Source organism: Archocentrus centrarchus (genome assembly GCF_007364275.1).
Source record: "Archocentrus centrarchus isolate MPI-CPG fArcCen1 chromosome 18 unlocalized genomic scaffold, fArcCen1 scaffold_23_ctg1, whole genome shotgun sequence".
Lineage (NCBI taxonomy): Eukaryota > Metazoa > Chordata > Actinopteri > Cichliformes > Cichlidae > Archocentrus > Archocentrus centrarchus.
In genome coordinates this window covers 2,992,839-3,058,670 of record NW_022060145.1, presented here as the reverse complement: position 1 = coordinate 3,058,670, position 65,832 = coordinate 2,992,839, and the positions used below count along the sequence as shown (strand labels likewise).

General features: G+C 41.3%; 1 protein-coding gene across 1 annotated transcript; it reads left to right on the top strand.

Annotated features, from left to right (window-relative positions):
• The first annotated feature begins 43,893 nt into the window (after nt 1-43,893).
• Nucleotides 43,894-52,622, top strand: LOC115775033 (uncharacterized). Its single transcript, XM_030722479.1, has 8 exons — nt 43,894-43,961; nt 44,706-44,811; nt 45,001-45,071; nt 45,165-47,199; nt 47,346-47,435; nt 48,108-48,179; nt 50,783-50,884; nt 51,782-52,622. Exons 2-8 carry the CDS (start codon nt 44,736-44,738, stop codon nt 52,015-52,017), a joined length of 2,682 nt encoding a protein of 893 aa, XP_030578339.1. The 5' UTR covers nt 43,894-43,961; nt 44,706-44,735; the 3' UTR covers nt 52,018-52,622.
• Nucleotides 52,623-65,832: the final 13,210 nt, after the last annotated feature.

The following is a 65,832-nucleotide window of genomic DNA, read 5'->3' as shown; positions in this document are numbered from 1 at the left end:
CAATAACTATAACCTACAAACCAATTTGTAAACATTATACGTTTTTCATTTCATTTTTCTAAACACTTTTAATGGTAAATATCTGTCAACTAAAGTATTCAACAGCAAGTGTGTGTCTGTGGCATGCAGTGCTCTATTTGAGACCCACTGTTAAATATTCATGATTGCTAACAACTAAACAGATCTGCATAAATGTGTGTATGCACTTATATATGATATCCTTAGTGAAGGCTACCCATTGAAAGGAGCCGTATTTAAGTTACTGAGGAGTGCCTAAGGCGACGATTCGGTTGAAACATATGGTACAAACACACACACAGACACGCACGCACGCACAGATGCTGCATGTATATGCTCAAACTCACAGTGACAAACACACACGCTGTAATGGCAGCTGCAGACGCTGCAAATGACAACATCAAGAGCGCCCAATTACTACGGCGACTGATCTGACTACCATTTTGCCTGCCTCTGTCAAATGCGCTCTGTCACACAGCCAACTCTCCCAACTTGAAACACATATACGCACACACACACACACACACACACACACTTAAAGCTGCAGACTGCATAATGAAAATTCAACCATATGCAGCAGATCTCTCTCTCTTCTTCTTTCTTTTTTTTTTTTCTGGCAGACACACCCACACATGCATGCACACACTTGCGCACACAGAGGAAACCCTTTCCCCGCTTTCCGCCCATCACAGCAGTCTTGGCATGCCGTAGAGAGAGGCAGGAGGCCGCATTTACAAAAACAGAAGGGGGCTGTTGCTCTGCTTCGATGGAGAGCTCGCACCAGGAGTCGCCTGCAGCTTCGGTGCAAAAGCCAGGATGAAAGAGGAGCAGAAACTCTCCCACACTCTTCAGTACACATTAGCCAAAATTCCCCTTCTCTGCTTCTTCTCTTTCCCATATCATGGTGTGCTGCTTGGGGCATTTATGTTGTAAACAGTGCTGAGGAGTGTGGCATTACATAGGATGGCACACAACATTTTGGCTAACAGCTCCTGTCCCGATTAGACTGGTAATACATGATATTTCAGTTTTTGTTTTTTCAGCATTTTCTCCATATTTGAATCTCAAATAAATAATAGTGTGTTTTGGCGCATTGTCTTTCGTACTTGTCAAAAAGTGTAGGCAGAAGTTCACTGTTCTGTCTTTTCCTTGGAGTTGTTTTCCTAAAATTTGAATTACATAAGGGATGTCCTTTCCTTGCATTCTGTTTCCTCATCATATTCTAGGCTGTTGGTGCATTTTTTAATAGAATTATCTGACAAATAATATGACTTGTCATGTGGCACAGACTGTCCAAGAGCTCTGTGCTCCAGTTTTGATAACTGACATTCCAGTATTACTTCAGGGATTAATTAGCAGGTATCTGTGTGTGTGCTTGCTATCAAAGCTTGCTAGTATTACTTGATAACCACACTGTGGTCTAAATGTGATCACAAAATTAAGATTGCATGAAGTTAAAGTGCAGCGCTTCAGAATGCAGAGTCCAAAACCAATGGGTGATGTTAAGGAACTGAATAACATTTATTACTGTGAATGGCAGCATAGTGGCTTAGTGGTTAGCACTATTGCCTTTCAGCAAGGCGGTCCTATGGGTCAAGCCAAGGCTTGTCACATCTATACTAACCCTAAATATTTATTTTGTACATAAGCTATCACTGTTAGGCCCTTGTCACACATGCCTAGAGATCAGTTGGCAACCATTTGGCAACCACCACTAGCTAGTTGTTTGTAAACACTTGCAAACTACTCACCAAGTGGTAGTGAAACTGTGAAACACATTATGCAAAACTGAAAGGAAACTGTTCATCTTCAAAGTAAAAGTTGTGACTTTTGAAATATGGTTGTTGCAGCGGTAAGGCACAACTTTTACTCTGAAGGAGAACATTATCTGTTTCCTGTCTGCAAATATGCTTTTTTTTTTTCTTACTAACCCCAGGTTGCCAGGGGGATGCCAGCCAGTTTCTAGGCCTGTGTGACTGGGCTATATGCGATTACACAATATAGCAACAAACAAACATCAACAACTGGAACTTATGTGCTAAGTGCCTACAAGATGTTACTGTGAAGTTGCGAATTGAAGTATAGATGAAAAATCACACTATTTGGTCAGCGCCCACTAACAGTTTGGAGTATGTAACCACATCCTAAAATAAAGAAATGTGCATGATAATTAAGAAACAATGAAGAGCGAGTGGCATGCAACTGTAGCATCAATAAGTGACTTACAAATCAATTAATTTTGTTGGGTATGATTTCTCAAAAATACTATCTGCAGATTTAACATTTGTTGTGAATTGTTGCTGTGAGAATAAATATAAGTGGAATGAACTTTTAGCTCATGAGCTTGAGTCAACAAGTGATACTCCCAATACTAATCCTTAAAAGCCAGGCAGGAGTTGATGCAGCAACACAGTGAAAGTGAATGGACTTTATTTTTCTCACCAACAGTTTTCTTTGACGGTTTATAAAGAAAGGTGTTCACAGTGAGGTCCCTGCGTTATTCTGGAACAGATACTTTAGCTCTATGTGTTGAATTAGCGCAGTTGTGTTCTGAAAGTCATTTTTTTCAAGCCTGTGAGCGTCATCTGCATTATGGTGAGACACAGCGGACGCTGCACGGACGACTAAACTCAAACTCTCTGTATAGGTGTGTGCCACTAGATGCGAGAGAAAATCTTTTTTTTTATTGTGAGAGGCTTTTTGCAGTTAAATTGACGCTTTTATTACAATTCTCATGCTTATTCTCATGCCTTAGGTGACATATTACAGATGATTCTAACTTAGTATAATCATTTACAAAAAAAAAGAAAAAAACGCAGAATCAGGTAAATTTTCGATCAGTTCCCAGCAAATATTAACATCTTAATATGCTGTAGTTTTTTCAGGATCAAGACAGAGGTCTTTTCCGGGGTTTTTTTTGAGTGGGATCTGATGTTTACATGAGCCAACTCTCAAAGTTAGCCACTACTTCAATTTCCTGAATGTTAATAAGATGCTGGTATATTCAGACTCAGTGAGCATTGTTATGGACCTCGGTTCAGGAGAAAAATATGAACATATGGGGAGTTGAAAATGTGCCAGAGACTGGAGAATAAAGTAGACTTAATAATGGCCAGAGGTGTCATTTGAGACAACCCCACTTCCACCCCTGCATGCACACATACAAGCACACCCGCACAAACAAATGCGTAAGCACATTCACGCACAAACATTTAGGCTGGCCTCATTTCAGCTGCTAGCCTCTTTCTCGTTTTACTCTGCCTCTCCTCCCTTCCACACACAAACACACACGCGCCACACACATCTCTCTTCTCTGGCCAGGCAGTCGAAACGGGGTCAAGGTTCAACTCGGTAATGGAGTCTCTCCCACCTGGCAGTGTCAGGTAATACACAGAGGGGGGAGGTGTGTGATTGCGTTTGTGTGTGTGTGTGTGTGTGTGTGTGTGTATGTCTGTGTGTATGTCTGTGCAGGGTGGCTAAAATGGGGCTGAGCTGAATGACCCAAATTGTGGCGGCAACCTTGAAGAGCTCAGGTGGTACACGATGAAAAATAAAAAGCTGGAGTTAGAGGAAGGAGAAAGAGAGCACAAGAGAGAGAAAGTGGGGAAAGGGGGGAGGAGGAGGAGGGCGGCAGACAAGGAGCACTGTGGTAATACGTGTCCTTAAACTGATTTCAGTTGTTTTCTGAACAAGGTGTGGTCCTCTCCTCTCTGCATGGCACTGCTGCAGACCGAAGGCTGTTAGAGGTCTGTGCTATTGTGTGTGTGTGTATGTATGTGTGTGTGAGAGAGAGAGGAAGAGTGTGTAAATGTCTTTTGTGAGTGAACAAACGCATACATTATGTGCATTTTACTTTCTTCCTTACCAAGATGCAATCACAATTTTCACTTCGCTGTGTGTATTCTGTTCCAATCCTGCATGTGTGTATGTGTCTGCAGAAAGTCAGAATAGGCTGAGCAGCTGGCTGTTTCTTAGCGTCTCTGATTAGTAATCAGTCAGCATTGTGCCTGGATGCAGATTGTTAACAGGGCTGATGGACCTCATCAGCACCCCAGCCTCACCCTTATTTTGCCTTATAAATTTCAGCTTTAATATATTCAAAAACACTCTGAAAGGAGGGTTTATGATTGGTCAGTGGACTCCGTATATACGTCCCTGGTTGCAGCTCAAGTTCACACTTGATGAAGGCTTGTAAAATTGTTAATCAGAATATATGAAAATTGAGTATTTTAAAGGATGTGGATATCTTATCAAGTCTGGTTGTTACATAATGTACATAAATCATGACTAAAGTACATGGTCAGATGGATATTCCTTCATTCGGTGCTTTGATGATGGTGGTGATGGTGAGTGCTCGTCTAACACGTCAGTCCAAAATCTCCCATAGGTGTTCAACTGGGTTGAGCACCAATGGGAGGTGACTGCGAAGGGCCACAGCGTGCGATTTACATAATATTCAGACTCATCAAACCATTAAGTGAATCAACCCCCCCACCCCCCACCTCAATGCACTACAGATGGGGGCACTGTCGCTTTGAAGAGAGTGCTCCCATCAGGACTGTTGTGTTTCATCACAGGATAAAAGAGATCATCCGGAACAACTATGTTTGGATTTAAAGTGTGTTTAAAGTAAACTTTATTGTCCCCGAGGAGAAATTTATCCCGGGCATAGCGCCACAGTTGGTTGCTTTACAAAAGAAAGACAAAAAATAAATAAATAAAATAAAAATTCATGAGGACATGTATGACTGCAAAACACAAAAGCACACCTAAAAATGTCAAAAAAGATCATCATAAGATGTGAAGAGGCCTCCAATTATACATACACAGAGGGGGGGGGGGTTGTGTTTGCATGTGTGTACAAATATTAAAATGCACGTACCATAAAAGTACAACAACCGCTGCTAATAAAATACACTGGATGCCCTTACTGTAGGAGACAGGTTTTACCTTTATTTGTCTTTTTCCTTATTGTACTTTTGGCCATGCTGGAAGAGGTATCTTTCCTCTGTTACTGATATAGCCGACTGACTGAGAATAAAACTGAACTGACATGGCTGGAACAGCACGGCGGCGCTAACAGCGTACTGCAGGTTTATTTCCCAGGCATTACACAGACTTCACCGAGCCTGTCAGTATAAATGAGTGGAGTATAACGCTGGCATTTTCTTTTAGAAATATCTGTGTTTCTTTACTCGTTATTAATTGCTTCGCATCCCGAAAGCATGCTGTTTCCACGTGGCTATTTTTGTATGTCAGCTCCAAATCTTTCCTACATCAAATCATTTATTACCGTTGACCTTTTTCTTGTAATCCAAACAGGTTTGCGTAACCTGGGAGTTTATAACCGTCAAACCTCGTTTGAGTGATGCTGCTGCTTTCTAGGATTTGAGCAATAAACTGGCGACTACAGTGCAGCTGTTCCTGATAGGAAATGAACCTAACTATAAAATCTTAATTATGTAAAGCAGCTGCTTGCATCTTAAGTATTGTTCCAGCAGAGATTTGTTTCACATATGGGTATATAACATGAGACGCAGATAAATGGAATTCAAAAGTTTATAGCTCGCTGCTGCCTGAAATAGCCTGTTTCAATTTAGGCTATGATGAAGTTCTTCAAACATTTCTCATGCATATTTGTTTTGAATATGTTTTGGTCCATTATTCCAACATTCTTCACTGTGGAAAAACATATGGCCTTATTGATGAATAGGACCTATTGTTAGAGGTATTATTTGTCATTCTGACTGGCCCAGAGTGATGGATGTGTGTGTGAGCGTGAATGTGATTTATGGCACCGGGGGTAGTATATGGTTGTGTGAAAAAAAAGAAAAAAAGTCTATTAAGACGACCTTGAGAGGAACTCCCTGCTCGCTTGTACATAAACTAACAACAAAAGCTGAAAGTGATGAGCCGACAAAGTGTGTTTATGAGTGTATTTGCCTCTGTGTGTAATCTCTGGCAAGATATAATGCTAGAATATACACTGTGTTATGAGAATTGAGTTTCTATACTTACATCCACCGACTCCCTTAATGTTTGCTCACTGGCTACAAATGAAAATGAAGAATCATTTTATTCCTGCCTTATTTTCCTTCTTTTCATTGAATTTCTTTTACGCTTGTTTTTCACCTTCTCTGCCAGCACATCTTTCCTCCCAATTTGTTACTCCCCCCCTCACCCTCTCTCCTCGCCTGTCTTTGGTAATGTGCGCTTAGTATATTGCCAGGGGAGGTCTGTCCGTTAACCACTGATCAACCGGTAATAAACACACTTCATTAAACCCCAGACTCTCATTCATCAGTAGCCTGCTTACCTCCTATAGGACCCCGGCTTAGAAACACACCAGTCATTTACCAATAGACATGTGTGGCTTCCTCCTGGTGGGATGTCTGGACCAAACTTGATGATTTATTTGCAATTCTGACCATGCGCTGCTCTCGTACAGGCTTGACTTTGAAAGGAAGGATTACTTTCTGAAGCAAGGGCACCAGGCGACAACTGCTGTAGGTTATTGTGGACAGCCTAACAGATGATGGAGAAATTTATATATTATTTTTAATCTCTTAAATCTCTTTTTTTATTAGTTATGTCAACAATTAGACAGTTTTCACTGGCTCAAAATAAACTTTGCCATTAGTTTCTTTTTTCATTATATACACTTACCAGCCACTTTGTTAGCTGTTCATCTGCTTGTTAATGCAAATATTTAATGAGCCAATAACATGGCAGCAACTCAGTACATTTAGGCGTGTAGACATGGTCAAGATGATCAAACAAGTTCAGACTGAGCATCAGAATGAGGAATAAAGGTGATTTAAGTGACTCTGAATGTGGCATTCAGGTGCAGGCTGGTCTGAGTTTTTCACAAACTGCTGATCTGCTGAAATTTTCCCACGCGACCATCTCCAGGGTTTACGGAGAAAAAAAAATCCAGCTCTCTGGGTGAAAATACCTTGTTGGTCCGAGGATAATGGCCAGGCTGCTTTGAGCTGATAGGAAAGAAGCAGTAAATCAAATAACCACTCATTACAGCCACGGTATGCAGAAGAGCATCTCTGAATGCACAGCACGTTGACCCTTGAAGCAGATGGTCTACAGCAATAGAAGACCACACAGGCTGCCACTCCTGTCAGCTAATAAAAGACAACTGAGGCTACAATTCACACGAGCACACTGAAACTGGACAATAGAAGAGTGGAAAAACTTTACCTGGTCTGGTGAGTCTCAATTTGTGCTGCAACACACACACACACACACACACATATATATACATATATATCTACAGTGCATCACAAAAGTGAGTATACCCCTCACATGTCTGCATATATTAAAGTATATCTTTTCATGGGACAACACTGACAAAATGACACTGACACAATGAAAAGTAGTCTGTGTGCAGCTTATATAACAGTGTAACGTTATTCTTCCCTCAAAATAACTCAATATACAGCCATTAATGTCTAAACCAGTGGCAACAAAAGTGAGTACCACCCTAAGAGACTACACCCGTAAATGTCCAAATTGAGCACTGCTTGTCATTTCTCCTCCAAAATGTCATGTGACTCAGGTGTGTATAGGAAGCAGGTGTGTTTTAAAAGAGCAGGGTCCACTCAGAACAGACCTCAAGGTGGAGGAGCGCAAAGTCTCGAATATCCGCCAGCTCCGTGATGTCATCATGGAGGAGTGGAAAAGCATTCCAGTGGCAACCTGTGAAGCTCTGGTAACCTCCATGCCCAGGAGAGTTAAGACAGTTCTGGAAAATAATGGTGGCCACACAAAATATTGACACTTTCACTAAGGGGTGTACTCACTTTTGTTGCCGCTGGTTTAGACATTAATGGCTGTATATTGAGTTATTTTGAGGGAAGAACAAATTTACACTGTTACATAAGCTGCACACAGACTACTTTTCATTGTGTCAAAGTGTCATTTTGTCAGTGTTGTCCCATGAAAAGATGTATTTAAATATCTGCGGAAATGTGAGGGGTGTACTCACTTTTGTGATACACTGTATACCTGTATTTAGCATATTTTTTTAATATTATATATAAAACCAAACCTGAAAAAACCAGGAACAATTTCTGTTTCACAGACATTCTTTCCACAGGAGCCACTGAAACAAACCCTGGGAGATCCTCACTGTGACTGAGGAAAATAAATTACCTTAAAAGGAGCAGGGAAACTTTTCCATGAATAATATAGAAGCCCGTCAGAGCACACAGATGGATTAAAGGCTTAAGATTGACAAGCAGGGCCTCACAGTGGTGTTGTTAGTACAGCCTGACTGAAACTGGATTTTTGGAATCCCAATACCATTTTTTTTTTTGGGGGGGATGTAATAAAACTCATATAGCAATATATACAGTATGTAAAGATACAGGAGGAGTTCATCTATACCCCAAAAAGGGAAAAATTACAGTTTATTAAGATTACATTAATGCATTTCACAAAGAAGTTTGTAACTTACCCTGAAGACATCCCGTGACTCCGCACCTCCTTCAGCTCGGCTGCGACGCTAACTCGGCTGTAAGTGCTGCATTTACAAACTTTTGCATTTCTAAATTACCCTCAAAATCTTTTTTCTTCATTTTTACAGTAATTTTAGCCCCTCAATAACAAATATATTATACATAATTCCTGAGTTCTCATCATGTCCATTATTTACTATATTATCTTGAAGACTGAATTTCCACCTCTCTAGCAGCACCGCTGCATGAATCCACTTCTATTACTCCTTCATGTTGGTGCATTTAGGCAAATATTGACTTTGGAAATTGGAGTCTTGGCTGTGAAACTGTGAGACATTTCGCATCTTCATTCAGGCCATTTTTTTTCCTTTTTTTTTTTGCTGTCAGTAGCTTTTATCTTTTAGGTTTGCTGTTCTGGCAACAGAGATTCTAATTAAAATGTAATATAATTAAAGCTTCAAAATTATAAAAGGGTGTTACATGCAACGTCTCATCTAATGACCATTGTTACTTCCACAATCAGTTAATTGGTAAACTTGTTGTTTTTCTGGATGATTTTGAGTAGACAACAATGATAATCCCAATCTAATAATGACAAAGCCATCCAGTAATGGACCAGAAATCCTCACTGAGTAAATGATTGCAAGTTTTTGGTCTCCTGTTTGCATAAGAATAAAAAAGTAATGAGAGCTGGACTATTCCTGTGAACTTCCTAACAAGCCTGAATTGATTGTTGTCAGATAATTACGAAGGCTGCAGCAGCACAAGTGAGTTCAAACACCTCTGTCACCTTTGACAAAAGCCATCAACAATGTTATACAACGCATCTCCAAAGAGACCATTAGGAAATAATGCTACATAGTATTTAACAAGTAAACATGAGATGCTGATGTGCAGGCAGGGTAGCCGCTGTGGACGGTTATTTGGTGCCTGTTAATAACTGCTTCATCCAGTTTGATTCCTAAGTTGGAGTTTGCTTTTTCATTGTTATGTTTTGGCGGCTGCCACAGTAGGTGTGTTACAGTGCATGTGTTTTCCAGATGGTTTCTAAATGCCCTTAAAATCTGTTTGTAGAGTGGTTTGGGCAGCAGCCTGGTTCAAACCAGGCTGCATCGTTTTCATCCCCAACATGACGCATAGGCTCACTTTGATTGGATAAAATCTGCCTGAATGGCGTCATTGATTGGGTGGGAAGATGGATGGCGGTCAGACAGCCATTTAACGTGACCCGCGCCCCTCCCCCGGCCTGTGTCAGAGTTAGAGCCCTCAGTAAATCACAGACTCCGCTGAAGGCAGCATAGATCACCGCTAACAACACTGCATCAACAAGCAGACAAGCACAGAATAAATGCCACAGGAGAGAGAGAGAGAGAGAGAAACTTTAATAAACATGTTTTTCCCTTTTTTGATTTCTCACTGAAAGAACGGCGGTCTCTAAAGGTCAGCTAATGTTCGGCTCAGATTGCTTCGCTTCATTTTCAAAATTTCTTTAATGTTTTATTTGGACAAAATCAACATATCTCGAAACTCTAATAATTCCCTATCTTGCACTTTTAAAGATAGTGATCTGGAACCGCACCAACATCTAATGGGTTCTTCTTTGGCCAACTCGACACCACGTTTCCTGAAATTTGGATCCTTAGTTTTAGCCCAGTCTCGCTCGCAGCCAAACAGCCAAACAGCATGTCGCCTTGGCAGAAGAATCTGTGTCTTAGAGAGGTTCAGCCAAAGCCCGGTTTGTTATTAATATATCTTTCTTCTCTGTTTCTTCAATTACAGCCTTTTTCTCTAAGCACTGGGATTCGGTAATCCCCCTGTTTACTGACTGACAATCCCATTTTGAATTGTTTGCTTTGTGTGCTTCCAAGTCTGTGATGTCTGCGTAAAACATTTCCGTCCGTCATAGTAAAATGTTATTCAGAGCAAACATCCCAGGGTTTGTCAAAGAAGAAGAAAAAAATTGTACTCAAAATCAATTCCGGTTATGCTCAATCATGTTTTGTCTATCTAAAGTCAAAATGCTATAATCAAATCATAATGTAAAGAAGTGGCTTTTTAAACCTAACTGATTGAATTACATCCCTTTTAGTTTGTTCTCAGCAACATGGGAGCCACACTGGAAGAGCCTTTTCCCTAATACGAGCCAAAGCTACTCATATGAGACAATGGCATCAAATGCTGCCACTCATCCATGATGCTATAGAGAAAGCCTTTGAGAGTGGAAAAGGAATATTTAGCAGAGTGTTTCTTTTTGTTTTACTAGAGTAGGTTTCCATTCCGTTCTCTTGGAAGGCAATAAAAACAAACTGTGGATGTTAGTGGGCGGGAGAGCCTCATCAATTTATCTTGTTTATGGAAGCGACAGGAGACTGCTCAGCTATTGTGTCTGCCTCTCTGCCACAATTGGTACAATACTCAGGACAAGGATTTAACCAGCTCCATCTGCCTCCTCCTGCACTCCACTCCGTCTCACTCTCTAACTCCCCATCTGACTTATTTCTCCAATCCACCATAAGCATGAATGTATGCTGTATGCTTATGCCTTTCTTCTCTCTTTCTTGCCCTCTGCTCTGCATCTTCTTTTTACTGCATCGCCTCCATCCTATCTCCTTTCCCTCTTGCTCCTTCCTTCATTGACTCCAGTGGCTCCATCATTGACTTGTCTGACCCTCTGACAGCCTTGACTTGACATTCAGACATCGTGTTCATCCCCTGTTTGTCTCCGTCAACACTGCCCAGGGTATTTGATCCATGCACAGACTGTCAATAGGCAGCACAGCAGAGCCTGTCCACTTCTGCAGATGCTCTCCGGAAGACAGCTATGCCTAAAACTGGCAAGAACTTAAATCCTTTTTCATACAGCTGTGAGCTGCTGTGACGTGTCCTCTGTGTCAGTAGCTCAGATTTGTAGAGGCGCAAGCTTAAGCTGAGGTGCATTTGTGCTTTTTGTGTTGGTTCTTATTACAGGTGAATTAGCTAAGAGGAATGCTGAGGAGCAGACTTAAATAAAGCTGTGCTTTGTGTCTGCTTCCAGAACTTGTGATTTAGTGAGTGTAAAGCCCGACGACATGCAGCTAACTTACTGTTGTATTAGCAGAATCTGTTCACCCAGCTTTGATGGAGATACGAAACGGCCTGTAGATCAATAGTAACACATACAATAATTCATTTCTACTGAATTTCACAAGTTAATGACTGGAGGGAAGCTGTTTACCACACATTGGCCTGGTCTCGTGTAATGCATTAGAATACAGTGTCCTGCATGTGTTAATATCAGATTCTGTGTAATATCATGATAGTGCTTTTTGCTACATCAACATATGTAGCACCTAGCATCACACACTCAGTTTGGTTATTGCTGTATCAGCCCTCTGGATGGTTGTTATCAGCTCTTATCAGTCCCATACATATCACCAGTAGGCACCCTACCATACCTTTCAGCCAGCTCACTTGGCCCATATCATCTGTTGTTTTATCTATTATCAGCACTGATTGTTAGAATGGCAGCTCTGGCTGGATTAAAGCAGGAGCCTTGAGGCAGAGATGAGGTGCAGATCAATTACGTTTGCACTCACTAACAAGGAATATTACACAAAACATGGCAGAACAAACTAAATATGTCGTGGCTTCAGGAGCTGCCTCTGATGTTAACTGGCAGCCCTTTCCAGACTGCAAATGACTGACCTGCACGCCGACGCTAGCAGAATCCTCCAAATAAATCAATAACTTTATTTAAGATGTTGTAAAGCTTTAGTCTAAATGTTTGAATACATATTTCATCCAGTCTGTAAATTCAATTTGGCACCACATGGAACCTTTAAAAGGGGACGGCAAAAATGTAAAATACACACCTTTTAACTGTTATTAATTTAATAAACGTTAGTTGTATTGCCAGTTGATATGCATAGGTGTGACGAGGGGAGCTTACCAAAGGTGCCAGGCCTCCCAACAAAATGGTCCTCTGTCTTACTAAAAGGAATAACTTAATATCTCTAAAGAAACAACATAAACAAATGAGACGAGACAACTCGGTTAAAATAGAATAAAAATGCCTAAATAAGACAGCAGCAGGAGAAACCTACAAAAAGGAGAAAAACAATTATTATCTGGGGTCCACCGGCCACAGCGAATGCTATGAACTCAGTGCTGAGTGGTGGTGCTACTCCTCACCACGAGGCACTGGGCAACCAAACGTATAGTCACCGAGGGATATAAAAAAACAAAACAAAAGAAAGTCACTAAATGTGCTCTAAAAGTTAGTATAAACACATTAAATCAGTTTTCAACATACCTGCAGCCACCATCGCCATCTGCAACCAGAATGAGCCAAAAAGCCAAGAGAGACCGAACAATAGATTTTAGGTGTCCCTTGTAATCAAGCTCTGATTGGAGAGCCAGAGGAGCAGTCAGGGTTAATGCTGCATTCAAAAGCACTACTCAAATGAGGAACAATTTTCACTGGGAGAATTCTGCACCACAAAATGATGCATTTTAACCTAAACCGTGAGCCTTTTCTGTCTTTAACCAAGTACCTTTGGTGTCTAAATGATAGCCAATCTCTACCAGATGTCACAGGTGAGAATAAAATTGATTATATCTCTGATTCCCCTTTTCAGAAACACTACATCCGCTCGCAAAGGGTGGCGCGACCACTACTGAATGAGGTGGCAAATACCTACTCGTAGCTAGAGGAGGTTACCTCCTCAGCCATGACATAAGGAGGAAGTGAGGGCAGCTACGAAGGGGATGAAGAGCGGAAAGGCGGATGACATATCTGTGGGGGTATGGAGATGTGAAGGAGAGAGAGAACAGTGGATTTTTTGACCAGATTGTTTAACACATCTGTCAGAGGATACCTGACAAATTGAGAAGAAGTGTGCTGGTACTGATTTTCAAGAACAACAGCGATGTGCAGAGCTGTAGTAACTGCAGAGGAATCACGTTCATGAGCCATACCATGAAGATATGGGGAAAAGCGGCTCAACCTAGGTGAAGAAGAGAGGCGAAAATCTGTGAGCAGCAGTAATGGCATCATGCCAAGAAAGAGTGTGTGGATCTAGAAAAAGCATATGGTAGAGTGCCAAAACACTGGTGCTGCATGAGGAAGTCAGGAGTGGCAGAGAATTATGTGGGGGTGGTGCAGGACATGTGCAGACAGCGAGACAGTGGTGAGGTGTGCGGTAGTAGTAGTGACAGATGGGTTCAAGGTTGGGGTGGGATTACATCAAGGATCTGCTCTGAGCTCCTTCTTGTTTGCAGTGATGATGGACAGGCTGACAGATGAGGTCAGGCAGGAGTCTCCGTGCACTGTGATGTTTGCAGACAATGCTGGGATCTGCAGTGAGAGTAGGGAGCAGGTGGAAGAGAGCCTGGAGAGGTGGAGGTATGCTCTGGAGAGAAGAGGAATGAAAGGCAGTAGAAGCAAGACAGAATACATGCGTGTGAATGAGAGAGGGACAGGTGTGACAGCGAAGGTGCAAGAAGTAGAGGTAGCGATGGTGGATGAGTTTAAATACCTAAGATCAGTGATGCAAAGCAACAGACAGTGAACAGGAGAGGTGAAGGAGAGAGTGCAGGCTGGGTGGAGTGGGTGGAGTTGAGTGTCAGAGGTGATAGCAGCAGAAGTCAAAGGGTGGGTTTACAAAATGGTAGTGAGACCTGCTATGATGTGTGATTTGGAGACGGTGGCTCTAACGAAAAGACAGGAGGCCGAGCTGAAGATACGATTTTCACCGAGAGTGACCAGAAGGGACAAGATCAAAGATGAGTACATCAGAGCTCAGGTCAGGTGTTTTAGAAACAGTACTAGAGTGTTACAGCTGAGGTGGGAGGGATAGCTGATGTACTGGGCAAAGGATGTTGAAGATGGAGCTGGCAGGCAGAAGGAAAAGAGGAAGACTACAGAGAAGATTCATGGAGGTAGTGAAGAAGGACATGCAGAGGGTTGGTGTAACAAAAAAAGGGATATGATGGGATGGACCCAGATGATCTGCTGAGGCAACCTCTAAAGGGAGCAGCTGAAAGAAGAAAAAGGAGATTACCTAATGGCAGTATGTGTGGGACTGATTTCAAATGACAGTGTCCGTTAAATTGATAGTTAATGATTGTGTTGTACAAGTTAAAAGCTCTTCAAGCCCATCATCATCATGCCATATTGTTAACTAAGTGTATAAACAACTTATAAGATATAAGTATATATTACTGTAGTCTGTTAACGCCAAAACACTATGATTACTTGTTAATAGCTTGATAACATCATTACAGATATCGTGACTGCACTTGAAGAGTAAGACACCAAAGTAGGCACACTCTACATTCATCGCATTCTTCCTCTGTGTTTCTGGATTCTTTCCTGCTCTTGAACTGCTTGCCTGCTGCTATGAGGCAAGAGGAAAAATAAGAGACACCATTGACTCAGACTCTCCATCAACAACAGACTCTGCATTACACTATTGATTGACATCATCATCAGCTAAAGTGCCAAAGCGGCAGTGCTGAATAGGGGAAAGTAACAGGTTGCAACCTGTGGCACACTCTTGGCTTTCACCTTTAGCCAAAATGTCCAGAAGGGATTTAGTTTTCTTGTGAAATTTGTGGTGGGAATGTTGAGACGCTTAGTCACAGCACACTGCACAGACAGTATAGTAGATAGTCTGATGCTACAGTCTAGCCACATTAGAGTAATCATTGGAAACAATTAGTTATTTACAGGTTTATATATATATATATATATATATATATATATATATATATATATATATATATATATAGTTAGTTGTAAGGCTTTTCTCAGTTTTCAACCAATAAATCATGAAGTTGAGCTTGAGGACTTTGGTGGATATAAGCCAAATCTGAATGGATTATTAACATGCTCCTACTCTACACCCCTACAAAGTTTTTTCAGAATTCACTCGAAACTTCTCGAGCTGTCGTGTTTACAGACAGAATGATGACACGCGTGCAAGCGCTACCAAAAGCATAACCTCCTTCAGTGGAATTCATTAATGTTTATGTTTGAACACAAAGCCGGCGACATAAAGCAAAGCAAAGCCCAAATCAAGCCAAAGACACTTTGAAGCAGTCACTACAGCGATTCCACTGTAGAAACATGTACAGGTAGACATGGAGGCTGCAATGCTGCAATCTGGACTGCTCAGCGCCACCTTTGTTACTTGTTAAAGATCAGCTTCTGGGGTCTGGATGTTCACTCTGGGTATTTCGCTGGCTGAAGAGCCAAAAATTGCATTAGCAGTTGTTTGTGTCCTGGACAGTTTCCACTTAACCACTGGGTTCTTGTCCTTTGGTGCCTTTTGGATGAATCCCCCATTTTTCTCCTCTCTGCATATGAACTGAAATCAGCGGATTGTATCACCAGTGCGCAGGACGAAAATGGCATGTATTTCAAATATCCTGCCATTCGTGGACTTCCAGCACCAATTACCGTAATAATCCTATGTTGGGTGTGAAGCGCAATTTCTCAGCTTTCAGAAACCGTTTGAATTTTTCCAATAGGACAAACGATTGTGTTATTACGGTAATTCAAAGTGTGTTTGATCAGGCGCCTCAGCAGTGATACACTCGGTTTTAACGAGCTGTTTCACGGCAGGTAACAGGAGTATCGGCAGCGATCGCCCGCTGATATAGGGTTAATCACCAAAAAAATGAAGTCCCAGATGGAAACTCAGACTCAAACCTGAGTTTTCAAACTTTAGTACAAGAGTTGCCACTTTTTCAAAGTGATTTTCTTAATCGCTTTGCCTCAGGTCTCAAGAACACACATGGTGTTAACATTTAGTTTCAAAGTCACACCGTCCAGGACGCCTCAATGCTTTTTCTGTGACTATTTCCTGTTTTTCACAGTGATTTTTTTCAGAACCACTGCGACACAAAAATTTGCAATAAGAAGTTTTAAAAATATGTTGCAAACTGATATCAGTGAGTTATTTAGGCCGGGACTCCACAAAACTACACAAATGGCAACCAAAAAAAAACTCAACCCCTAATTTTCCATTCAACATCAGATGCGTCCTGTCAGATGCGTCTTTATGCCACATTAAAGTATTTGCTGGGAATCACTGCGGCATCAGCTTAACTCAGAGCTGTGACAAGGCAACATGATAACAACATCTTATTTAAACTAAAAATATCGCTGCAGACGGAGGGGAAATCAAAGCTCAGGTGTTTTTCTACCACCTGCATGCAGATTTGAGCAGCACGTCTGCGCGGGGGAGCTTGTACTATATCTGACTTCCCCATATGATAAAATGCAGTGCGATAAACACATCGAGTCACTGAGTGACACGGAGGATCAGTGACGAGACGAAAAGACATTTCTGCCAAACAGCCACGAGAGCTACAGGTAAATACACCCCAGATAACAGCCTCCATCTCTCATTCTTTTTTCTCTTTATTGCCACCTACTCTACCTCCTCCTTCCTCCCATTTCTGCCTCGGTGTCACCATACCCCCCTCCCCGTGTGTTGTCGTGGCAACGCTGTGGCCGCCCCATTATAATGCCTGCGTGTTCATAAGTGGAGTTTCTGCTTTGCTGCTGTTGGTTTCTCCCTTTTTCTCCTTTTGTCCCTTTGAAATAGAGAATAAAAAACGGGGGCCAGCAGAGGGGGGAGAGAATGAGGTGAAGAAGAGGAGGTAAGGGAGGCAAGTTTGAAGAGGAGACAGGGGGGGATGATGCAGGAGCTTTAGCAATCATTTAGCACTTCCCACTCTTGCTTTTATCTGTCCTTAGAGCTGCTTTCTACATTTCCTTTTGTCTTGCAGGTTAGAGGCTGCTCACTGCTCCTGTAAAAGTGGCAGCGGGAGAGAGCAGCTGTGAAGTTTATTAGGTTGATCACGCACGCAGGCACACACTTTTTTTCTCCCCCCCCCCCCTATCTGGTATATCTTTCCTCTTTTCTATTTCTGCCTCAAACACATAGATACTTTGAAACACACAGTCTCACCATTACAGAGAAAGACAGTGTACAGAGCTATTACATGCATTGATGAGGACGCCTGCATCAAAGAGAATTCACAATGAGAACAAACATACAGAGGAGATGAAACACCTCCTTTGTGCTCGGCTCCGGGAGCACAGCACCTTCTAATGAGGAGCTGGGTGCGAAAGGTGTGTGCGTACGTACAGTCACGTGACGTGTAGAAAAGTAAGGTATGGAATTTGTTGGCTGTCTTGAGATATTTGAACAGGCAACCGCTTGATCTCTTTGGAAACTCTTTGAAACTGTGCCTAAAGATTAAAGGTGGTGAGCTCAGACAACAGATGCTCAATATCAACATTTTGCTGTGATTTTGTATGAATAAAACACAGCGCAGTCACGTGGGATAAAGCTAGAAGACCCCTATGTTTATACAGCTTCAGACTGAATAGGTTAGAATCAGGGTAGGGTTGGCAGGTGCCAATGATTAGACATCCCTTATGGACTGAGAGGTGAAGTCTTTCTTATTCAAACCTCTGCCATCTAGGGTCTGATCTTCTGTTTGCTGTTTAGGTGTCATCATTCCAACATGTAAAGAGCTCTCTAGATATTTAGGGGGGAAAGGGGTAATGGATGCCTGTGATTTAAAATTGAAAAAGATCTACAAATGATTAAAAATCACTCATCCCATTCAATCATCTGCAAGCTGGGTAGATTCCAAACGACTGGTAGATCGCTTCAATCTGGCCACCCCTGGAAGTTCCAGCCAAGAGCGTACTGCTTGGTTCAAAAAGAAGTTCCCCAGAAACCTGCAATTCATACCACTGCGTAGTTTTGGATCACATAGACTGTGCAGCTTGCAGTCATTAATTCAGCTATGAACTCTGAATTCTGCACTTAAAGATAATACTTGCTTAAAGATAATACGAAGCCATCTGTCCAAAAGCTGCTTCAGCTGGAAGTGGACCTTCCAACAGGTGAATGATCCTAAGAGATGTTAGGTCATCCTCCAAGGAATGGCTACGAAAAGAAGAAACGCAGGGTTACAGAACCCTGAAATATCCGGCAACTTAGGGAACTTTGGTGGAAAGGATGGTCAAAAAAGTTTAGCTTGCTAATGTCAGAGACAGGTGGAAAATCCCATCAAGAGGTTATCTCTACCAAAGGGGGACCATAATAGCTTTCTAGGCCAAGGAGTGCTTATTTTTTCCACAAAAAGGTATATTCGTATATTTGTTTGTTTGTTTTTAATTAATAATTAAAAGAAAGATTATTTTTGAGCTTTTCAAGCATACCACTTTTATCTTCAGGCACTGATTCAGAACCTGTTCGCTTGTCCATTCAACAAAAGCCAACGTTTTCTTTGGGATGCTCTCTTTCACACGCCTACATAATTGGGATTAGTACATTTCTTGTCTTGTATTTGTTTTCCGTACACCATGAGCACGTATCTTTTCACAGTTATGTCTGGCAGAGTGTCTACAGGAAGACACTGACAGGTTTGTGTGTGTGTGTATGTGTGTATGTAATCTCCCAGATAAGGTAGGCAGATAGAGAGGCCAGATAGACAGGGGCGTTGGGGATGAGATTGTGCGGAGGGGCTTAAAGCTGAAGCTGTAAATCACTTAACCTGGGGCTAATGGGCTTATAGGGTGTACTACAGTAAACACACACACACACGAACACACTCACACACACAAACATGGCGATACAAACACAAAGTCAATCACACTCGCCCTTCCAAACACATGCACAGAGACAAAAACTTCATTTCTGGTATGTTGGGCCTCAAGGCTTTAATAAGTCTTATCTGAAATGCTAAATCAGGTCTACGCAGGGTGTCATATTAAAAATGAACTAATTTAGAGCACGATTGTGTCAGTGATGTATTGCTCCACTGTGGCTTGAGTGATGAATATTTGTGTGTGGATGCGCTGTTTTTGCTTTTGTTATCTGTAAGGTTTGCATTGGTGTTGCGTCACGACGCGTGTGTGCGTGTACACACGTGCAAGGTTTTCACATGAATATGCAACATTTGCTTTCCTCCGATGTACATGTGAATCACTGTTAAGTTCTGCTAGAGAAAAATAAAGCTGAGCTGTATGGATTTTTCATTGTTTTTTTTTTTTTTTTAAGGCTGACATGTGACTCATCAAGTTAACGCATTTTTCCTGAAGCGCACTTGAAGCATTTTGTGCGGGAGTGTTTGGGGCTTTCATCTCAAGTCACTTTAAAACCTGACAGGCAAGCTAGCAACTGATGCAAAAGGAGAGCGAGACATGTATTTTTTTTAAAAAAAGGAAATTGCTGTGAAAAAGCGAGGTGTGTGCACGTGCAAGTCAGGAAACGAGTGGCTTTGCCTTTCATTCAAACATGCCCGCGCGAGGCCTACGTTGAACGTAGCCTTCCTCCGTGCAGGGTCACATATGGTGGACCATTCTCCTGGTCAGTAGCTCATTACATTTCTCATTATGTCTTTACACACATTTGGCCTTTCCTCTGCACCTGTTGAGGTGTGATATACCAGCTCTGTGTTTACACCTGCTCCTCCTCCTCCTCCTCCTGTTCCACCCCTCCGTCGCTCAATCTCACCCTCCTGCCCCCCATCTCACACTTTTCTCCCTATCACTCCATCTGTCTACCTGTCTCCCCGCCCGCACGCCTCTTCATCCTCCCCGTGTATCCGACGGAGACCATGCTGTTGCCAAGGCTACCGCAGCCATTGTGTACCCGGTTGCCAGGTGACTGGTTGCTGTGGCAATGATCAAGAATTCTGAAGCACCGCCGCTGCCGCCTCTGCCACTCCTCCTCCTCCTCCTCCTCCTCCTCCCCTCGATAGATAAATCTTCGCAATTTTTTTCCTCTTTTTTTTTTTCCACTCTGTCGCTGTCCTTCCCTCCCTCCCCGCCTCCCTCCCTCACCCCTCCTGACGACACTACTAGAAGAAAAGCACGCCGACCTTTAAGGGGAACTAAGCAACAATGGAGAGATGGGATGGATGATGGCTTGTTTGTTTTCATTTCCCAGGTCTCTCACTCTCTCGCCGCCCCTAACTCGATTTCTCTTTTCCCTTCATCCATCTAGTCTCTGGCTGTCCAGCCTGCCTAGTTTAATAATGAATTGTCTCTGCTTTCCTTCTCATTTCCCTGCCTATCCGCTTGTTTGATCACCCCTCCTAATTCTTCATCTCACTTGTTCCCCGTCCTTGTATTTTATTTCACCAAAGAGTAAGCCATGAATGGCCCCCGCTTGGGCTCTCTCCTTTGTTCATCCTGGCACTCAGGGTAATTCAGCCCTCTTCAGTCTCCTCCTTTTCTCTCTGCCACCCCCCCCCCCCCCCCCCCCCCCCCCCCCCCATCCCCCTCTCCCACACGCACATCATTTTTATGATGTTCACCTTTCTCCCTCCTCTCTGCTCCCTCTGTCCATTTCTTTCCTCATCACTGGACAATTTTGTCTGACTTGTAGTGATGCTCTTATCCTTTCAATATGCTTACTCTAATTCAATACTTAATTCCTGTTCCCCCATCACAAAGAAATATGATGGCAGATAAAATTGGTGTGCAGTAGAGTTTGAACATTATGAGTTTTTTTTTTTCAAAGACTGATGAGGTTTCTTTTTTTTTTTTTTTTAATTTCCATTTCCATTAGGCTATTTGGGCTGAAATTCATTTTTACATTTGACATTTTTCAGGCCAAAAAAGATTTTTTTAAAAAATTATTCAGTGTTTGTTCCCAGGATTTCATTTGTGGCTTGCAGATGACTTGACGCTAACCTCTATTAAAACAAAACATGAGTGCGAAGAAAGGACATATAGACATGTAAAATCAGATTTTTTTTATCATAAGCCTCAGCAAGCCCTTTTTTTTTTTTAAACAAATGAGTATCATACAGAAAGATGAGGGCAGATACACTAAGACTTAAAATCTTATTCACTGCATTCACAGATGTGCTTTCATGAAATGTTTTTATAAGGCAAGGCTAAAAGAAGGCCAGTACATAACAGACAGACAAGAAAGCATATCAAATGGAGACAGTGACGATGGGCACGGCTGTTGTTAACCAAAAGCAATCAGAAGTTGTCTCACATATAGTACTGTATTGTATATAAAAAGAAAGAAATAGACATATCCAGGTTTGTGAATTCCTGTTTTGAAGCATTGATTTTAGCACACTTGCTCAGGGAAACCAACCAGTCTGTCAAGCTGTTAGCCAATGAGCAAACCCCAAATAATCCTCCTTTCTGTTACTCAGTATGACCAAGAGTTACAAAAGTGACTTAAGTTTTTATTCAATATAGCCCGAAATTAGTCAGTGAACCCATGAACTCATCAGAAAAGTGTCTACAGAGGTCACGACATAGAGCCGTTTCCCATAGATTTCTACAGGACTGGGAGTCTTTTTGCAACTGGAGGTATCGCCCCCTGGTGGCCATTAGAAGAAGGTTTAAGTCACATCTTTTTTTAACTTCACTTTTCAGACCCAGAAGCTACATCAGTGTTTTAAACTGCCTGTGTCTGGTGCGGGGGGGGGGGGGGGGGGGGGGGGGGGTGGGGTAGCTATATTTCTGTAGCAGGCTGCAGATGTGTATCTCTGCTGTAAGACTGGGGTGTCTACGGAGTTTTAGCACAGACCAGATTTACAACATGCTCCAAAAAAGCGAAGCAGGAAGTTCATTAAACCTGCATTCTCTTCGATGCACTGCAACGGGCAACTTTTCTGGATGCAAAAGGCCATCCAGATGTGTAGCAGTCTTACATTACGTTATGACTTTCTGTGCTAGTTTCAAGTCAGATGAAATATTACATGCTGTCCTTTTTAAAATTATCTTTAAAAAAAAGGGCAATAACACAGGGTATATGTTGCTGTATTACTGTCACCAGCCTATGAGCACACAGTGCCCCTCGCTTTGAAAGTCAGTTCCAACACTTGTTCAGCGCTTCTGGTTTCAAAACATCGAGCTGGTGCATAGGGTGACACCACTATAACTCCATCTTTTATGTCCATTATAGCTGCACCTCTCCTCAAAAAAGACATTTGAGAAAGTGCCGTTTCTGGCACCTCTGCACCGGGTAGGGGTTCTATATAAAGCATATATAAGTAATCTCTGGGGCAGGCTGGCTGTTAGTATCCAGTCTATAATCTAATCTAACTACAGTGCATTGGTCCTGGTGACCATGGCGAATAAGCAAATTTTTCAAAGTGATAAATCAGTGTTTTAATTGAAAAGTTGTCACACCTAAACCATCATGAATAACATTATAGCATGACTGTGTAATTAAACTGATTCCTTTACAAATCTCAGGCTTCCAGAAAGTAATCAGTGCGGCAGGTTTTATTGTGAATATAACCTTGCCTGCTCGCTCATCCTCTGGATGTGCCATCATCAGCCAGCTGGCTGCATGCGAGCGTGTGCGCGCGACGCACTGTAAAGGGCAAGTGATTGCAGTTTTCTGTGCCCGCATGTCGTGATGAGATGTGTGTGTGTGTGTGTGTGTGTGTGTGTGTGTGTGTGTGTGTGTGTGTGTGTGTGTGTGTGTGTGTGTGTGTAGCTTCATCACGTGTGTGACCAGGCTTGTCCCCTGATGTGTCCCTGAGCTTAGCCTGACGCTCCATTGATTTGTATGGAAATACTGCCTGTTCACACAGCGGGTCAGACACCCTCTCTCTCTCGCTCATCAGTGCCCAGCTGTGGGACGCTTGCTGTGTTCTTTCATTTGATTGTGTGTGTGTGTGTGTGTGTGTGTGTGTGTAAAAGAGAGAGATCGTGTGAGAGTTACAGTGTGTGGTGGAAAGTATGAGAGCACAGGACTGTGACTGGCACATAAGATCATCAGATGTGTGAATGTGCGTGCATGCTGTATACAGATTCAGTGTGTTGGAGGTTCAGTCTAAGTGTGTGAACTCACATCTGTGTCTTTGCGATCAGTTTCCGAGCTGTTAATTCACACACACTATTTGTCTTTTTCTCACACACACACACACACGTTTGTCCTGACAGAACTCGTGGGGTGAAACATAATGCCCAGAAGCACCATCCAGCATCCTCGTATCAACGCCATCCATCCTTTTGTTTACTACCCATTCTTCCCCTTCTCCTTGTCTCCTTCCCTCACAATATGAGTCAGTCCTGCCCTGCTTTACCCGCTTTTCCATCCTTCTGTCCTCACATCTCCTCTCACCCTCCTCCCTTTCTATCACCCCCCCATCTAAACATCTCCCTCCCTCTGTCTCCCCCCCTCTTTTTTTCTCTAATCTTCAATCTTTCTTCCCTCCCTGTTCCTCCATCCTTCTCACTCCCCCCCCCTCCTCCTCTTCCCCTCTTCTCTCCTCTCCGAGTATTCTGTTAAAGTCACGACCCGATTCTGTTCACGTGCTCATCACTAAATGACAAACCAGAGACAGCTTCCGCCTCTTAAAGGCCAAAGTGAGATGTGTGCAAATCTATCTCTCCCTCTCTCAGCCCTTTTTAACCACTCAAACAATATGTGTGTTTTTTTTTTTTTGAGCCACCCTAGGCTTCACTCTGTCTAAAACTACAAGTAATGGCACTATTCATATGAGAAAGAAAAGGTCTTTTTGTCGCCCATGTGTTTGCCTTTTTATAAACTCCATTTCCAGTGATGAAATACTTGCAGCATACACGTTGTCCTCTTTTGGTGCAGTGGTAAGGTGGCAGCCACTTCATCTTTTGATACATATTGCAGAAACTTAAAAAAAAAAACTCACCTAATCACAGGATACACCTTCTTATTTGCTGTATGGAGTTTAGCTGCCTTTGGAGGCTCACATAAATATTTATGAGATAAACTCATCGTCAACATCACAGTGGGTATCATCAAACAGACGCAGGTTATATGAAGACAGTCAATTTTAAGGGGGGAGAAGAAGAAATTGAATTTCGTTTACATTGGCTGTTGTTAGTCTCGTGGTGCTCAGGGTTTGTTTTTTTTTTTCCCTGCTATATCTCTACATAAATCATGCTATTAAAAAAACGCCACTTGAATGGTGGTTTGTTTTTTTCTGCGAACAATATGATCTGCTTTTCAAACAGCAAATGTGCCAACATTTTCTCCACCCAAGTGAAATCAATCCAGCTGATAATTCCAGAAAAATATTTACATGAGCGCCGCATCAAATGATCTGATAAGGTGTCCTGCCAACCTGCTCCACAGCAGGCAAACTCGTTTATGCAGCTGTGGATTCCCGTCATTCGCTGAAGGTAAACTCTGAGGAGGATGTACAGAGTGGATGGAACTAGAGTTGCTTTCATATGCCGGGGTTCATGATAACATTTAAAATACACATATAACAATACTGTAAACAATCCAGCACCAGTACAATTTGGGTTAAAGACTCACTTTGCAGTTTTTTTTGACTCTCTTTCATTTAAGCAACTATTTTACTGATACCTGAGCTATCTTAGACACTTTATGGCTAACTTAAAAAAATAAAATAAAATAAGGTTACTGCTGTTTACAGCATTCACTTCTCACCCTGTCGCACACAGGGAGAAGCGTACTCCCCACAACAAACCCGCTAAGTTAGACTGAGTCACACACAGGTGCCGTGGGGCTGTTGTTAATTTGTTGACTCAAGCACTGGAAACAGGCAAACTCTTGGGGAGTTCATTCTTAATTTAATTACTGATTTGTTGCCTGCTCTTGCTGCTGCTTCTCCACTCCTTTCTTCTATCCGTGCATTATAAGCTAATGCTAATTGCGCCTTTAAAGCGCGCTACTGCACTGTACCCTGAACCTTGACTCACTGTCTGCAGCGTTTGGATGGGCTGATTGAGTTACTGCAATCTGGTGCAGTGGCTAACTGCTGTATTTAAAAGGGGCGTGCACACAGGACGACACTAGCAGCAATGAGACCGTGAAGTATGGAGTAAATTTAGCAGCAAGTAGTGACAACAGGTGAAGTAACCACTGGCAACACCAAACGGGTGTGTCCAGAGTTAAAGTTATCTCACCTCTGAGGGGAGCCATTGAAGCAACTCCCAGTGCAAATTAATACCACTATCTGACATATGACCTTGTGATAAATGCATTAGAAGGTTACCAATGCCACTGGATGTCCACTAGCATCATCATCATCCCTCCACCGCCGTGCTTGACAGTTGCGATGAGGTGTTTGTGCTGACGTTGTTCCAGAAGTCTTGTGGACTTTGCTGCCATCTTCTTTTTAGAGAGCGAGAAGAGGCTTTCTCCAGGCAACCCTTCCAAACAAGCCGTACTTGTTCAGTCTTTTTCTATCCATCCATCCATCCATTCGCTTCTGCACATCCTGTTAAGGGTCGCGGGGGGGCTGGAGCCTATCCCAGCTGTCATGACAGCTGGGACAGTCTTTTTCTAATTTATTCTAAAATTTAACGTGCTAACTGAGGCCTGATCATTATACGGGTAAGATGTTACTTCCTGCCTTGGCATTTAGGCCTGTTGCACCTCCGCCAGTGCCATTAGGTCAGCTGCAGGGTCGTCAGCTGGTGCCGCCGTTCACTGATGTTTCAGCCCCTCAGCCAGTACATCTCCGGTTGGGGTGGGGGGGCAAGTGGTGTTAACAGAGATATCTTCCCACCACCCCCCCGCAGCTACCTTTACTGGGGTGTAGGCCCTTCTTTACATTACTGTATGTGTGCCCAGATCATACTTTTTTACTACTCATTCTTCCATAACTGAGTAATTTTTATCACCTAAAACTAACCAAAAAACCAAACAAACACAACATGCCCTTTGTGTACTTTGTGTACTTGAATTGTGTACAAAATCATGTTCACATTTAAAAAAAAATAAATTAAATAAATTTAAGTCCAGGATCACAAATTACTGGTTTAAATTGTACTATTATGAGCCTGTGTTGAAATATATTTGCATCTCATCTGCAGTTATCAAACAGGAGGCAGTTAGTTCACAGCATCTCTCACTGTGGTTCAGACCTTTCTGGCGCTCCCTCACTTTAGCTCAAAATCAAAGCCAGCTTTGACTGATTATGATATGGAAGATAATTAACTCCTGCAGGTGGCATCACCTCATGAAGTCATCAAAAACAACGCCTCTCAAAAATCCCTCAGCTTCCACCCGAATATCCAAACTATCCAAGCGACACTTCTGCTTTCTTTCTTTTTTTTTTCTCCTCCTCCCACCAACCATCATTTAAGGTTGGTGACATGAGAAAGAGATTCACTTTATGGCTCAATTTTATGCCACTACTCCTCTACAAACTATGAAGTGAGCTCAGTGGGAATGAAGTATAAGACAAATACCACCCTATGTGGAGCTAGGAGTGGCCGTGCATGGAAGTGCAGCATAAAATGAGCCATCATAAATTAGTTTTATTATGCTGTGTCTGTATATGTTTGTGTAAGTGTGAGTAGACTGGCTTTTTACAGTCCTGTGACACCAGAAAAGGCTCCTGTGGGAAAAGACAACCCTAAAAAAGTGGTCCCCTGTGAGTCCTTAATCTAGCCGTTTATTAGATGAATGTCTGTTTTTAGGGTTGAGAGTACAGGTTAAGGGCAAGGATGGCCCTTACTAGTAAATTACAGCATGTGTATTTACTTTAGTTAAACAGAAACATGTGGAAGCAACCACTTGAGCCAAAACAGTGTTAAAAAACCTGAAACTTGACTTTCACTGCGGCCTTTGGTGTGTGTGAGCGTGTGTGTGTGTGTGTGTGTGTGTGTGTGTGTCTAGCATTCGCTGGTACTAGCTGGCAGCCACGTAGCTCAATAGTGGAATTAGGGTGATATTGGATAGACTGTAACACATTACGCCACTTCACTGTCATGGATGGCTGAGTGCTTATAGCAAACATCACTTACAGCACACTCTCAAATACACTCTGTAAAACACGCACACAAAGCCTGAAACATGATAACATCCATTTAACACACACGCACGCACACACACACACACACACACACGCCTTTTGTGATATTTGGAGCTTGGAAGTAAACGACAAACGAGGAGGATGTTTGAGGAGATGTTTTTTGTTTTTTTTTTTCTTCCTGAGGAGATTTCGAAAAGGAAAGTGCCTACCGCACATTAAGCATGTTCTTTCTTTTATGCAAGCCGCATAAAGCTCTTTTATATCATTTTAGATAATTTCCCGCTCATACAAGCTCTGGCTAAAGCATATTTCTCTCCTTTTATCAGCTTTTTTTATCACTCGATCCTCTTTACAAGCATTTTCTGTCTCCTTTTGCTAAGTACAGCCTTTTTTCACAGCCTCTCTACCTTTCGTTAATCTTCCCATTTTGCCAGCTCTCATTCACAGTCATAACACACGCGCACTTTTTTTTTTTTTGTCCGGCCCTCTTTAAGCTCTTATGCACTTATATATTTTGCATCGCCGACATGAAATAGTATAGTGCACTCTATCGTTAATCAATCCTGACCTTCGGAGTATGTAATATAATTTTTGTGATGTTTTTATGTGTTTTTAATGCTTTCTTGCAGTTACTGCTGCCTGGGGAAGAATAATGTTGATTGAATTGTAATGTTTGAAATTGAATCTCTTCACTGTTTGTCTCTTCATCCTCTTTTTCGGGCTTTCCAATATGTCTCTTGAGACTCCTATCTCCTTTCTGTCTGCTTTCTCCTTTCTTTTTTCACTGTCTTCATTTTTCTTTCTATAGGGATGAGCTCTCTAGATAACTGGGTACAGATTCACTAAGCTCCAAGTCCAACAAAGGAATATTTTAGCTTTTCTTGCACGTTGTTACTAGCTGAGAGAAAGGCACTGTGCATTACTTTCACAAGTCAAAGTGGCAAACACAGGTGGCAAATTACTATCTACATTTAAGAAACATGGCAAATTGGACCATCTTATAAAACCCAGGATTATGTTCTAGTTATCTTTTAGTTTTACCCTTGTATTTGGTGAGGTCTCACAAATTTTGGGGAGGCCTGAAAAGTTTAGATGCTTCTTTGAAGCTTATTGACCTCAATGTCTCCCGTTAGCAGCCTCTGTGAAGGCCTCGGTTACATTCTGGCTGCGTGTGGTGGGGAAGCTCACTTTCTGTATCCAAAATCACAGACTTTCATACTTACACTTGATGTTTTGAGCGCGTAAGTGCATTCAAACTCTCGGCTACATGAAGTTCTCTCATCCTTGGATAAGCTAGCAGAAGGAGGAGAATGTGTTTTCAGTTCAGGTGATGATACTAGCGCTCACCAGCTAACAGCTGCAAACTTTTTACAGGCATTGTGGGTAAAAATGATGCACCGCAGGCTTGTGTGTTAAATTGTGATAGAAGAATTCAGTACGTGTGGTCAAAGGCACAAACAGTTCAAAATGTTTCCAAAATGCAGTAGCTCACATTTCCTGGACTGTGTGGAGTTTGTAGGTTTGTTCTCCCCGTGTCTGCGTGGCGTCCTCCCACAGTCCAAAGACATGCAGTTAGTTTGGTTTAATTAGTGATTCTAAATTGCCCATAGGTGTGAATGTGAATGTGAATGGTTGCCTGTGTCTGCGTGCTAGCCTTGCAACAGGTTAGCAACCTCTCCAGGGTGTACCCCACCTCTTGCTCTATGGCAGCTGGGATAGGCTCCAGCCCACTCGTGATCCTGAATTGGATAAGTGGAAGAAAATGGATGGATGGATGGATGGATGGATGGTCTTCTGCAGGTAAGTCACACATTCTACACAATCATCACATAGACTTCCAAATTCTTACTGTAATTCCCACATTTGCCCTGGAAATGTAAATCTGTTTATTAGAGCATCAAACAGCACTGTGATACCAGGAGCAGCGTGTGCCTGATGAAGAGAGTTATGACTGAAACATCTGAATGTTAAGCTGATCAACTTCTGAATCATATGCAGCGTTAGAACCACGTAGCCCACGAAACACGGTGTGCAAAATTCAGTGGGTTATGCTTATTCATCCAGTGAGTCAAAGTCATATTTAATGACCACGTTACATCTGTTGTTCATCTGAGTTTCAGGTTCGTGATGGAGACAGGAGAGAGAACCCAAAAGCAGGACAGCAGAGATGGGTAAAAGGCAGGTGAACCAAACCGGCATAGGGGCAGGAATGAAGGCAGCCGTCCAAATACAAGCAAAAGGTCACACAGTATGTGCTAACTAGGAAAACCAATAAAAATCCAAACTAGACGCAAGGGCAACTCCCTGGAAAATGATATGCTATCAAAGCTAAAATCAGGTCAGACTCGGTCCAAAAGTGAAAGTCAGTGGGATCACACTTATGCCTTGTTTCAAAAATGCAAATACGTGTCTCTGGTTTTTTTTTCTTATACAACATGTGATTTACATTTTATTTGGTTGTGAAGTATTTGTGATCAGGCAGTCTCGCAATGTCCGCTCTGGGTAAGACAGACAAGTATTACCAGTTCTTCAAACCGTGTTTGTGCCATTTATAGATGGAGATATAGATAGATATATCTAAGTGTGCATTATTTTTCTGTCTCGCTGTGTGTTGCACGGTGAGCTCGTTTGTGCAAGACTGTGGACGGTCTAAACTTCCATACTAGGGCAGCACAGTGGTGCAGTGCTTAGCAGTGTTACCTCACAGCAACATTTTGTCTCATTTGGAATCTGTTGGTTTTCTGAGGTATTTGCTGAGGTGCTGAGGAAGAAGAGCTATCCATTCACTTTCAACCTAATTCAGACAGCAAGGGCCTTTTCAATAACCTTTTTTTTTTAATTTTTAAATCAAATCACCAATTCAGAGTCGCAGGGGGGGCTGGGGTCTATCCCAGCTGCACATCCTGGGCAGATCTGTCGCAGGATTTACCAAATCTCAACTCAGCTCAAAGTCGACCTCTTCAGCAAGTTTTTTGCCGGGCGGGTAGCAGGTTGACCCTCTGCTCCTCCCCCAAATTAGCCCCCTCTCTTTTTACTTCTTTTATTTCTGGCTTCTTTCTGGCTCCAGTCTTCCTCCCTTCTCTTTAAGTAATACACTGACTTTCTTTCCAAGCCTGGATCTATTGCAGGACTTTCCTCACCTCCTCCTCCTCCACTCTATCATATCGGCAGCAAGGGAAAGAAATGGGGCAGACACTGCATACATTTACTGTTCTGGCACACAACCATAAATACACACACAGGAAGTGACAGACAAGGGAGGCATGGCCACAAGGGATAAGGAGAGAGGATGGTGTGCGTCTGATTTTGCGCAAGTGTGTGTGTGTGTGTGTGTGCAAGAGAGAGTGAGAGAGAAACGGAGAGGCAAATAGCTGTTGTCAGTATGGTGCTCTGTTTGTCTGGGCATTGTGGTCAAAAACAACACCTCATCTGACTTGAACGCTGTTTTCACAGCGACACCCAGAGCGTAATCATGACGCGCCGTCCTGCATCTTTGCCCTGCAGCTACCACGTTCATAATGTCGCGCACACATACATTCGCACAGCCACACGGGGTTGCAAATCTGCACACAGACACACTTTGATAGAGAACAAAGAGCAAACGCAGACACAAACACAGACGCACAACTGAACAAACAGAAACATGCACAGTGACTCACGCAGACACGCACAAGAGTGTCACACTTATCTTGCATTGTGTTTGCTTGCTGGCTTTGTTCCATCCATCACACCATGACAGCCAGTCACTGTGGATTAGAGCCCACATCAGCCTCAACAGCGAAATCAATGGTGAAATATATAAATAAGAACACAATTAAGCCAATTGAGTGGAAGGAAGGCAACAAGTGGCCCGCTGAAGTGATGCTTCCTGCCAGCAGAGGGAGCTGATGAGCTTCTCAGCTTCAGTGGAGGAAGAGAGGAGGGTGGTCTACGGTTTCCTTTGTTAGTTCTTCATCATTCTCCCCATTCCTTCAACTGCAGCTTGTGTATGACTGTAAAGAAGTATTCTTGTACGTGCGTTGGCAGTACTTTAGCTTGATAGTGACCTCAGACTCAAATTATTTTCATCTGAACTTGAAAATAGTAAGAGAACATCCTCCATACACAAAAACACAACCCAGTTTCTCACCATCGATCATTGCATAGAGCTCAAATGCACAGCTGGACTCTTGGGCCCCCAGCAGCATCATTCAGAGGCCTGTCTGATCATGAATAAAAATGATTCATTTGTTTTTTAGGGGGGAATGGATGAAGAGAGAAAAAAAAAAAACGGAAATGCCTGGCCTTGGAATGCAGACAAGCCGGTGAATTTTTCAAACCTGGAAAATAAAAAACGAAGAAAGCAAAAGTCAGGGATGGAGCACAAGACAGGCAAACAGTGAGGATATAAACTGAGAAAAGCACAAATGACTGCAGGAAACTAAAAATAGAGGAAGAGACTTGTGAAGAGGCATCGAGAGCGGCCTGAAAAGGAGAGAAGAAAAGGGAAAAAAAGAGAGAAAATGCCGCCAGCTGCTCCTGATTCCTCGGCTGGAGGAGCTGAGTGGCATTTTTATGAAGAAAAGCCGCACAAGACAGGACGCCAAACTGCACCTACTTCACAACAGCGTGGCGCACACGCACTCCAGGGGTAAAACGGCCTGCACCACTGCACAGGCTGCTGTGTGGTTGCGTGTGTGTGTGTGTGTGTGTGTGTGTGCGTTGGTAAATGTGTATTAGCAGGACAAATCGTCAGAATACACACCACACTAGAAGGACATTTTGTATTAACAGGACAGGGGCCGTGTCCTGCTAATTTTGACGAAATTCTAAGAATGTAGAATGGTTTCTATTGGTCCATTAACCCGAAAAATGCAAAAAAAAAAGATGTCCGTTTAATACACATAAACCTGACTTTGTGTATAATCTGTGTATCGCCACAGTGCCCCCTATGGCAGGTTGTGTAATAGCAGGACCTCATGAATATTCACACAGTGTCTAATTCTGATTGGTTGTCTGCCGGAAGGTCCTGTTAATTATTACACTGTCCTTCTAATTCACGTTTCGCTAGTTACACTGGGGATGAGTTGGCAATATGATTGCTCGCTATGCTATAAAACTGAAGATTTTATAAAGTTTAGTTGGGTGCCTAAACCCAATCTTTTGATCAAATCTTATAATTTTGAATCATTATGAATAATAAATGTGTGTGATAAGTGCATGGATGACAAAAAATTTAAAACTTAAAAGAGACATTTTTTTCACCACAATATTTTTGCACTCCACTGCTGCCATTTTGTTGATTATGTCATTGAGAAAATGAAAAAAAGGGTATTCAAGGCCAGATAGAATAGAAGAGGTCACGATTTTTTCAAATTCTTAATACATTAATCTATTTGTTCTGTATGCAAGACAAGTCTATCTTATTAAAATGTAATAAATTCTGAACATGGATTTCTACATGTACATGATGAATATTTTGATGAAGGACTAATAAACTGTCACAAAAAAAAATTATAAATTACATTCTTATGGCCACAATAGAGCAGATCATTTGTACATGTATCACCTTCTTGGCAATCGAGACAATCACAGTATGATGGAAAGACTGATTAAAACCAACAGGATTTTAGTATGAAGTAAAAAAACATAACACTTCCATTATTTCCAGCTAAGCATGTTTTTGCATAGCTGTCAAATTTCTCTGAGTTTTTATTTGCTCACTCTGTTGACTCCTTGGATGAGGATGTCTTTTGTGGATTTGAACCTCAGCGTGATTCTTGGGTTTTCACCACTGTATGATCTGAATGTTATAGAGGAGCTTGAAAAATTAAAAATGCTCATAAAGACAACAGTCGAGGTCTACTTGAGCAGATTAGTACATATTTATCTGCAATGTTGACCATGAGTGCAGGGCTTGTGGATAAATGGGGTCAAATAATGGGTTTCATCCAGCAGGTGAACAGCAGTGTGAAGGAGCCAGTCCACTTCACAGTAAGTCAGAGGGTTCTATTCGCAGCCAGTACAGTACACCTCTCCATTAAGTTTTGTGTGTGTGTGTGCGTGTGTGTGTATATACGCTGCTCAAAAAATGAAGGGAACACTTAAACAACATAATATAACTCCAAGTAAATCAAACTTCTGTGAAATCTAACTGTCCACTTAGGAAGCAACACTGATTGACAATCAGTTTCACATGCTGTTGTGCAAATGGAATAGACAACAGGTGGAAATTATTGGCAATTCGCAAGACGCACTCAATAAAGGAGTGGTTCTGCAGGTGGGGACCACAGACCACTTCTCAGTACCTATGCTTTCTGGCTGATGTTTTGGTCACTTTTGAATGTTGGTGGTGCTTTCACACTCGTGGTAGCATGAGACGGACTCTACAACCCACACAAGTGGCTCAGGTAGTGCAGCTCATCCAGGATGGCACATCAATGCAAGCTGTGGCAAGAAGGTTTGCTGTGTCTGTCAGCGTAGTGTCCAGAGGCTGGAGGCGCTACCAGGAGACAGGCCAGTACACCAGGAGACGTGGAGGAGGCCGTAGGAGGGAAACAACCCAGCAGCAGGACCGCTACCTCCGCCTTTGTGCAAGGAGGAACAGGAGGAGCACTGCCAGAGCCCTGCAAAATTACCTCCAGCAGGCCACAAATGTGCATGTGTCTGCACAAATGGTTAGAAACCGACTCCATGAGGATGGTATGAGGGCCCGACGTCCACGTGCTCACAGCCCAACACCGTGCAGGACGCTTGGCATTTGCCAGAGAACACCAGGATTGGCAAATTCGCCACTGGCGCCCTGTGCTCTTCACAGATGAAAGCAGGTTCACACTGAGCACATGTGACAGACGTGACAGAGTCTGAAGACGCCGTGGAGAGCGATCTGCTGCCTGCAACATCCTTCAGCATGACCGGTTTGGCAGTGGGTCAGTAAAGGTGTGGGGTGGCATTTCCTTGGAGGGCCGCACAGCCCTCCATGTGCTCGCCAGAGGCAGCATGACTGCCATTAGGTACCAAGATGAGATCCTCAGACCCCTTGTGAGACCATATGCTGGTGCGGTTGGCCCTGGGTTTCTCCTAATGCAGGACAATGCTAGACCTTACTGTATGTGGCTGGAGTGTGTCAGCAGTTCCTGCAAGATGAAGGCATTGAAGCTATGGACTGTCCCGCCCGTTCCCCAGACCTGAATCTGATTGAGCATATCTGGCACATCATGTCTCACTCCATCTACCAACGTCACGTTGCACCACAGACTGTCCAGGAGTTGGCGGATGCTTTAGTCCAGGTCTGGGAGGAGATCCCTCAGGAGACCATCCGGCACCTCATCAGGAGCATGCCCAGGCATTGTAGGGAGGTCATACAGGCACGTGGAGGCCACACACAATACTGAGCCTTATTTTGACTTGTTTTAAAGACATTACATCAAAGTTGGATCGGCCTGTAGTGTGTTTTTCCACTTTAATTTTGTGTGTGACTCCAAATCCAGGCATCCATTGGTTAATAAATTTGATTTTCATTGATGATTTTTATGTGATTTTGTTGTCAGCACATTCAACTTTGTACAGAACAAAGTATTCAATGAGAATATTTCATTCATTCAAATCTAGGATGTGTTATTTGAGTGTTACCTTTATTTTTTTTGAGCAGTGTATATATTTAAATATATATATATATATATATATATATATATATATATATATATATATAGAGAGAGAGAGAGAGAGAGAGAGACAGAGAGAGAGACAGAGAGAGAGACAGAGAGAGAGAGAGAGCAAGAAAGAGAGAAAGATGAGGCTGTGGAGAATAAATTTTGAGGCCAACTCCAAGCCAGTTGCACAATTGCACAAGTCTCCATCAAATATAGCATTTACCAAGGAGATGCGGAGATGCTCTGTTCCCACTGCTGTTCTGCTTGGGCCTGAATGTTCTCAGCCAAATAATCAACAAGACTGGCTATGTATACCGACTCAGAAATGGGGCCACCATCAGCCACCTCCTCTGCATGGATGACATCAAGCTGTATTCTCTTTGTATATATCTATGTATCAGTGTAATTTGGACTGGAGAAATATGGCGCAATGTTGACAAAGGAAGTGAAGGTAATACACACAGAGTGTGACACTGTCAGAAGGCAGAAAAACAGATATAAAGGAGAGCTACAAGTACCTGGGTTTACCACAAGCAAATGTCAACCATCGGGAAAGCAGCAACAGCCAAATATCTGCAAATAGTAAGGCCTGAAATGTTAGCTCAATGGGTGTAACAAGGTCCAGCCAATCAACACCAGTAATCAGATACCCTGCTGGAATAATAAGATAGAAAAGGGAGGAAGTTCAGTCCACTGATTTAAGAATGCAAAAGCTGCTGACGATACATGGAGGGCTCCATCCCAAATCCAGCATCCAGAAGCTATAGACAGAGGATAGTGAGTGTCAGGGCCACCGTCTTAAATGAAACACACAAAATATATGAATACATTGGAAAGATAGCTCCAAAGGATGAAGTGCTCAGTGAATGTGAAGAAAGATTACTGCATGGCATGTACCAGGGACAGATAGCTGAAGTGGCTGATATGAACAAATCCTACCAATGAACAGAAAGGCTCGACCAAAACACAGCACAGAAGCACTAATCATGGTGGCTCAGAAGCAGGTCCTGAGCACCATAGCAATAGTAGCCCAGATCTATCACACCAGGCAAGACCCCAGTTGTAGGCTGTGCAAAGAGTCCCCTGAGACAATTCAGCACCTAACACCAGGACGTAAGATGCTAGCAGAAAAAGAATACATGGAACGCCACAACCAAGTAGCCGGAATAGTGTAAAGAAACATCTGTGCAGAATATGACCTGGAGAAAACCAGGTTAAAATGGGAGATGCCACACAAGGTGGTAGAAAACAAATGACCTAAGATCCTGTGGGACTTCCAGCTACCGAACAACAAAATGGGAATTGCGAACCAACTGCACATCGGGATCATTAACCTGCAGAGGAAAGCTTTTGTGGTGATGTAGCCATCCCAAATGATGGAAACATTAGGATAAAGGAACACAAAAAAAAAACTAGAAAAATACCAAGCACTCAAAAAAGCATTAAAAAGAGCCTGGAAGGTGAAGGCAACAGTAGTGCCTGTGGTCACTGGAGCACTCGAGGCAATGACCCCCAAACTGGAAGAGTGGCTCAAACAGATACCCGGAGATTCATCAGACTTCTTGATACAGAAGAGCACACCTCTGGGAACTGCTAAGATATTGTGCAGAACCCTCATGCTCCAAGGCCTGTGGTAGAGAACCCAAGCTTGAAAGAATGGATAACCACCCATGGGGTAATACAGAATTACAAATATAAAAATAAAAAGCATTAATTTAAAAAATACTTAACGTGCAAAAATATCATGATTACTTATGTTACTGTTAGCATAAAACTATAAAGATTGATATTTTGTCCTTATCTCCAGGTAATAATGCTACTCTGTATACACATGGATTGTCTAGCTAGTCTAGATTGTCTATAGGCAGGTTCATCAGAAAACTTTTTTTCTGCTGGGTCTGCCATTAGACAGCAGTTTCCAGATAAAGGAAAATTTTTTAAAAGGTTTAAGCTACCTTATTTGGGTGAAAATGAATACAACAAATACCAAAGTGTCTCTGAATAAAAATGTGTTTTTAAAGTATAGCTGCTGTGACATCATTTAGGAGGTCAGCAGAAGTGATCAAAAGAAGTCACTTGCCTGATAATGGGTTAAACATTGCTGGTGGGAGATACCATGTGACTGCTGCCTCCTAATAAAAGCAAAATGTAAGATAAAATACTCACTTTGAAATACTGAATCAAAGTAACAAAATATTATTTAAACAAATTTGTTTTCTTGTTCCTGAATAAATCAAACCTTGTGCTCTTTAGAAACAAAAGAATTCTCTATTTGTCATACCCCTCCTCTTCTATCAATGTGGTACAGTCCGTCCAGTTCAGGTGCAAGCCCTTACGTGTTAATTGAACAAGCGTCATTCTTTGCAGGGGATTCTTTGGAGGAAGAGGTAAGATCCATATAAAACCCCTTACACAATTAGGTACATATTTTTATGCAATTATGCAGAATGTGTAGGTTACTTGATGTTGGGATACTTTAAAGCATCTAATTTGCAACAGTTTAGCTAGTTATTAGCAAGCATGCTAGTCAGTGTACCAGAGTTTAAAGGGATGGTGGCTCACTCCAGAATTAGAACCGAGGCATGAAATCCCCGGAAAAGTCAAGTCTGTATTTGGTCATTGTCTGTGATGTGTATCAGTGTGTGATATTCTTTCTCAGGCACAAATTATACTATATAGGAATTCTTAGGATTAAGATTAATTTTTCTATTTGAAAGTTTTGAGAACCTGTCAATAGAAAGTAGGAGATGTGATACTGTTCATTCATACGGCATTTTCACATACAATACCATTAAATTATATTGTACACAGTAATGTGTTGTTGCTCAAGTTATCAAGATGTGATTTTTGCAGGAGATGGCAGCAACAAGGCCACAGAGAGCAAAAAGAAATCCCAAACATGATGCCAGTTATTACTGCTCCTTAGGTGAAGATAAGGAAGGATTTAATGTAAAATATATTAATTCATTTAAAGGTGAGTTCTGAGTTTATTGTGCAAAGGTTTGTTAACAAAGATTGTTTTTAATTTAAAATTTTTAAACTGCACTTTAGGAGCATAGATCATGTTCTATGACTATCATGATCAGAACATCTGTCTTATTCCAAAGGAGACAACTGTTCAAAATAGAAGCTATTATGTTATTATGTTTTTTCTTGGGTAGATAATTCTATACACCTAGAGAGATACTTTATTTATGAACTGATTTTGAATAAGTTAATAATCTCAAAAGTTAGTCTTAATTGCTACTACTGGACAGCTCTGCATTGTTTAAAGTGTATTATTCTACTTTGTTTATTATGTGTACCTTCAGGTCGGGGTGTGTTCAGCTGTCGGTGCTTTCAAAAAGGAGATTTCCTTATTGAGTATAGAGGGGAAGTCATAAGCAGAAAGGAACAAGAAAACCGATTGAAAGTTTACCATGATGCACTCAAGGTTTTTATGTTTGATTTCCAGTTCAATGGACAACAGTTATGGTATGTGATTGTTTTAAGGTGTTCTTTCCCCCCCTAAATTTGTATCTAAACACAGAGATGCAAACATTTTCTGCCTCATCATCAGTAAAAGTTGTTTCAGTTATGAAACACAGTGCCAGATGGTTTTAAGATGGTGGAAGAATATTCTTCAGACATGCTAACACTGAATATGCAAAATCCTTTCTCTTACATGACGTAATTATTCTTATTGCATACTTGATATTTCAGTGTTGATGCTGCCAGAGAGGATGGATCATTAGGCAGACTGGTAAATGATGAGGAGGTGAACCCAAACAGCAACATGAAAGTTACAAGAGTGGCTGGAAGACCCCATCTCTGTTTATTTGCGCTCAAAGATATTGGTCCAGGGGAAGAAATCACTTATAATTATGGTGATTCTGACTGGCCATGGAGAAGCAAGGTATATAGAAGTGTAACAATACTGTCACAAGTCATTCTACCACCTTTGAACACAATTTTGAAGGATATATCAAGCTGTAGCACACACTTTCAATATAGTCAAAAACATAAGTGAGGAGCACAGAGCCTGAAAAAGCAGATCTTGCAGAAAGACTTAATCAGACTACACTATTCCAACTTGTTCAGTACTATTCAAAATGTCATAGACTGTCACATGTAAAAAAATTTATGCTGAGCTAATATTTATATATATATTAACTAGTATGGGATATAGTATCTGTGTCTAGACATAGATCCTGTGTAATACTCAACATGTCAGGTGTAGGAATAAGGAGGACTGAGTTTTGAAAATACAAGTACAAAAGAATGAAAGTTACATTTAGAAGCACAGGGACACACAGGTCCTGTGTAATACTCAACATGTCAGGTGCAGGAATAAGGAGGACTCGGTTTTGAACATTATGAACAAACTCACGTTCAGTGATTGTTCTTTACATTTCAGGTCTCCAAAGAGATGCCGTGTCAGGCTGCTGATGTGGACGCATGCAGATCTTTTCCAGACAACTCACCAGAGGTAATTTTCATCTTCAATGACCTATTTACTTTATAAAACAAACTCATGAGAGTGATATTCAGTACTATACAGATACTGAAGTCCTATGTAATGCTCAAAATGTAAGATGCAGGAATTTGGAGGACTGATTTTTGAAAATACAAGTACAAAAGTATGAAAGTTACATTTAGAAGCGCGCAGATACACAGGTCCTGTGTAATACTCAACATGTCAGGTGCAGGAATAAGGAGGACTCAGTTTTGAAAATACCAGTACAAAAGAATGAAAGTTACATTTAGAAGCACAGGGACACACAGGTCCTGTGTAATACTCAACATGTCAGGTGCAGGAATAAGGAGGACTCGGTTTTGAACATTATGAACAAACTCACATTCAGTGATTGTTCTTTACATTTCAGGTCTCCAAAGAGATGTCGTTTCAGGCTGCTGATGTGGACGCATGCAGATCTTTTCCAGACAACTCACCAGAGGTAATTTTCATCTTCAATGACCTATTTACTTTATAAAACAAACTCATGAGAGTGATATTCAGCACTATTCAGATACAGAGGTCCTATGTAATGCTCAACATGTAAGATGCAGGAATTTGGAGGACTGATTTTTGAAAATACAAGTACAAAAGAATGAAGGTTATATTTAGAAGCGCGCAGATACACAGGTCCTGTGTAATACTCAACATGTCAGGTGCAGGAATAAGGAGGACTGAGTTTTGAAAATACAAGTACAAAAGAATGAAAGTTACACTTAGAAGCACGCAGATACACAGGTCCTGTGTAATACTCAACATGTCAGGTGCAGGAATAAGGAGGACTCGGTTTTGAACATTATGAACATTATGAACAAACTCACATTCAGTGATTGTTCTTTACATTTCAGGTCTCCAAAGAGATGCCGTGTCAGGCTGCTGATGTGGACGCATGCAGATCTTTTCCAGACAACTCACCAGAGGTAATTTTCATCTTCAATGACCTATTTACTTTATAAAACAAACTCATGAGAGTGATATTCAGTACTATTCAGATACTGAGGTCCTATGTAATGCTCAACATGTAAGATGCAGGAATTTGGAGGACTGATTTTTGAAAATACAGGTACAAAAGAATGAAGGTTATATTTAGAAGCGCGCAGATACACAGGTCCTGTGTAATACTCAACATGTCAGGTGCAGGAATAAGGAGGACTGAGTTTTGAAAATACCAGTACAAAAGAATGAAAGTTACATTTAGAAGCACAGGGACACACAGGTCCTGTGTAATACTCAACATGTCAGGTGCAGGAATAAGGAGGACTCGGTTTTGAACATTATGAACAAACTCACATTCAGTGATTGTTCTTTACATTTCAGGTCTCCAAAGAGATGTCGTTTCAGGCTGCTGATGTGGACGCATGCAGATCTTTTCCAGACAACTCACCAGAGGTAATTTCATCTTCAATGACCTATTTACTTTATAAAACAAACTCATGAGAGTGATATTCAGCACTATTCAGATACAGAGGTCCTATGTAATGCTCAACATGTAAGATGCAGGAATTTGGAGGACTGATTTTTGAAAATACAAGTACAAAAGAATGAAGGTTATATTTAGAAGCGCGCAGATACACAGGTCCTGTGTAATACTCAACATGTCAGGTGCAGGAATAAGGAGGACTGAGTTTTGAAACTACAAGTACAAAAGAAAGAAAGTTACACTTAGAAGCACGCAGATACACAGGTCCTGTGTAATACTCAACATGTCAGGTGCAGGAATAAGGAGGACTCGGTTTTGAACATTATGAACAAACTCACATTCAGTGATTGTTCTTTACATTTCAGGTCTCCAAAGAGATGCCGTGTCAGGCTGCTGATGTGGACGCATGCAGATCTTTTCCAGACAACTCACCAGAGGTAATTTTCATCTTCAATGACCTATTTACTTTATAAAACAAACTCATAAGAGTGATATTCAGTACTATTCAGATACTGAGGTCCTATGTAATGCTCAACATGTAAGATGCAGGAATTTGGAGGACTGAGTTTGGAAAATACAAGTACAAAAGAATGAAAGTTACACTTAGAAGCACGCAGATACACAGGTCCTGTGTAATACTCAACATGTCAGGTGCAGGAATAAGGAGGACTGAGTTTTGAAAATACAAGTACAAAAGAATGAAAGTTAAACTTAGAAGCACACAGATACACAGGTCCTGTGTAATACTCAACATGTCAGGTGCAGGAATAAGGAGGACTCGGTTTTGAACATTATGAACAAACTCATGTTCAGTGATTGTTCTTTACATTTTAGGTCTCCAAAGAGATGCCGTGTCAGGCTGCTGATGTGGACGCATGCAGATCTTTTCCAGACAACTCACCAGAGGTAATTTTCATCTTCAATGACCTATTTACTTTATAAAACAAACTCATGAGAGTGATATTCAGCACTATTCAGATACAGAGGTTATATGTAATGCTCAACATGTAAGATGCAGGAATTTGGAGGACTGATTTTTGAAAATACAGGTACAAAAGAATGAAGGTTATATTTAGAAGCGCGCACATACACAGGTCCTGTGTAATACTCAACATGTCAGGTGCAGGAATAAGGAGGACTGAGTTTTGAAAATACAAGTACAAAAGAATGAAAGTTACACTTAGAAGCACGCAGATACACAGGTCCTGTATGAAATACTCAACATGTCAGGTGCAGGAATAAGGAGGACTCGGTTTTGAACATTATGAACATTATGAACAAACTCACATTCAGTGATTGTTCTTTACATTTCAGGTCTCCAAAGAGATGCCGTGTCAGGCTGCTGATGTGGACGCATGCAGATCTTTTCCAGACAACTCACCAGAGGTAATTTTCATCTTCAATGACCTATTTACTTTATAAAACAAACTCATGAGAGTGATATTCAGTACTATTCAGATACTGAGGTCCTATGTAATGCTCAACATGTAAGATGCAGGAATTTGGAGGACTGATTTTTGAAAATACAGGTACAAAAGAATGAAGGTTATATTTAGAAGCGCGCAGATACACAGGACCTGTGTAATACTCAACATGTCAGGTGCAGGAATAAGGAGGACTCAGTTTTGAAAATAACAGTACAAAACAATGAAAGTTACATTTAGAAGCACAGGGACACACAGGTCCTGTGTAATACTCAACATGTCAGGTGCAGGAATAAGGAGGACTCGGTTTTGAACATTATGAACAAACTCACATTCAGTGATTGTTCTTTACATTTCAGGTCTCCAAAGAGATGTCGTTTCAGGCTGCTGATGTGGACGCATGCAGATCTTTTCCAGACAACTCACCAGAGGTAATTTTCATCTTCAATGACCTATTTACTTTATAAAACAAACTCATGAGAGTGATATTCAGCACTATTCAGATACAGAGGTCCTATGTAATGCTCAACATGTAAGATGCAGGAATTTGGAGGACTGAGTTTTGAAAATACAAGTACAAAAGAATGAAGGTTATATTTAGAAGTGCGCATATACACAGGTCCTGTGTAATACTCAACATGTCAGGTGCAGGAATAAGGAGGACTGAGTTTTGAAAATACAAGTACAAAAGAAAGAAAGTTACATTTAGAAGCACAGGGACACACAGGTCCTGTGTAATACTCAACATGTCAGGTGCAGGAATAAGGAGGACTCGGTTTTGAACATTATGAACAAACTCATGTTCAGTGATTGTTCTTTACATTTTAGGTCTCCAAAGAGATGCTGTGTCAGGCTGCTGATGTGGACGCATGCAGATCTTTTCCAGACAACTCACCAGAGGTAATTTTCATCTTCAATGACCTATTTACTTTATAAAACAAACTCATGAGAGTGATATTCAGCACTATTCAGATACAGAGGTCCTATGTAATGCTCAACATGTAAGATGCAGGAATTTGGAGGACTGATTTTTGAAAATACAAGTACAAAAGAATGAAGGTTATATTTAGAAGCGTGCAGATACACAGGTCCTGTGTAATACTCAACATGTCAGGTGCAGGAATAAGGAGGACTGAGTTTTGAAAATACAAGTACAAAAGAAAGAAAGTTACACTTAGAAGCACGCAGATACACAGGTCCTGTGTAATACTCAACATGTCAGGTGCAGGAATAAGGAGGACTCGGTTTTGAACATTATGAACAAACTCACATTCAGTGATTGTTCTTTACATTTCAGGTCTCCAAAGAGATGCCGTGTCAGGCTGCTGATGTGGACGCATGCAAATATTTTCCAGACAACTCACCAGAGGTAATTTACACCTTCAATGAGTTATTTACTTTATAAAACAAACTCATGAGAGTGATATTCAGTGCTATTCAGATACACAGGTCCTATGTAATACTCAACATGTAAGATGCAGGAATTTGGAGGACTGATTTTTGAAAATACAAGTACAAAAGAACGAAAGTTACATTTAGAAGTGCGCAGACACACAGGTCCTGTTTAATACTCAGCTGGATAGGTTCATACATTAGGTGGACATTATTTCTTTTTTTTTAATTTAGAAGCATAGTCTCATTCAGTGTTCATCCCTTCATTTTAAGCTCTCCAAAGAGTTGCTGTGTCAGGCTTCTGATGTGGACGCCTGCACATCATTTTCGGGCAACTCACCAGAGGTAATTTTCATCTCTAACGACTTCTTAACTTTTACTTTTTAAATTTTCACACATATGAATTATATTCAGTTGTGTATAGATTCAGTTGGTTTTTGTAATCTTTAATTTCACAAGTTAATACATTATGAAGATTATACATCCAGTTCAGTCTTCTGAAGCTCGTATATTCAAATTATTTTTTGGGGTGGGGTGGGGTTGTTTTTTGTTTTTTTCAGGTGAGATATCTGCTCACCATCAAGAATATGGAGCATGACCATATTCTTAATGGTCATGCTCCATGCATGCTTTTATACAATATATTTATGTACAATACCAGTCAAAAGTTTTGACACACCTTCTCATTTTAATGAGAATGAGAAGTTGGGTCCAAACTTTTAACTGGTAGAGTAAATCCACAGTGAATGTATGTTTTTATTCTATTTTAGTTGATTAGTTAGGTTTGTTCTGCTGAAGAACAAGCTAGGTTGAGAGGGGATCTTTTTTCTGTTATTCCAGGTGTGTAATTTTTCCTCTGAATTTTACATGGCAACAAGTTATTAATGTAGATTTAAGGTTTTAAGTTTCTAATTTCTAAACAATTTCATTCACAACAGGGATAACACATACAAATCATGTCACTTTCATCCTTAATTCATGTTTTTATAGAAACAGAGTACAAACGATTCATTGGTTTTGATATTCTACACTACACAAGTGTCCGTTAAGATTCTTATCTTATGATTACACTTTTTTTTTGGTCAACAGGACTGTGATCATGATCTTGTCCCTGACAAAATGTCAAGTTTAGAAAAATGTGTTTCATGTGGAGGACCTTTTGCACCTCTGAAATGGACTGGTGTGAGATGTAAAGGTAATTTTTTGAAAATGGAAGGGGGGCTTCATCTGTATCTTTTGAATGTGATGCCACAGGAACACTTTTAAAAACCTGTTCCATGTGTAGCTGTGCTATATGTTTAAAATGAGCCATTTGCTGCTGCACTGACTTTTTAAGTACTTTCCATGCTACCTTCTTTATTAATTCTTAATTTTCTCTTTCTAGTTTGCAACCAGTCCTGGCACAAAAAGTGTTATGTTAAACACAAGGTGGACATCACTGAACTTCTGCAAGTGGTAAGCTTTTTAGTAGAATTATTCTCAGTGCAATGCTTTCCAAGTATGCAAAATATAATATATGTATATAAGATGGTTTTTAATCATTATCAGGTCTGTACAGAACCAAGTTCAAGTGAGGTGGTATCATCAGAAGAGGAGTATGTTCCTGATTCCATAGATGATTCAAACAGCTCATGCGATGACAGATCAGAGCCTTTAAAAATCAGTTACAAACAAGTACAGAATTGTGAGGTCTCCACCAGCAAGTCTTCTTCCAAAAACAAAAGACACCACCAAGAAAGTTTTGTAGAGGAAAACAGAGAGCCCGTTTCTGAAGCTGCAGAATCATCAACTGAAGATATGATCAGCACAAGTCAGCTTGAAGTATCAAGAGTTACTGGCAATATAGGAAACGCTGATGCCGAAGACATATTTGTTGATGATGGTGCTGATGCCATGGCTGAAAAAGTCTCAAACACGTCATCCTTGCTCAGAAATAAAACTTACTGCTACATTTGTGGGAAACTACAGACAAAGTTTACACGTCACTTAAAAACTCACGAGAAAACACATGCAGATGTTGCTCAAGTTTTAAGTCTTCCCAAGAGGTCCAAACAACGTATGAAAATGCTTATAAAGCTTCGCAACAAGGGAAACCACAAGCATAACTCAGAGGTCTTGGCGAGTGGAGTTGGATCACTAAAACTAAGACGCACATCAAAGAAAAAGTACAATGCAAAAGATTACATTCACTGCATGTACTGCCAGGCATTATATCTGCGACGAGATCTTTGGCGACATGTTCGAAAATGTTCTTCAAAAGCAGTAGAAGCCACTTCAGAGATTGGAAGAAAAAAAGTTTTGTCTTTGGCCTCTATGAATGAGTCAGCTTTGTGTCAGCAGATATCACCAGGTGTTTGGAGCGTGTTAGCTGTTATGAAAGATGATGAAATAACTTCTACTGTGCGAAGTGACTTCTCTATTCTTCAGCTGGCCCAATCATTCTTTAACAAATATGGACAGGATCCCACCAAATATGACTACATTCGCCAGAGACTCAGAGAATCTGGAAGACTCCTGCTCACGCTTCGCAAGGAATTCTCAATACATAGTCTTGAGGATGCTGTGAGACCTGAAAATTTTGATGTGGTTATCAAAGCGGTCAAGAAAGTATCCGGGTATGATGAAGAAAAGCACTGCTACCGTACTCCAAGCCTTGCTCTAAAGTTAGGTCACTCACTACAGAAAGTCAGTGATATTTTACATTGCAGAGCACTCATGGCACAAGACAGTACGCTGATAAAGTCAACCCAGAGTTTCAAAACTCTCTATGCTACAAAGTGGTCTGAACTCATCTCTCACACCGCTTTAACTACGTTGAATGAGCGGCAGTTTAACAAGCCCTCCACTCTTCCTTTCACCAAAGATGTTCAGCGTCTTCACAGACATCTGGAGAAGACTACAGAACAAGCATTGAAGGACTTGGAAGACAATAGTTCACCAAAATCATATAGTGAACTGTGTAAAGCCACCATGGCAAATATAATACTTTTTAACAGAAGAAGAGGGGGAGAAATTTCAAAGATGACAATGAATGGCTTTCTGGAAAGAGACACAAGTCCCCTGCATAAGGACGTCGCATTTGGACTGACAGAATTTGAACTTCGCCTTTGTCAACACTTCAGTCGTGTTGAATTAAGGGGTAAAAGAGGCCGGAAGGTTGCAGTGTTACTCTCGCCAGACATGGTGAATGCCATAACACACCTAATAGAAAAAAGAAAAGACTGTGGTGTTCTGGCAGAAAACCTGTTCCTGTTTGCCAGACCTCATTGTCTGACTCCCTACAGAGGACAGGACTGTTTGAGGTTTTATGCCAGTGAATGTGGGGCTGAAAACCCTGAGCTCCTCAGGTCAACGCAATTACGCAAATATGTTGCAACTTTGTCTCAGATCTTGAACCTCAAGAATCACGAGTTGGACCAAGTTGCTAACTTCCTTGGCCACGATATTCGCGTTCATCGTGAATATTACAGACTTCCTGAGGCTACTACCCAGCTGGCCAAGATATCCAAACTGCTGCTTGCCATGGAGAAAGGATCTCTCAGAAGCCTTCAAGGCAAAACACTTGACGAGATTGAAATCGAAGGTAATGCCATTTAAAGTTGTTTACATTAAAAATTAGACATGTTTCTAGCAAATATATTGTAGCAAAATGGAACACACATTGTGCATAGGCAACTTATAACACTTTAACCCCATGGTTCATTAAGGCAATATAATTTATTTTACTAGACAACCTACAGTTGACCGATTCAGATGCTGAGAGTGAGGTCGATGCTGAGAGTGAGGTAGATGAAGCAAATCTCACACATCCACAGACCGGTAAGTACTGTGTGATATATATATATATATATATATATATATATATATATATATATATATGTGGAATCTGTTGAGGAACCTAGTGTGTATTTATTGTCACCAGATGGTTAGACTTTCAACAGTTTAGCTACATGCTATGTTGTATTCGTAACCAATTTTAATTTCACTGTCAAGTCAATAACTAAAATTTCTTGCTGTTTTCTAGTATTTCAGACATATATTGAGGGGACATTAATTTATATCTGAAATACTAGAAAACAGCAAGGGCCTGAATGACTTAGGTCCCAGATAGCAATTGAGCACTCATGCAAAGAGACTTCCACAGTTGGTTTGTGTTCTACAGATGGGTCTCTCTGAAGTCGCATAAAAAGATGGCAAAGGGTGTAGTATGTCAATTAGATTTTTGAACATTTCCTGGTTTATTCTGTAAAAGTGTGCTTTTGTCCAAACTTGACTTCATGTGCCAAATCAAATTCAGTCCCAAGGACTTCAAATTTCAGTGGAAAAGGCAAATAACCATAAGATATTATTATTATTATTATTATTATTATTATTATTATTATTATGAGAGTAAACATTACCTTTCCACATAGCAAGTTAACCAAAATTTCACTGTAATACTTCTACTCATCTTTCTATGTATGCAATGAAATATATTATATTTTTTTACAGGTTCTGCAGGACCATTGATGGCTAGGCAACCTGTCGAGGAACCTCCAGGCATGTCTGCGCCATTATCACAAGGTTAGCCCATATCCTCAGTATACTAACATGTCACCATTTTTGATTGCTTTTAGGCTATGAACTAATGCACAGTGGATTCAGACCTTCTTCACTCATTTCAATTTTGTTGTCACAGCAACAGTTCAAATAAATGGGTGATATGTAAGCTAAATTTCAAGTGATCTGAATGTAGAATACAGAAGTAGTAGCTATAACTGATGACCAGGACAGTCTTTTCAATCTAACAATTTACTCATTGAATACATTACAGTGCAACAATTAACATATAGGCATGGCTGCTGCTTTTCAGTGTGCACAACAGCAACTACAGCGTCTAGGCTTGCACTTCCTAATATAAAAATAAAAGCACTTCCTATCATACCATTCACAATGATGAATCAACTTAAGCAAATAATGTTCTTAGCTTTCAACTGTTTATTTCTAATGTAAATATGTTTCAACTTAAACCATATTTTAACTTCCCTGATTTTAAAGTACATACCAGTTCAGCTTAAACTGTATTTAAATGTTTTAATCAAACATTTGTCTACATCCTCAGCTTCTTCCCCGAAGCTGCACCTTAACAAGGTCAGATAACTAAGCCAGTCCATTCTAAGACTTAAAAACAAATAAAATAATCTTAAAATCAATCCTTTACCTAACCGGAAGCCAGTGAAGCAAGCTGAGCAAGCTGCAGACAGTTGAGTTCAGACTGGCCAATGCTTAAGTACAGGGAGTTACATTAATCTAAGCACAATGTAATAAAGGCATGAATGACTTTTTCTAAATTGCCCCTTCTAAGATAAGGTTTGACTCTGGCTAGAAGCCGAAGCTGAAAGAAGCTAGCCTTGACCACAGAGCTAATCTGCTTGTCTAATTTGAACGCCCCATCAATAACACCAAGATTCCTTACCTGTGATGGTATATAAGGTGCTAGTAGGCCAAGAGAAATGGTAAGAACCTGGACCAAGTCAGGGTGACCAAACAGGACAATCTGTTTTGTTTTAATTTAATCTTAAGAACTTTAAGTCTATCTTTGTCTTAATATCCCTCATGCAATTAAACACAGCATAAATACATTTCTTGGAAGGTGCCTTTAATGGCCTGTAAACCTGCACATCGTCAGCAAAGCAGTGAAAAGGAATATTATACTTCCTAAATATCGACCCCAGGGTAGCATGTAAATGGAGAACTGTAGAGCACCAAGAACTGACCCCGGGGGAAGCCCACAGGTCAGAGGGGCCACCGAGGAAGAAAACTGCCCCAACTGCAGACAGAAGGCTCTATCTGTGAGGCATCCCCTCATTAACAAGGAGTAGCGATGCAACCTCCCAACAAGCATGTAGTTTTGAGATCTGACAGTTTCAAGTTGAAGGTGGGACTGCATCAAGGATCAACTCTGAGCCCCTTATTTGTCCTGCTGATGGACAGACTAACAGTTGAGGTCAGACAGGAATCTCCATGTAATATGATGTTTGCATACAGTATCATGATTTGCAGTGAGAGCAGGGAACAGGTAAAAGAGAATTTCGAGAGATAAAAGCTTGCACTGGAAAGAAGAGGAATGAAAGTCAGTTGTGAGACAGAATATGAGTGTGAATGAGGACGGTGGTAGAACAGTCCGGTTACAAGGAGCAGAGGTTGCAAAAGTGGAGGAATTTAAGTAGATCAACTATCCAGAGAAATGAAGAGTCATGAAAAAGAGGTGAGGAAGAGAGTACAGGCAGGATGGAATGAATGGAGAAAATTTTCAGGAGTGGTGTGTGACCAAAGAGTTGCAGCAATAGTAAAAGGAAAGGTTTAAAAGAGAAGAGTGAGTCCAGCTATATTGTATGATTTAGAGACAGTGGCACTGAGCAGAAGGCTGAGCTGGATGTGACAGAGGCTTAGATGTTAAGATTCTTTGTGGGACTAATGAGGATGGATAGGATTTGGAACGAAAATGTCAGAGGGAATACGCAGGTTGGACAGTTAGGAGAAAAAGTTAGAGAGGCCAGACTAAGATTGTTTTGGGCATGTGCAGAGGGACAGTGGACATATTGATCAAAGAATGTTAGAGATGGAGCTGCTAGGCAGGAGAGAGAGAGGGGGACCAAAGAGATTGATGGATGTGGATGAGGAAACTTAACAGATAGTTGGTGTGAGGATAGAAAATGTAGAGAACAAGGGGAGGTGGAAGAGGTTGACTTGCTGTGGTGACCATCTGACCTTAAAGAAGGGGCTGATCTACTAAAGTATGTATTTGGTGGAATGTCTCCTTGTTAGTTACCTGGTTTGCTTAGTTCTCTCTGTGCTCGCATCCTTGTTTTGCAAAAGCTGGTCGACTTTCCAGTCACTGCTTGAGTCTTATTTTAGTGCATAAGTCAGCTCCATGCCTTTTGTTATAAGCTGTAGTAGCACTGGGCATATCACACATCCATGTGTCGCTGTGAACTACAAGTCTAAACCGTACATCTGGATTTCATCATTAAGAGAATAAATTCATTATTTATCCATTAGTTGCTTAACACCATAAAGGAGAATCTTGGACTTCACAGTATTTAAGAAACCTACCTACAACAAATAAATGCTCATCCAGACCATTGTTATTTTTTGTTTTATAATCTTTTCTTTCTTCATTTCAGCACAAAGTAAACACACAGATGCTAAGGAGAAAGAACCCAACAGAAAACTAAAGAAGAAGGACAAAGAGCCCAGCAGAAAAAAGAACACAAATAAACATTCTGGTAAATGCTACCACACATACACAAGTCACTAAACACCAAATTACTTAAGCACAAAAGCACAACTAAAGCATGGTCAAAAGAAATTATCCACACCACCCAAAGGCAATATGGTGACCATTCTCTTTCTGCAGGATACTGTGAGCTGATATTTTAGCTAATATATCTGGCCTAAATGCACATACCATATAAAACTGTACCTTGTATTAAATTGATACATTTTCAAACTGTCAATATTCAGATGCTAGAAAATAGATGCAATTTAGTGATCAGTAATATGACTAATGTTTATAGTACTTTCTTTATACATATTTTAATCTGTAATGTTTTTTCAAAACAGCAAAACACCAAAAAACTGTAATAAGCAAAGCAATGGGAATATATTTTCTAATTTGGTTATTAAGTTAGATTTAGTACACCAGGGTTCTCAACTTTGGGCTTTTGCTGATACAGCACCTATAGAGAAACGTGGTGCTGAGTGGGATCTAGGGACCAGCAAGCCTCTTTTGGCTTTGGATGGTTCTATGAAAGCTGCTGAGGCCTGTTTGTCAAACAAATACTATTTTTAAATTACGAAAATGCCTTTTTTTCAGAATTCAATCATATAATCAACCACACTTACCAAGCAAGTGTCAATGGCAGAATAAGCTGTTTAGCATTGGCAGAAATTTATTTTCATCTGTGCAACGCACATGCTCATTTCTGTAGCTTGTCCCGCTAATGTATGTTCTTTATTAATGCACATTTTAAAAGGGGAATAAACAGGCATTACATCAGTACATAATTTATAGCCAAGAACCATTGTTTTAACAAATAATATACTAAACACAAATTTCCTTATTTAAAAACTGTTTAAAATGGAGTTGGTTTTCATTAATAATTTATTTGTCTTTTTTCTAGTATCTCTGGAAAGTGCTAGGAGAGCAAAAAAGAATCCATGGTCTCCCATGGAGGTTGTCGCAGTCATGAGACATTTTGGCGAACACATCAAAAAAGGAAAACTGGCCACTATGATTGAATGCCAGCAATGCAAGAAGGCTGAAGATCCTGCTCTGGCTGCCCGCTCTATCCAAAACATAAGAGATTTTGTAAGGAATCGGGGCATAACTGTGAAAAGAAAAGAAAATCCTGGATAGAATATGGGAATGTGATGAATTGTCCTTTAGTGATATCATCAGGACACATGGGATATTAAGGGTTAGACCAGAAGCAATCTCTGTGTCCTGATGATATCACTGGTGGACAATTTAAATATTTCATCTTGTGGAGGCAGGAGAAGGGCTGACAGTATTCCAGTTATATTGGCAAACTGGCTGTTGAACAGAATATGTAAACATACTGATATTTTACAGTATATATTGTTTGGTGTGGATTGGTTACTGTATGTTTCAGTTTTATTTCTACTGTGAGACGATGGGTAAGTTCATCTTGTTCACTCAATTTTTGTTTAATCTGTTTGATGATTTAACAGACTTGCATAATTTCATTTTGCCATTCATAATTTTTCCTTTCTGTTCACAAATAGGATTCTGTTGCTTAGTGAAAGTTACTGCTACTGCCGCTTACTTATCGAAGGTGCTGTAAAATGCAGTCCACGTCTTTCTGTTTAGTCATTTTTCATTTATCCATGTTGGCCTTTTTATGCATGAAAATTACATGTTTGTGTATGTGTATGGCCATTGTCCTGACAAATAAAGTTGGCCCTGGCAATTACTGTTTGTGTCATGGGCGGAGCTAAGTACCTCATTATTGTTTGTCCTCTTAATACAGCATTGTGTCAGGTTCTTGTATTTTGAGTTCTGATGTGTGTATCTAAATTTTGAAGTGAGATTTGTGTTGTATAGTTCAAACAGAATTTTTTAAGATTTACTACATCTTTCTAGCATGAGTGGAAAGGGGTGTCCGTTTAGTGTTGCAAAAAACTGGTTTGAAAAAATTGTCCTTCTAATACACCAAAACCAGTATGTGTGTGTGTGTGTGTGTGTGTGTGTGTGTGTGTGTGTGTGTTTTGTACAAACTGGGAGCAGGAATGCACTCAAAAATGCTAATGCAAACCACATCTCCATGGCCTGCATTTGTGCGTGTTTGTTTCTGGCATTTCAAAGCTCCTTGTTTATGGCTCTTAACAAGTCACTTTCAAATCAAATCTCAAACGGTCAAACACACACACACACTCAGTCACTAACACCCCAGCGTGATGTTGCTAATAGCACTAATTAATAGGCTAAATTCTGCTAATTGAACTCGCTTATGCTGAACCTCTCTCTTCCTCCTACTCCTCCACTCCTCTTTCATTCTCTCTGGACTTCAAGACCATGCTGTTAGCTTTAATTTAAATTTGCATGGTGATTACATTACTGTTCCACAGACTAATGCAATCTCCGTTCTTTCATCATTACCATAAATAATTCCACAACACTAATCCCATATTCACCTATTTTCAACCTTCTCCCATTTTCACCATTTGCTCCCCCGTTTCTATATGTCTTTCTATATGACACACATATGCAAACACACACACACACACACACACACACACACACACACACCTGCTTCTGTCTGAAGCCTCGAGGAGAAGAGCAACAGCAGCAGCAGAAGAAAAAGATGAAGAAGAAGAAGCAGTGTTCAGATGAATGAGCATAGTGCAGAGGAGAGGACAGGATCTGGGAGGAACGTGGGGAGGGACAGCCATTAGCCACGCCAGCTGTTTCCCTTGCATATTAATACACAACCAAGCAGGCAGGCAGGCAGGCAGGCAAACGCATACACACACAGTTACATGTGCACATGCCCACAATCATGCAAACTCATGCTAGCGAGACAAGCAGAAAAACCAGCCATACCCTACGTTAAACATCAAAGTCATGCGAGAGATTTACAATAGAGACACGTGCGGTGGGTTTCTGACAGGTACGCTGTGCACACACCTGCACGCGCATGTTATAAAGCTGTGTTAAAAATCAGAAATGCATAACAGAGCTGCAGACATGCAGCAGATTTATAACAGATATGTCCATATTCATAAGAAATTCACTTGCACGCAAGAGCGCGCACACACATCCGCTCACAGCCCATGAAGACCATCCACACGCATGAAAAACAGATGCAGGGGTTTTACAGCGTCGAGACATACGCTTCACATTCATAACCGATACAGAGGAAAGCATAAACACACACGACAAAGACAAGCTACGAACACAAACTCAGAAGTCAGCAGAGAAAGATAGATTGATGCAGAAGCACACACGCCAAAGGCACACACTGAAGCGTGAGAGGTGAAAGAAAGCAAGCAGTGCGGTATGATGGGCAAAGAGGGGAAGAGAAACAAAGACAGAAGGCAAGAGAGAGGGCAGAGGGAGGCACTGATTGTGGCTGTGCCTCAAAGAATTCCCTGAGTGAGCATTATGTATTGAAAGGGGGGATAAAGTGCAGAATCGCCTCTTCCTTTCCCCTCTCTGTGGTAGTTCCACTAGAACGAACAAATGCTGTCACATCTCTGACAGATTTTCATAGACGCTGTCTGCCGTATACTGCCATGTAATGCTGGGTGCTATAAATACCAGAAGGAGTATAACATTCATTAATATTTGAAGTATATTCACAGAAGGATATCAAATATAACATCTGTGAATAGATGTGGGAGTAGCATTCACTGAGAATAAATAGGCCGTGGTGCTGTTTTACAGTTCTGCTTTAGATAAAAGAGGCCTTTCCAGTGTGCAATAGCTCGGTCAATGGCATAACATACTGTGGAAAAGGATGCTAATAATTCATAGATGTTGACTTCAAAGCAGCTCTGATTTTATTGTTAATTCTATTAATTCTGCTGGTTTTTTTTTGTTTTTTTCATTGTTTTTTGCTCTCTGTGTCTCTGTGTGTAGCAGAGTCCCCTCACGTGTGAGCAGCCTGTTTTTTTTTTTTGGAGTTAAGCGGTGTCTTCACAACGAGCTGCTGACTAGTGTGAAAAAAAAAAGAAAAAGTCTGGAAAGTAAATGAGCAATTCAATAGAATATTTCAATATAATTCTGTACAGCAGATTCACTCCTTAAAATAAATCACCAGATTTTCTGATTACTGGACTTCTGTTCCTCGCTGAAAATCAGCATTTTTTTCCCCCAGAAATCTAACACGGGCTAAGCGCTCCCCTCTAAAACAAGTGTGTGAAAAAGCAAGCAGATGAATCAGATTTACTGCAATTTTTCAGAATTGAAGTGCCCTGCAACTGAATGTATATCTTGCAGTAATAAAAGCTCTTTTTTTTTTTTTTTGCAAAGGTATAACAGATATTTTCTTATGAAAGCACAGTGTTATTAATTCTAATCAAGTGTCCCAGAATGAGACAGTCTGCCAGCATCTGCAATATGAGCCTTCTGAAACTGAAACTGCAAAAAAAAAAAAAAAAATTCAGCTATCATTAGAAGTGATGTGTTTCCACCTGTAATTTTTCCCACTGTGAAAGCTTTTAAAATTTCTGGACAGGAAGCCGGGCTCCTACTGGCATTTGCCGCATTTGGAGGGAACTACACATATGTCAAGATTTATTATTAAGCTTAACCACGCGTGGCAACATAACGAGGCCATTAAGGTGCTCGGTGCCATGCTGAAATCTTCTAATCACTATACAGAGATGCTAAATGGTGTGCTTGAGATACTATCACCTTTATATGGTTTAATTTAATGAGTCTTTGAATGTGAAACGTTCTACAACAGAGTGAATGATCCTCATCAAAAATGCTCCTGTTCTATGTTGATATTAATTGATGAATATCAGTCGATAGAAGTAAAGAACGCAAAAATCCAGTTTCAGTCCGATTCAAATATATATACATAAAAAGGCGTTAAAGGAAAAATGTCTAATAGCTTCAGCAGAAATACCCCTATATGTCTTTTACCTCCATCAATACTGCATTAAGGTAGTAGTAGCATGTAATTATAGCATATATATTGAAATATAAAACAGAGGTTTCTGTCAGCCTTCTAGCAGGCCATTCCTTCTGACTTCTGACAGCTGAAAAGAGAGGAAAGCCTGCCTGATTTTACTCAGCAGTCACTCATGAGGATGGCACCAAAGTGTTGCATTAGCTCAGATGTAATGCGGCAGATAGCAGCAAGACCGTGGAGGCTGTGAACCCTAATGGCACAAATAACAAACAAGAAAAACACCTGGATAAAAGACCAAAATGGGGAAAGATGGGCAGGTAAATATGGTAAAGTAATATGTCATCTTACTCCAGACACACAAAAGCAGACGGGCTTATGAAACAAAGGACAAACAGAGCGTCAGAGAGAGGAATTCAAAAGAAGGCATATTAAGAGGATTGAAGTATATTCTGTGACAGATGCGTGCAAACACACACACACACACACACACACACACACACACACACACACACACACACACACACACACACACACACACACACACACAAGCATGTGCCCACATGCTGCAAGAAAGTAATAAGTGTTGCGACACAGTCACTGAAAGACTGAGACAGGGAGACAGGCAATCGTTATGTTAGTAGATATATATACCCACACACACACACACACACACACACACACACACACACACAGTGTTAGCTTGACTTATGAAATCCTAACTGTGGCTCAACACCGCAATATTGTCTGAAAATGTCAAGGCTTAGATGGGAGCCCCACTGGGACAAAATGTACTGTCGACGCACACAGGGCTCAATCTGTTCTCGCAGTGACATATGGCTTTCATTTATCACATTCTATGCTCAGACAAATTGTTTTCCCAAACCCTCTATGTGCGACACAACAAGAATGGTAAAGATGAGGTAAAGGACAAATGTCAAAACAAGGAAAAGCAGAATGGAGAGCAAAGTCAGGGTTGGCAGTGCGCAACTTCAAGATCAATACTTCAGGTACCTTTTTAATATGCTGTTTAAAGGAGGTCTGTTATGCTTTTCCATATTTCTTGTCATATGTATACTGATATGGTGGCGGATGCTCGTATTAAATGTGGCCAGAGTTTCCAATAAGGAGGTCAGTGTGTGCTCTAGTGATACCTAACACTCAGTTTTGCAGTTCTTTGTACAGCTGGCTCTGTATGCTGTCAGTGAGGGCACAAATCCCTGATGTGATCGGTCACAGCAACTTGCGAGCCATCTTGAAACAGCTCCGGGTACTTATTTAAGCAGGTTTAAGCATGTTTTGATGATCACAGGGACACACTGTCTGCTTAAAGGCAGGAGGACAGGAGCTATTAAGACCTGCTTCTGATTATTAAAAAGTCTCCAGCTGATTCAAAATGCTGCAGCGAGAGTACTGACAGAGACTAGAAAGAAAGAGCATATTTCTCCCATATTGGATTCTCTTCATTGGCTCGCTGTTCAATCCAGATTCAAATTTAAAATCTTTCTCCTCGCCTACAAGGTCTTGAATAATCAGGCCTTATCTTATCTTAAAGACCTTGTTGTACCATATTATCCCAGTAGAGCTCTTAGCTCTCAGACTGCGGACATACTTGTGGTTCCTTGGGTATATAAAAGTTCAATTCAATACAACAAATCACAACAAACAGTCGCCTCAAAATGCTTTATATTGTAAGGTAAAGACCATACAATAATTACAGAGAAACCCCAACAGTCAAAATGATGAGCAAGCATTTGGTGACAGTGGGAAGGAAAAACTCCCTTTTAACAGGAAGAAACCTCCAGCAGAACCAGGCTCAGGGAGGGGCAGTCATCTGCCACGACCGGTTGGGTCTGAGGGGAGAGAGACAGGACAAAAGACATCCTGTGGAAGAGAGCCAGAGATTAATTCAGAGATACATTCATTTTTTTCCCCCTTATCCAACTCAGGGTCACAGCGGGGCTGGATGGAGCTGCCATAGGGTGAGAGACAGGGTCCATCCTGGACAGGTCGCCAGTCTGTCACAGGGCTAACACAGAGACAGACAATCATTTGCACTCACAGTCATGCCTATGGGCAATTCAGAATCACCAATTAACCTAACCCCACTAACTGAATGTCTTTGGACTGTGGGAGGAAGCTGGAGTACCTGGTAAGAACCCACGCAGACGCAGCGAGAACATGCAGGACCTTCTTGCTGTGAGGCAGCAGTGCTAATCACAGCACCACCGTGCTGGTTAAAAATGAAAAACAACACAGACTAAATGCACTTTGTATTTGGCTTTTGGTACTTTGGGCTGGGTTGTATATTTGTCCCTAAGGGAACACAAAACAAATATGATTCTAGCCCAGTAAACTTCAGCTTAGCATAACAGCTTTGTGCTCTGGTGTATTAACCTTCTCTGGTGTATAAACTGGTTAAAAGTACATACAAAAATAGAATCTGAGCATCAGCCCAGACTGCAATCTGCCCTTGGTTATTTTTTTTTCTGTTATGCTTTCCAAGCATCAGTGACTTGGCTTTAAGACGTTATAATCTGTCTCCATATACCCATAAACCCTTGCGTTCCGAAGCAATTTCCTGTCCAGATTATGTTCTCACTCCCACCACAAACACGCTTGCAGTTGTCTGCGACACGGGGAGCTGCATTTTGAGGTATTTCTGTAAAGCTCGGTCTCACCTGGACAGATGAATAATGCATGGGCGAGTTCAAGAGTTCAGTTAAACTTTTGCACACATACTTGATGCGTGCTGAAATCATCCCTGTGATTCACTGCATCCGAAAAAAGAAGGGTTTAGGCTTATACACGCACGGGGAATCTTTCAGTTTATTTCAAAGATGTGAGGTGTGGATAAAAACATGTGCAGCACACTCTGACAGCAGTGATAGCTTTACCTGAAACACCACAGGGATTCAGACATACATACTGTGAGAAAAGCCCATCCATGTGTACCATGAGCAATACACACATCTTGATCCCTTACTTTAATTACAGTTGCCTATATTTTTCTACCGTGTTTCACACTAATTAGACAGAAGTGGTCTGTCGCGAGATAAACGATCCCATGTGGCAGCCTTATTTTGACTTTTATCACAGCACATGCGCGCACAAACACACACAAGCCGAGCACAGAAGCCAGTTTGTGCGTCTGTGAAAGTGTGAACACGTGCACGTTTTTGGACAGACAGCTGCGCACGAGCGTGCACGTAAGCATGCGCACTCAGATATGCGTGGAGTGGATGCTAATTAGGATGTGCCGGTTTTGATGTTTATAAAAAGTAAGGGAAAAAAAAAAAAAAAAAGAAAGAAATCCATCAGCAAACCTCAGTTTCCTGTTGAGAAAGCCTGTTGGATTTTAAAGCGTCTTTACGGGCTCTCGTGGCAGGGAGGTACGACACGCTGGGTGCATGACGCCAAGCTCGTAAGGCTCACCGCGGCGCTGCCACTGTCGCCACCAGCCTGTAACCTGTACCTTCTCTCCCTCCACGCACCACCCCAGCACTGACCGCAGGACCGCACCCTATTCTGGGCTTCTGTTTATAGATGGGAGGTGAGCTCTGTGTGCCTATGTGTGTGTGTGTGTGTGTGTGTGTGTGTGTGTGTGTGTGTGTGTGTGTGTGTGTGTGTGTGTGTGTGTAAATGCTTTCACTTTTCCCCCTTAGGGCATAGTCTTACACTGTGACTCCCTGCTTGTGAAAGCCTGCGGTGTGGCAAATAGGACACCGGGGACCCAGGAATGGCCCTGGCACTCAGATTTTATTTGCCCTCAAATTGATCCAAGATGGCAGTGCAGATTCCTAACTAACAATGCAGATGTGGGCCACTGTTGTTCATTAGGAAAGGCCATATTAGTTTAGCCCCTGGTTAAAGCACAGGGGATGACGGGGGATATTAACTCTGGCCTCCTTTTCAGATGGGTATTAACCTAACTCCACCTCCTTCTCCATAGCCTGTATTCTCTTCTTTCCTCTCCCCTGACCTCGCCCTCTGCCCGTTTCACTTCACTTGACCTCTGACCTGTCAGCTCCACCAAGCCAGGCACAGGGTCCTCCATGTCAAACACCGTCTGTGAAAACACTGGTGTTCAGATAAGCTGAAGACAGAGCTAGGCCAAACAAGACATTCAGACGTGGCAAACTGCAGCAGGGTTCAGAGACCCAACAGCCCTTTTTCTAATGTGGACAACACCGTAAGATAAGCCTAGTCAAGTATCAACACTGTGGCAAAACTGATTCAATGTTGAGAAAACACTGCACTGAGATAAGAGGAATAAAGTACAACACATTATGACTTTATTTTCAAGTTGGAGATAACAAGATGCTGCTGGCTGGAAGATAAGCTGGTGCAAGTAGTCAGGCAAACATATAGCTCTGAGCGTATGTGCATGCAAGCAGAGTACAACGCCGTGCTGCAGGAGGAGCTCTGGGCCAGTCACATGACATGATACACTTCATTACAGGGATTAATTAATATTTTCCATTTTCCTCTCTTAATCTGAATTTTGCCAAAACGGGGTGTGGAAATGTTTCCGCTGTTGGCTATACTTTGTCCTTAACATTGCAAAGTACCGCCATAAACCGGCATGCTCTCGCTGCGGTTGTGTAGAACTGAACTCTGCTGAAACACTCTTCCTCAGCAGATGACGTCTGCCAATTTGTGAAGGCTTCAATTCTCGTGAGCACCCCCAAGGGCATCCGGTCTCCTCTCAGAAATTGTCTTTTGGTAGTAATTTGGTCCACCAAATGTTATGAAAATGCTCATTACAAATTCCAAGAACCCAAGGTAATGGCCTCAAAATGCTTTAGGACCAAATTCCAAAAATATTCTGAAATAATTATGATTAAAAGCAGCAAATCTTTACATTTTTAGAAGCTGAAAGAACAGGATCTGACACTCTGGCTTGTTAAATACTTAAAACGATTAATACGTTAAAACTCTTTCAGTCAATCTTCAATTGATCTGCTAATCCCCTAACAGACTCTTTTGGCACTAGTAATGTGTCTCAGTTGTTTGCTGAAACAGGATTACTTTCATTCATAAAGGAGTGCAGTACTGAACTAATGTTAGATATCAGACTGAAGCTTAATTACAAATCAAACTCCTCTGATGGGCTTTCTTAAGCTGAGTCAGACTTTATAAAGTAACATTTCTGCATATTCTTATTCAAATGCACCAAGAAGAAAACTCTCGGTTCTGGTTTCAGGCTTGAGAAACTCTGACCTGTGTTGTGAGTCTGTGGTGATTTACAGAGCAGATCAGGTGTGTGGCATGTGAGCGAATCTGGTGATACGACAGAAGCGAGCAACCTTCAGCCCTGGCGCCGCCTCGCATTTCTAGCCTGAGCTTATGTGGTAGAGGGGCTGAGAGGGGAGGGCTGTTTCTTTTCAAATGTTTCTTTCTGTTTTTTTTTTTGCTTACCTTTTCTAGATTTCTGCCTACTGCAGCCTTTAAGTCATAATAGAAATATTGCTCCTATGCTGCATTGTAGAAAGAAATATCATCGTCGCTGAAATGAACAAACAGAATGAGTTGTGTGTCACTTTTTTTTCAGGTTTACAAGCCCAATGTGGCTTCCAGCTATCCCCTTTAAAAGGCAAAAATGTCCCACTCTTTCATTCTGAATAAGGAGGCTCCAACAGGTTTCTGTCACTGGGATGAAAAACCAAAGCCCAGACACTCACTGCTCTCAAATAGAGAGCCTTTTAAATCCTCTGACAATGAGCGGGACAGATAAGGAGAGGGAGAAGAGAGCGAGAGAAAGGGAGACACGCACAAACAGAGAGAGAGAGAGAGAGATAGAAAGGTGTAAAATGGAGAGGATAACGAATGAGTGCGCCGCTGAGAGGGAGCCTTAATGATGTCAATGTGATAAGTCTAAAACGAGGTGAAAATTGAAATGAGTGCTGCCACGGTGGTGGTCGGCGGGTGGAGTGAATGGAAGTTGTGCCGAAGCCGCCGGCACCGCCGCTGCATTCATTCGCTTAGATTAGCTGGAGGAGAAAATAGAGAGGTGAGAAAGGAGTGAGAAGGAGTAGAGAGGAGGTGGAGAGATCTGTGAACCTGTAAACACAAAGTGGAAAAAAAAAAAAAAAAAAGCAAAATGAAATTAGGAAAAAAAAAAAAAAAAGCATGTGTCAAGGAGGGGACAGAGCAAGGGCCAGAAAGCAAGCCAGAAAGAAAGTAAGAGAAGGGAAATAGAGGCAGAGGGAGAGTAGGAGCTAAGTTCAAGCCAAAGTCAATTGAACAACTAATGTGAATCGATTTGTTGCCTCTGCTTTTGCTCTTTCGGGAGCGAGTGACATTTTAAAGGCATATTTTATTATTGGGGGGAGGTGGGGCTGTTTGCCTGGCAACTGAACACACTGACAGCCTGCTGACAGCTGGACAGAATACACTGAATTGAAGAAATACTGCAAATGGCCCGTGTGTGCTTGGAAAGCCATTGTGTGTCTGGTGAAGTGTGTGCGTGTGTATCTGTGTGCAATATGTCAGATAACATGCAGCAGGAGTGAAAATGTGTCAGAGTGCACTCTGGCTTCTGTAGGTTTCTGTAAATTTATGCATCCATGCTGTGTCCGCATGTACACGTACATACTGTAATAAATACTGCAGTAGGCTTTGTTATAGCGGGTGTACTGCATTATTAGTTTTTTTTTTTTTTTTTATGCATGTGCCGCGGCCATATTTTATTAGGTCGGTGAGTACATTTACTTCAACATGTCTACTGTGGGTTTTGCATTGTTCTTGCACACATGTGCTTGTGTACAGACGTGTGTGTGTGTGTGTGTGTGTGTGTGTGTGTGAGAGTGTGAGCGTGGTCTGTGAGAATAATTCATGGCAGCCAGTGAGTGAAATGTGGTGGCCGTCCACTGGCAGCCTGGAGTTCTGCCAGTATGGAGGGCCAGCATTAATAATTAAAAACACTTTTACAGGGAGGATTTCTGCAGCGTCTGTTGTCGGCTGCTCTCTTCAAGGGCACATTCGGGACAATCACACAGAGAAAAAGTTTGGAAACGTTGCAAAGAGGGGAAAAAAAAAAAATGCCAAAGATAGGAGTGTTCTAAAAAAAAAAAAGGTCATCACTGGGCAAGGCTACAAATCATCCCCCCAAAAAAATACTGTCTGTGGCTTTATTCTCCATAGCTATCTGGCTAACTGGGTAATTGCATCCTTTATTTTGACTGTAGCTCATTCAAGGTGTATAGTCTGGCCTTTTTCTCTTTACACAGTCATCTGTGCTTAAGGACAATGAAGACCAAAAGAGGCGCATCTCAGGATTTCACTCAGTCGCGCAACCTACATCCAAAAGCGGCGCCAAAATAAATAATTGAATCAGAGTAGTCTTAGCAGACCTCAGCAGACCTCATCTCTCAGCAGTCTTTGGTTGGAATCCAGTGAGTGTAGTAATCTACTTTTCATGGTATATGTAATCCTGGGGAAAGTCTTCCAAACAGCATGCTGTGCAAAGGAGTGGATCAAAACAAACAAACCAACATAGCTGTTCACCAGCGTGGCCATGTTCCAACCCAAAGGAGTCATCCTTAAGCCCAAATGGCTGGCCAAGTATCAGCACTGGGCCAATCCACCCTTTATTGGAAACGCTAATGACTAGCAAGGGAAATCAGCTTTTGCATATTACAAATTCTCAACCACACACATTATCACACAGTGCGGATGCTGGCACATCATTATTTGATATGTAGCTAATCAAAAATGAGTACATATTCTCCTTAAAGTCGTAAACGAACTGCATTTTAGTGGTGTCTTGCATTTGTAATTCAATATACTTGCCTGTGAAACAAGAGGGTGAGTTAGCTTTCTTAGAAGTAGCTGTAAGGGACACATAATGAAGATCTTGAATCGGTTTTATACCCTAACACTTTCTAAGTTAATTTAAACAACAAGGTCAATAAACTGAAACGCTCACAATGTCGGATCTCACCAATGATTCTCTCGTAGATTTGGCTTGTAGATGCCCTCTTAAAGTAGGCTATGTGGTGCATGATCAGCCATTCTGATCATTAATAAACTAAAAGTAAGCCAAAATCCTGCACATGTCACGATGATCACTTAAAAAAATGCAGCTCTTGTAACACACAGCTGCCATCCATACGATGTCCTTTCCAGGAAACACTGCTTATTGCAGCAGAAAAATGTAGTATAACCACTCTGAGGGTTGTACTACAAAGCAAGAATAATGGGTATGTTGGGCAAGTGAGCTATGCTGACCCTAAAGCTAAAGTTTTCAATGTCATGAAGGTAGCTTTCTTTTTACCTGGCTAGATCACCAGGGTTACTTGTGCTGAACACATACTGTAACCTACTCTGGACAAGGTTGTGTGTTCAGCACAGATCAGGCTTTTGAGTTAAAATAATCTATAAGCATCACATTTTCATTGATTGTTTTCCCAAAGACATGCTCAAAGTGCTATAAATGCTATAAATTCTATGATGAAGGGGTGCATTTTATAGTAATACTGCAGAATGAAGCTCTGTAGTAAAGTTAGACTTGTGTAAACTGCTGGGGGTTCTCTTGAGCCAGCTAGCAGCCTTCTGGTGCTGAACTGGCCTTCCTGCAGTACCATTAAAAAAAAAAAAAAAAAATGGTGAATTATCAAAGATAATATATAACAAAAGAGGACCAAACTGTCCAAATCAAACTGGAGTGGGAAAACATTTTGTTCAGAGCGCCAGCGTTTGATTTCTAGATCCCAAAAGCTTATGGCAAAACACACGACGCAACACAGCGGCAAACATGCCAATTTGAAATGTTGTCTTTGTACTATTTTCACCTAAACATATGTTTGAATTATTCCCAAGCTACTGTATTCATTCATTTATTAAGATTTTGTTCCAGACTTTATGGTTACATTTTTGTTGTAAGCCACAAGTGGACTTTTTACCTGCTTCTTGGCATTGGATCTTGAAAGCCCACCAAGGCGTATTAACCTTATGCAACAACACTTGCACTCGGGACATAAAACTCAGGTCATGTTTAGCAGCTATTGACCACAGTTAAAGTTCAATTCATCAGAATTTAATGGTGGGTCTTCTGTGACATTTTATATAGAGCAGAGAGGTCAAGAGTCCAGAAGAACAAAAGAAAGCAAGTAGCAAAAAAGTTGGGAGTACTTTATGCAGCTAAACTTGTTTGCATTCTAAGTAGACAAGCTGCTAAAAATGGGGCTCATAACACAGTCAGGCAGGAACACGAGGCCATTAGTGCCACTCACAGGAGTTGATCAGCAGCTGTTCATCATTAGCTTCACTCTTTGTGCGAGGCCAACTATGCACCTACAACACACACACACATTAGCAAAACAGAGTGATGTATTTTACACATTAATCTCTGTGCATACACCATTCGCGACTGCCGTTAGTATGACCTATTGGTGCTGCTAACCGCCGTTATTCACCAGTGGCTGCCACAGCGCTATAAGCTGAAACACACTATCCATCATCCAAGACTTTAGTCATACTGCATATTATTCAGTTTAAAGTATTACTGCTGCAAATCACGTTCGCTGATAAATACACACTAGCCACTGGCTAGAAAACATAGCTGCCCTGCATTGGAAGTGGAGAAAAATCCAGCCACCATCCAAACCTGGAGTTATCATATTCAATTTATAGCACGGCTGCTGCTCTTGCTAACTGTTATTGTTGTTGCCAACCTTCTTTCAGCAGCTACTGCTGCACCCGAAGCTGATTCACATAACTCTGTCTGACCTTATCAGTAGATTTGATATTCCAGACATGTGGAGGAATATTTCATCAACTGCTATGATGAGCAGCATGTTAGCATAGAAGAAGCTCCAGTGCTCTATCTTGTCTACATAGGTCAAGTGCACTTTGTTATTCAGATCCCTGTGTCTGTATACACAGACAGCTTTATAGCTGAATAATAATAATAATCATCATCATCATCATATTAATATTTTATTTAAGAAGTTATGAGATTTAGATGGAATACTTGGGATGCGTTGAAGCAAATTTTTTGAGACTCATTCACTAATATCTATGTAGAAATGTTCTTACCCTGCACATAAAATAGGGCACATGCAAAGTAC

Bases quoted from the DNA above. Each gene is read 5' to 3' on its own strand.
- LOC115775033 (XM_030722479.1), top strand. From the start codon at position 44,736: ATGTCAAGTTTAGAAAAATGTGTTTCATGTGGAGGACCTTTTGCACCT. The intron at 47,200-47,345 runs GTAATGCCATTT...TTATTTTACTAG, and splicing joins TGACGAGATTGAAATCGAAG to ACAACCTACAGTTGACCGAT. The intron at 48,180-50,782 runs GTTAGCCCATAT...TCTTCATTTCAG, and splicing joins GTCTGCGCCATTATCACAAG to CACAAAGTAAACACACAGAT.